Source organism: Oncorhynchus clarkii, chromosome 14, assembly GCF_045791955.1.
Source record: "Oncorhynchus clarkii lewisi isolate Uvic-CL-2024 chromosome 14, UVic_Ocla_1.0, whole genome shotgun sequence".
NCBI lineage: Eukaryota > Metazoa > Chordata > Actinopteri > Salmoniformes > Salmonidae > Oncorhynchus > Oncorhynchus clarkii.
This window is the reverse complement of record NC_092160.1, coordinates 21,821,480-21,873,341: the sequence shown is the minus strand read 5'-3', so window position 1 is coordinate 21,873,341 and position 51,862 is coordinate 21,821,480. Positions and strand designations below refer to the sequence as shown.

Sequence of the window (51,862 nt, the reverse complement as noted above, 5' to 3'; positions counted from 1 at the left end):
CTTTTTGCATTTATATTTTTGTTCAGTGTCGATGGGTTTTATAATTGTACCTTTTGTCTAGGTGAGAAAGGGCAGTGAGGAGTGCAATAGATATTATGTTGTCTGTGGATCTTTTTGGGGGTGGTATGCAAATTGGAGTGTGTCCATGGTGTCTGAGATGAAAATATGATGAGGCAGCTTCTGAACAAATTGTTATCTCCATAAGCTAGGCCAGGTGTTCTCAAACTTTTTGGGGCCAGGGACCCCTTTTGTTATAGCATCTTCATCAGGAACCCCCTCATAATCAGAACACAACTGAAGTGAGATAAACTCCTTGTATGCTATTTTTAACTGACATTGGGCCATGATGAGGAACATTTAAAAAGCCCTGCCTCTTGGCTTCAGAGAGGAAATTGAGCCATTTTCAATCTAATTTCCTGCAATTCTACACATTTTGTCACAGGCATATATATTTTTTGTTGTTGCCACTTTAAAGCTAATATCATACAATTATACACATTGTTTTAAATCTTACATTACAGTGCATTCATGATAAAAAATATATACATTTTGGGGAATAAAATAAGTATTGAGTTGAAAAATGTACAGTTGATGGAGTACTGTGGATATCAATATCCTTGTGAACCTCCCAAGCCCATGTTGCCCACGGTTAAAAACATAAATTGTAGATTAATTATATTACGTTGTATTGTATTACTCCCTCTAAATGTATTCCACGCATCCCTTGTCCAAAATTCGTTGAACCTGTTTTTGTTAGTATTAATAAATACCCCCTACAGTACCGCGGACCCCCACTTCGAGAACCCCTGGGCTAAGGCTACATAATATTCAACCAACTTTCTGTTCAGCAAATCCATTTATATCTTCAGCCAGACAGAGACAATTTGTACAATGAGAGAGACTGTTTAGCGGACAAACACTTTGTTGCAATATCAGACAGAGTAAATCCCACACTATGCATTAAACATACTGTTTCAGCCAATCAGCATCCAGCATCTAAACTAACCGGTTTATAAATAAACATATAGCATGAGTACAAATGGGGGAAAGTAATAGATAATTGTATTATTTTGTAGCTAGAATATGAAATGACATGCAGTGGGGTATTATGGGATATATTTGAGTTCTTGTCTGCATTGGTCTGCGTCGGCGTTCTTCCGGCTTCCAAGACTCGAACGGAAAGGGGAAAGCCTTGGCTGTGATGCCGCTGGATGATGGCTGCTTTCGGGATCTTAAGTTACGAACACCGGCCCCTGAAGCGGCCACGACTCGGACCTCCGGACGTTTATCCCCAAGACCCAAAGCAAAAAGAGGTCAGATAAACTTAAATCGTTTGTCAAACCAACGTTGCAAAGAGAAATGGGCACAAAGAGCCTATTTGGAAATGAGCCCTTAGCTACGCTATGGTTGCTAACGTTAGCTAACGTTAATCCCCCCAGACGGCTATCAGGCCCAAACCAGTCTCTCTAGTAATAACAATGAACAGCTACTTGGCTTGTCATTTTGCCTGCTCGCACTGAAAACACCAACTAGCTAGCTGGCTAGCTATCTTGATAGCTTTCTATGGGGCTAACGTTAAGTCGTAATTTAGTTAACGCTAGCTAGCTAAATGATACGACAAATATAATTTTGGTTAACTTTCAAATGAACAAATATTTCACGAACCGTTGTTTGCATTTCAAATAACGTTAACTAGCAACACAACTAGGATACATTTGGAGCAGCTTGGTAGATAGCTAGCTAACGTTAGCCTTATTAGCAACTAGCTAATGTAGGTTAGCTAGTTAAATGTCGTCATTGATGGTCATGATGTATTTAGCTTCTTTGACATGTCACTTAACGTTTCTGGCATATGTGGAATGGGATCCTAAGACTTAGTAAAACAAATAATAATAATTGCCCAACAACCTCAACTCAATTTGATCATGTAGCTAGCTAGTTACCTAGTTGGCAAAGCAGTCCCCCACTGAGATAATCATTTGTTTTGTAAACAAAGGTGGCGAATGTGGTATCCAGTGTCCAGTACATGTGCTCATTGGGTGACTTCATCAACTGCATGGTTTGAATTTCACAATAGAGAACTAATGTAAATCATTTGTGTTCCAGGATGAATTGACTGCGTTGAATGTGAAGCAAGGATTTAATAATCAACCGGCTGTGTCTGGGGATGAACATGGAAGTGCTAAAAATGTCAACTTCAATCCCTCAAAGGTGATCTTCTACTCGTCACTGTTTCTTTGTCATCTGTATCAGACACATGTAGTGAATAATGATGCATATGTTGTAGGATCTCTTGTTCATAGCATACTTTCCTATTACCCAAACAGATTAGTTCAAACTTCAGCAGCATCATTGCAGAGAAGTTGCGCTACAACACATTTCCAGACACAGGCAAACGGAAGCCTCAGGTCAACCAGAAGGACAATTTCTGGCTCGTTACTGCCAGGTCACAGAGCTCTATCAACAACTGGTTTACAGACTTGGCTGGGACTAAACCTCTCACCCAGCTGGCCAAGAAGGTAGGACTTTGTACCAAAACACCCTTGGGGGCACGTTCAGCAGAGCATCACATTGTGATAGAAATATGTTACTGTATGTAAAACGAACAAGACTCTGACATTTATATATATAGTTCCAAAATGTTTGCCTGCTGAACGTGGCCCTATTCTTCCTGTGACCAACTCAAATTTAACCGCAATATGTCTGCCTTGGGAGACTTATACACTATCTTTCTAATATTATTCAAAGTAACTACGTTGCGATTTATAAGACTGACTTGTAAATTATAAAAAATTTATGTTATTTTTCTGCTGCATCTTCCTTTACTGGGTTTGTTTGGATTTGTGTACCAGGTGCCAATCTTTAGTAAAAAGGAGGAGGTTTTTGGCTACTTGGCCAAGTACACAGTACCTGTGATGCGTTCGGCATGGATGATCAAGATGACCTGTGCGTATCACGCCGCCATCACAGAAACAAAAGTCAAGAAGCGGCACGTGATTGACCCCTGCATAGGTAATCAAGCACTCCTTAAAAAATATATAGCCTAACCATTCTCCCTTGAACAAAATCGTTTTTTTTATGATTGAGCATGTTCCAGCTAGCCCCCTGTGGCCAAAGCTCCTCAATAATGGAACATTCCAATATCCTGAGTGTGTTCACTGCCATTTAGAAAAGATAGGCTGCTACATCTCTAGAATTTTGCTCAGTCATGCTGCATTAACAGGAGCATATGCCACTGGGATGAATTGAACTCTAACTGTATGTTATTTCTGTCTGCACTGCAGAATGGACTCAGATCATCACTAAGTACCTGTGGGAGCAGTTGCAGAAGGTGGCCGAGTTTTACCGCCAGTCTCCCAGCCAGGGCTGTGGCTCCCCCCTCCCGGCCAATCCGGCCGAGGTGGACACGGCCATGAAGCAGTGGGAGTACAACGAGAAGCTGGCCATGTTCATGTTCCAGGTTGGTTGGTCCTTTGGTTTGTCTGTTGTTTTTTTTGTCTGTTTGCCTGCCTATCTCAGGTTCCACGTCTGTCTCCACCGGGGACCTATGTATCTGCCATAAAGTAAAATCTTATATCTTATATCTTATATCTTATATCTTTACTAAAGTAAAAAATAAAAAGTAACATAATAAAATTACATAACAATAACGAGACTATATACGGGGGTACCGGTACCGAGTCAATGTGCAGGTGTACAGGTTAGTCGAGGTAGTTTGTACATGTAGGTTGGGGTAAAGTGACTGCATAGATAATAAACAGCGAGTAGCAGCAGTGTAAAATCAAAAGAAGGTGTTGAAGTAAATAGTCCGGGTGGCCATCTGATTAATTGTTCGGCAGTCTTATAGCTTCGGGTTAGAAGCTGTTAAGGAGCCTTTTGGACCTAGACTTGGCGCTCCGGTACCGTTTGCCGTGCGGTAGCAGAAAGAACAGTCTATGACTTGGGTGCCTTTTCAGTTCTCTCCAGAGATGTTCGATCGGGTTCAAGTCCGGTCTCTGGCTGGGCCACTCAAGGACAGTCAGAGACGTGTCCTGAAGCCACTCCTGTGTTGTCTTGGCTGTGTGCTTAGTGTCATAGTCCTGTTGGAAGGTGAACCTTCGCCCCAGTCTGAGGTCCTGAGCACTCTGGAGCAGGTTTTTCTTGGTCACCTCCCTGACCAAGGCTCTTCTCCCCCGATTGCTCAGTTTGGCTGGGCGGCCAGCTCTAGAATGAGTCTTGGTGGTTCTAAACATCTTCCATTTAAGTATGATGGAGACCACTGTGTTCTTGGGGGACCTTCAATGCTGCAGACATTTTTAGTACTCTTCCCCAGATCTGTGCCTTGACACAATCCTGTCTCGGAGCTCTACGGACAATTCCTTCGACCTCATGGCTTGGTTTTTGCTCTGACATGCACTGTCAACTGTGGGACCTTATATAGACAGGTGTGTGCCTTTCCAAATCATGTCCAATCAATTGAATTTACCACAGGTGAACGAATCAGGTTTTAGAAACTTCTCAAGGATGATCAATGGAAACCGGATGCACCTGAGCTCAATTTCGAGTCTCATAGCAAAGGGTCTGAATATTTCTGTAATTTTTTTATACATTTGCAAAACTTTCTGAACCTGTTTTCACTTTGTCATTATGGGGTATTGTGTGAAAATTGCTGAGGATTTTTTATTTAATCCATTTTAGAACAAGGCTGTAAAGCAGGGGTGTCAAAGTCAAATGGACGGAGGGCCAAATAAAAAAATCAGCTACAAGACGAGGGCCGGACTGTTCGAATGTTCATTGAAAAATTTTTAAATGACGCATATAGTCTAGTGAACCTAATTGAACCTACTGAAAACCTAACAAATATATTACAATATGATCAGATAAATAAAGCAATATTTTCTTATGGCTCTGTCAGTAATCTTTAATTTTCAACAGACACAAAAGACAAATTTCCTTTATATAAATATCCCCATAACATGAACATTAAATGAAAGAAACCGGTATTCAAGGCACCATCAGTAGACTATATTTTCTATTTTAGCAAAAGTGGGCTAAATTTACTTCAAAGAAAAAACAATAATAGCAATTTTCTATCATCCACTCAACTGAAATATTTTTAAAATATAATTGGATTGAAATACAAAAAAATAAAGTGCAAAAATCTATTAATCAAAAACAACACTTTGTTTAAGGAGAAGTAACATGCAGTGAAAACAAATATTAAATTTTAACTTTTAAACTTGAACTGAGTAAAAACTCTAAATATGTGATTGCACAGTAATGTTCACTTGTTTGAGGTTGAGGGTGATACTTGGTGGTGTCCCATCTTTTCCACAAGTTCATCAATGTTCGGGGTAAGGCTCTGAGCTGAAGAAATCCTCAGAATTGAGTGGAGGTGTTCAGCAGTAAGTCGACTTCTGTGTGATGTTTTGTTCAGGTTCATCAAAGAAAACAGTTGTTCACACAGGTATGTGCTGCCAAACATAGACAACGTTTGAGCAGCCTGGATGCGCAGCTGGGGCATTGTGCCGGGGAGGAAACGGGCAAACTCCGCAGCACCCACTGCCGCATATTTTTCCCTCAGTGCATCATTGCATTGGAGGTCAATCAACTCCATTTGGAGGTTTGGTGGTGAGCTTTCCACGTCAACAGCAAATGGGTTACCGAGCAGTTCCAACCTGCTTTTTTGTGCTTCAAAGTCAGCAAATCGGCGTCGAAAGTCAGTGGTAAGCATACCTATTTTATCAGCCAACTGTGTGCTCGGGAACGCACTGGTAGAGAGCTTCTCTTTCATGGTCTGGCAGCTGGGAAAGTGGCTCAAATTTTCTTTCCGCATCTGCGTCTCCCACAGAGTCAGTTTGGTTTTAAATGCCTTCACTGTACTGTACATATCAGAGATGACACGATCCCGACCCTGCAGCTGCAAGTTTATTGCATTCAGATGACTCGTAATGTCACACAGAAAAGCCATTTCACACAGAAACATTTCGTCTCGGAGTTGTGTTGTGTCTTTCCCTTTGCTGTCCAAGAATAGACAAATCTCCTCACGAAGCTCGAAACATCTTTGAAGCACCTTTCCCTGGCTTAGCCATCGCACCTCTGTGTGATAAGGCAAATCACCATGCTCCGTTTCTAACTCCGTCAGAAATGCCTTGAACTGGCGGTGATTCAAACCTTTGGCTCTGATAAAGTTAACTGTGCGCGTGATGATGCTCATTACATGCTCCATTTTCAAGGCTTTACCGCACAACGCTTCCTGGTGTATGATACAATGATAAGCTGTCAGCTCACCTGTCGCGTTTTCCTCTTGCATCTTTTCCCGTATCTTCGCCACCAGTCCGCTCCTGTGTCCACACATCGCAGGTGCTCCGTCGGTTGTCAAACCCACGAGTTTTTCCCAAGGCAGCTCCATCTCATTTACACATCTTGACACCTCTTCATACAAATCATGCCCCGTAGTTGTGCCATGCATAGGACGTAAAGCCAAAAACTCCTCTGTCACGCTTAGGCTGGAGTCCACTCCGCGGATGAAAATTGACAACTGGGCAATGTCAGAAATGTCGGTGCTCTCATCCACAGCCAAGGAATATGCAATAAAATCTTTTCCCTTTTTCACAAGCTGCTCTTTTAGATTGATGGACAACTGGTCTACTCTCTCGGCAATGGTGTTTCTGCTCAGACTCACATTTAAAAAGAGTTGCCTTTTTTCTGGGCAAACTTCGTCACAAACTTTAATCATGCAGTTTTTGATGAAATCCCCCTCCGTAAATGGCCGGGCTGATTTAGCGATCTCTTCTGCCAAAATAAAACTGGCCTTGACAGCAGCCTGGCCTTGTGATTTGGCTTTTTTGAACAGAGCCTGTCGAGATTTGAGGCCTCGTTTTAATTCCTCTGCCTTTTGTAGCCTTTGTTCCATGTCCATATTCTTGTTTTTGTCCGCGTGTTTCGTTTCATAATGTCGTCTCAGATTATACTCTTTCAGTACCGCCACACTTTCTCCACACAGAAGACACACAGGTTTTCCAGCTACCTTCGTGAACATATACTCCGACTCCCACCTTGTTTGAAACCCCCGGTTCTCAGTATCCACCTTCCGTTTTGCCATTTTTGATGGGTATCTGAAAGTTAATTTTACTGTGATGCTGACGACTGCTGTGCCAATAAATATTGAAATGAAGCAGCCTACTGCTCGGTGCGTCACCTTTGCATTGTGGGAAATGTAGTATTGGTGCGTGTAAAAGATCTGCGGGCTGCCGGCTTGCTGCGGGCCGGTTCTAATAATAAATCAAGATCATCCCAGGGGCCGTAAAAAACCTTCTTGCGGGCCGGATGTGGCCCGCGGGCCTTGACTCTGACATATGTGCTGTAAAGGAACAAAATGAGGAAAAAGTCACATGGTCTGAATACTTTCTGAAGGCACTGAGAGGAAACGTCCTCTCACTGTCAACTGTGTTTATTTTCAGCAAACCCAACATGTGTAACATTTGTATGAACACAACAAGATTCAACAACTGAGGCATGTACTGAACAAGTTCCACAGACATGTGGATAACAAAGGGGGGGGTCAAAAGTAACAGTCAGAATCTGGTGTGACCACCAGCTGCATTAAGTACTGTAGTGCATCTCCTCACCAGATTTACCAGTTCTTGCTGTGAGATGTATTTTATATACTGCTCAAAAAAAATAAAGGGAACACTAAAATAACACATCCTAGATTTGAATGAATGAAATATTCTTATTAAATACTTTTTTCTTTACATAGTTGAATGTGCTGACAACAAAATCACACAAAAATTATCAATGGAAATCAAATTTATCAACCCATGGAGGTTTGGATTTGGAGTCACACTCAAAATTCAAGTGGAATACCACAATACAGGCTGATCAAACTTTGATGTAATGTCCTTAAAACAAGTCAAAATGAGGCTCAGTAGTGTGTGTGGCCCCCACGTGCCTGTATGACCTCCCTACAACGCCTGGGCATGCTCCTGATGAGGTGGCGGATGGTCTCCTGAGGGATCTCCTCCCAGACCTGAACTAAAGCATCCGCCAACTCCTGGACAGTCTGTGGTGCAACGTGGCGTTGGTGGATGGAGCGAGACATGATGTCCCAGATGTGCTCAATTGGATTCAGGTCTGGGGAACGGGCGAGCCAGTCCATAGCATAAATGCCTTCCTCTTGCAGGAACTACTGACACACTCCAGCCACATGAGGTCTAGCATTGTCTTGCTTTAGGAGGAACCCAGGGCCAACCGCACCAGCATATGGTCTCACAAGGGGTCTGAGGATCTCATCTCAGACCTAATGGCAGTCAGGCTACCTCTGGAAAACACATGGAGGGCTGTGCGGCCCCCCAAAGAAATGCCACCCCACACCATGACTGACCCACCGCCAAACCGGTCATGCTGGAGGATGTTGCAGGCAGCAGAACATTCTCCACGGCGTCTCCAGACTTTGTCACGTCTGTCACATGTGCTCAGTGTGAAGCTGCTTTCATCTGTGAAGAGCACAGGGCGCCAGTGGCGAATTTGCCAACCTTTGTGTTCTTTGGCAAATGCCAAATGTCCTGCACGGTGTTGGGCTGTAAGCACAACCCCCAACTGTGGACGTCGGGCCCTCATACCACCCTCATGGAGTCTGTTTCTGACCGTTTGAGCAGACACATGCACATTTGTGGCCTGCTGGAGGTCATTTTGCAGGGCTCTGGCAGTGCTCCTCCTGCTCCTCCTTGCACAAAGGCGGAGGTAGCGGTCCTGCTGCTGGGTTGTTGCCCTCCTACGGCCTCCTCCACGTCTCCTGATGTACTGGCCTGACTCCTGGTAGCGCCTCCATGCTCTGGACACTACGCTGACAGACACAGCAAACCTTCTTGCCACAGCTCGCATTGATGTGCCATCCTGGATGAGCTGCACTACCTGAGCCACTTGTGTGGGTTGTAGACTCCGTCTCATGCTACCACTAGAGTAGAAGCACCGCCAGCATTCAAAAGTGACCAAAACATCAGCCAGGAAGCACAGGAACTAAGAAGTGGTCTGTGGTCACCACCTGCAGAACCACTCCTTTATTGGGGGTGTCTTGCTAATTGCCTATAATTTCCACCTGTTGTCTATTCCATTTGCACAACAGCATGTGAAATGTATTGTCAATCAGTGTTGCTTCCTAAATGGACAGTTTGATTTGACAGAAGTGTGATTGACTTGGAGTTACATTGTGTTGTTTAAGTGTTCCCTTTATTTTTTTGAGCAGTGTGTGTGTGTGTGTATATACATACATACATACATACATACATACATACATACAGTGGTGCAAAAAAGTATTTAGTCAGCCACCAATTTTGCAAGTTCTCTCACTTAAAAAGATGAGGCCTGTAATTTTCATCAAAGGTACACTTCAACTATGACAGACAAAATGAGGGAAAAAAATCCAGAAAATCACAATGTAGGATTTTTAATGAATTTATTTGCAAAATATGGTGGAAATTACAGGCCTCATCTTTTTAAGTGGGAGAACTTGCACAATTGGTGGCTGACTAAATACTTTTTTGCCCCACTGTATATATAGCGCTGTGTAATGACAAAATGCAAACATTGAAGTCATATATATATATACATACATACAGTGGGGCAAAAAAGTATTTAGTCAGCCCCCAATTGTGCAAGTTCTCCCACTTAAAAAGATGAGAGAGGCCTGTAATTTTCATCATAGGTACACTTCAACTATGACAGACCTAATGAGGGGGAAAAAAATCCAAAATTGTAGACCTGCACCAGGCTGGGAAGACTGAATCTGCAATAGGTAAGCAGCTTGGTTTGAAGAAATCAACTGTGGGAGCAATTATTAGGAAATGGAAGACATACAAGACCACTGATAATCTCCCTCGATCTGGTGCTCCACGCAAGATCTCACCCCGTGGAGTCAAAATGATCACAAGAACAGTGAGCAAAAATCCCAGAACCATACGGGGGGACCTAGTGAATGACCTGCAGAGAGCTGGGACCAAAGTAACAAAGCCTACCATCAGTAACACACTACGAGGCCAGGGACTCAAATCCTGCAGTGCCAGATGTGTCCAGGCCCGTCTGAAGTTTGCTAGAGAGCATTTGGATGATCCAGAAGAAGATTGGGAGAATGTCATATGGTCAGATGAAACCAAAATATAACTTTTTGGTAAAAACCTACTGTGAAGCATGGGGGTGGAAACATGCTTTGGGGCTGTTTTTCTGCAAAGGGACAACTGATCCGTGTAAAGGAAAGAATGAATGGGGCCATGTATCGTGAGATTTTGATTGAAAACCTCCTTCCATCAGCAAGGGCATTGAAGATGAAACCTTGCTGGGTCTTTCAGCATGACAATGATCCCAAACACACTGCCCGGGCAACGAAGGAGTGGCTTCGTAAGAAGCATTTCAAAGTCCTGGAGTGGCCTAGCCAGTCTCCAGATCTCAACCCCATAGAAAATCTTTGGAGGGAGTTGAAAGTTTGTGTTGCCCAGCAACAGCCCCAAAGCATCACTGCTCTAGAGGAGATCTGCATGAAGGAATGGGCCAAAATACCAGCAACAGTGTGTGAAAACCTTGTGAAGACTTACAAAAAACGTTTGACCTCTGTCATTGCCAACAAAGGGTATATAACAAAGTATTGAGAGAAACTTTTGTTATTGACCAAATACTTATTTTCCACCATAATTTGCAAATAAATAAATTAAAAATCCTACAATGATTTTCTGGATTTTTTTCCCCTCATTTTGTCTGTCATAGTTGAAGTGTACCTATGATGAAAATTACGGGCCCCTCATCTTTTTAAGTTGGAGAACTTGCACAATTGGTGGCTGACTAAATACCTTTTTGCCCCACTATATATATATATATATTGGAGTTGTTACTTGGTTAGAATTTTGTGACTTCAATGTTTGCTTTTTGTCATTACACAGCTGTCTGTCATGGTAGTATAACCCTATTTCACTCTGTCACTGCATAAGAAAAATAGCAGTAAACAGCTAGCAAGTTAGCTTATATTTAGAGGGTGAGCCATTTCTGTTGTCAACTAAACTATGAGGTAACTGATAAGACAATGTATGCATTTTATGACTAAGGCCAGATAGAATCACAAGCACGACAAAACAGTTTAGGAATTTTTTTGGGTGATCGTCTCTTGCTCGTCCGCATCATTGTTTACACTGACTAATAGTGAAGTGGAGTAATTGCACAGCGTTAAAGATGCAGTCCGGAATCTTAAGCGCAACAAACTCATAACATAAATTGTACCAATTAGGTTTGTAACATATCATACGAATTGCAACAACAAAAATGCATGGTGTAACTTATCATAGGAAGTGGATCACGTAGTACACAAAAAACGGGGTCCTGCTTTTGCTCGTGATCACCACTTTCAAAACTAATGGCTGAAATTATACAAAGTTCTGGAGCGTCACTTTAACTTACCATAAATACTTCATGCAGTAGAAGAACAAGCAATTACAAACGGTTGTTTGCTTGTGTTCAGGATGGCATGCTAGATAGACACGAGTTCCTGACGTGGGTGTTGGAATGCTTCGAGAAAGTCCGACCTGGAGAGGATGAGCTTCTGAAGCTGCTGCTGCCCCTCCTGCTACAGGTAATGTCGATATACGATCCCTTTAGCTCCCATCTTAATAATAATTTGGTGGGTGCTTCTATTTGTCCTATTTCACACGTGTATTAATATGCATGTGTGAATTGGAAATGTGGTTTTTGCTTATCCCACTCTCCCCGAGACACCCTCGGAGCAATTAGGGTTAGGTTCCTTGTTCAAGGGCACATCGGCAGATTTTTCACCTTGTCAGCTTTGGGATGCGAACTAGCAACCGTTCAGTTACTGGCCCAATGCTCTAACCACTAGGCTATCTTTCTCCTAATGCAGTGATGAATTTCATTCTCCATCCAGTAGCAAACCATGTATTTCATGTGGAAGAAGTAACTTGAGACACTCAGAGATGTAGTTTATCTTCACTAATCAGGGAAAGTCCAGGTTCTTACATCCTCTAATTATACAATTGGGGACATTAAAAACATATTTTTCAAATTCCTTTTTGTGCAACAATGGTACATTGTTAATGCAACAAATTATCTTGCAGGGTGATGTCAAGCACCAAGTAAAGTAGCAATCGTCTAATGAAAATAAATTCTGACATATGCCCTTGGAAGTGCAGTTTAATCTACTTTAAAGAACATGTTTTTACCTGAGCTGCAGTAAATGTTAAGTTATGAATGCCCCCAACTGTACATCATTGAGGCTGACCTAGCTACCCTCCCCAGTTTTTCCCCTATATTCCATTGCTGTGATTACTTAACAGCTCTGAAGAGTTAGAACTGACATTGTGAGTCGTGTCCCCTCCCTCACTACTCAGGGGGGTTAGAACTGACATTGTGAGTCGTGTCCCCTCCCTCACTACTCAGGGGGGTTAGAACTGACATTGTGAGTCGTGTCCCCTCCCTCACTATTCAGGGGGGTTAGAACTGACATTGTGAGTCGTGTCCCCTCCCTCACTACTCAGGGGGGTTAGAACTGACATTGCGAGTCGTGTCCCCTCCCTCACTACTCAGGGGGGTTAGAACTGACATTGCGAGTCGTGTCCCCTCCCTCACTACTCAGGGGGGTTAGAACTGACATTGCGAGTCGTGTCCCCTCCCTCACTACTCAGGGGGGTTAGAACTGACATTGCGAGTCGTGTCCCCTCCCTCACTACTCAGGGGGGTTAGAACTGACATTGCGAGTCGTGTCCCCTCCCTCACTACTCAGGGGGGTTAGAACTGACATTGCGAGTCGTGTCCCCTCCCTCACTACTCAGGGGGGTTAGAACTGACATTGCGAGTCGTGTCCCCTCCCTCACTACTCAGGGGGGTTAGAACTGACATTGCGAGTCGTGTCCCCTCCCTCACTACTCAGGGGGGTTAGAACTGACATTGCGAGTCGTGTCCCCTCCCTCACTACTCAGGGGGGTTAGAACTGACATTGCGAGTCGTGTCCCCTCCCTCAGTACTCAGGGGGGTTAGAACTGACATTGTGAGTCGTGTCCCCTCCCTCAGTACTCAGGGGAGTTCGTGCTGTCGGCCTACCTGTCTCGGAGACTGGCCTACTTCTGCACGCGACGCCTCAACCTGCTGCTAAGCGATGGGAGCCTGGGACCCGGCTCCGGGGGGCACCCGGCACACAGCATCCTGGCACAGCCGGGGAACACCCTGCCCCCCACACCCACCTCCCAGCCCACGGGGGGCAACCAACCCCAGACCCCCTTCACAGACTTCTACATCTGCCCTCAACACAGGCCCTTGGTGTTTGGGCTCAGTTGCATGCTACAGGTACAAACACACGGAATAGCCTTTCCACTGAATTGAATGGATTGTCTGCTACTGCAGTACTATTACACTGCTATTAATATGACTGTTGAGTCATGAGGCTAGAATAGTAAGTACTATTCATATTACTGTTAAGTCATGAGGCTAGAATAGTAAATACTATTACACTACTATTAATGTTATTGTTAAGCCATGGGGCTAGTATAGTAAGTACATGGCTATGTTGGTAAACTAGCTCTGGTTACATTATCAAGTTTGGGATTGTTCCTGATGAAATTCTATTGTAGATTACATTTTTCCTGATTTCCCATAATGTCAATCACATCCCTGAATTCTTCTTTTGCTGGTCTTGGTTTCATCAGAGTATCGTGCTGTGCTGTCCCAGTGCCCTGGTGTGGCACTACTCTCTGACAGACAGCCGGAACAAGACTGGTTCCCCACTGGACCTACTCCCCATATCCCCGTCCAACCTGCCCATGCCAGGGGGCAACAGCACCTTTACACAGCAGGTAAGGCCCAGGGTCTGGTTCCTGTCAAGGTTTCTTCCCGCCTTGGAAGATATTCCATGCCACTGTACCTTTGGCATTGGCTTTATATTGCTTAGAGTTTGGGTTAAGACTAATATATTTGGGGGTTAGATTAGGACTAATGTATTTGGGTTTCGGATTATGACTAATGCATTTGGGTTTTGGATTATGGCTAATGCATTTGGGTTTTGGATTATGACTAATGCATTTGGGTTTTGGATTATGACTAATGCATTTGGGTTTTGGATTATGGCTAATGCATTTGGGTTTTTGGATTATGACTAATGTATTTGGGTTTTGGATTATGACTAATGCATTTGGGTTTTGGATTATGACTAATGCATTTGGGTTTTGGATTATGGCTAATGCATTTGGGTTTTTGGATTATGACTAATGTATTTGGGTTTTGGATTATGACTAATGCATTTGGGTTTTGGATTATGACTAATGCATTTGGGGGGTTGGATTATGGCTAATGCATTTGGGTTTTGGATTATGACTAATGCATTTGGGTTTTGGATTATGACTAATGCATTTGGGTTTTGGATTATGACTAATGCATTTGGGGGGTTGGATTATGGCTAATGCATTTGGGTTTTGGATTATGACTAATGCATTTGGGGGTTGGATTATGGCTAATGCATTTGGGTTTTGGATTATGAGTAATGCATTTGGGGGTTGGATTATGACTAATGCATTTGGGGGGTTGGATTATGGCTAATGCATTTGGGTTTTGGATTATGACTAATGCATTTGGGTTTTGGATTATGACTAATGCATTTGGGTTTCGGATTATGACTAATGCATTTGGGTTTTGGATTATGACTAATGCATTTGGGTTTTGGATTATGACTAATGCATTTGGGTTTTGGATTATGACTAATGCATTTGGGTTTCGGATTATGACTAATGCATTTGGGTTTTGGATTATGACTAATGCATTTGGGTTTTGGATTATGACTAATGCATTTGGGTTTTGGATTATGGCTAATGCATTTGGGTTTTGGATTATGGCTAATGCATTTGGGTTTTGGATTATGACTAATGCATTTGGGTTTTGGATTATGACTAATGCATTTGGGTTTTGGATTATGACTAATGCATTTGGGTTTTGGATTATGACTAATGCATTTGGGGGGTTGGATTATGGCTAATGCATTTGGGGGGTTGGATTATGGCTAATGCATTTGGGTGTTGGATTATGGCTAATGCATTTGGGTGTTGGATTATGACTAATGCATTTGGGTGTTGGATTATGACTAATGCATTTGGGTGTTGGATTATGACTAATGCATTTGGGTGTTGGATTATGACTAATGCATTTGGGTTTTGGATTATGGCTAATGCATTTGGGTTTTGGATTATGACTAATGCATTTGGGTTTTGAATTATGACTAATGCATTTGTCAGTTGATTGATTGAATGCCCTCCACGCGCTGACAGGTTGACATCATTGCATGCCTATTGACTTTGTCTTCTCAGTTGTCCCGTCTGCTTATCTCAGTCTTATCTGTGCTTTTACCTCAGGTCCGTGCAAAGGTCAGAGAAATAGAGGAGCAGGTCAAGGACAGAGGGCAGGCTGTGGAGTTCCGCTGGTCCTTTGATAAATGTCAGGAGACAACTGCTGGTAAGGAAACTGCTCCTTCATGATTAGATCAATAACACCTGTAAAATGACATTTCATCCAGATAATGACTATATGGGCTGGTTTCCCAGACGAAGGTTAAGACTAGTCCTGGACTAATAATCTAATTCAACAGATTCTCCACTGAGCATGCTTTATAGCCCAGCACTAGGCTTCATCTTTGTCTGGGAAACTGGCCCTGGATGTATAAGGAAAAAGGAAATTAGTAACATTTTGTGTTTTACTTGCTTTCGCCAGGCTTCACCATTGGAAGGGTCCTACACACCCTGGAGGTTCTAGACAACCACAGTTTTGAGAAGTCAGACTTCAGCAACTCCCTGGATTCCCTTTACAACCGCATCTTCGGCTCGGGCCAGAGCAAAGACGGCCACGAGGTAAAGATGTTTTCTCTTAGATGACCACTCTTGCATATGTCAAGTCTGAAGACTTCAAAGGCCCAGTGCAGTTAAAATGTGATTTTTCCTGTTTTTTATATATCACACACACTGCATTTGGAAAGTATTCAGACCCCTTGACTTTTTCCATATTTTCTTACGTTACAGCCTTGTTCTAAAATGTATTAAATAGTTTCTTTCCTCATCAATCTACACATAATACCCCATAATGACAAATCTAAAACAGGTTTTTAGAAATGTTTGCAAATGTATAATAAAAAAAAAATACTTCTCACATTTACATAAGTGTTCAGACCCTTTACTCAGTACTTTGTGGAAGCACCGTTGACAGTGATTACAAGCTCGAGTCTTCTTGGGTATGATGCTTTTAGCTTGGCACACTTGTTTGGGGAGTTTCTCCCATTCTTCTCTGCAGATTCTCTCAAGCTCTTGTCAAGTTGGATGGGGAGTGTAACTGCACAGCTACTTTCAGGTCTCCAGAGATGTTCGACTGGGTTCAAGTCTGGGCTCTGACTGGGCCACTCAAGAACATTCAGAGATTTGTCCCGAAGCCACTCTTGCATTGCCTTGGCTGTGTGCTTAGGGTCATTGTCCTGTTGGAATGTGAACCATCGCCCCAGTAAGGTCCTGAGCGCTCTGAAGCAGGTTTTCATCAAGGATCTCTCTGTACTTTGCTCCATTTCCTCCAGATGTGACGCTTGGCATTCAACCAAAGAGTTCAATCTTGGTTTCATCAGACCAAAAAATCTTGTTTCTCAGAGTCCTTTAGGTGCCTTTTGGCAAACTCCAAGCAGGCTGTCATGTGCCTTTTACTGAGGAGTGGCTTCCGTCTGGCCACTCTACCATAAAGGCCTGATTGGTAGAGCGCTGCAGAGATGGTTGTCCTTCTGGAATGTTCTCCCATCTCCATAGAGGAACTCTGGAGCTCTGTGAGAGTGACCATCGGGTTCTTGGTCACCTCCCTGACCAAGGCCCTTCTCCCCCGATTGCTCAGTTTGGCTGGGCGGCCAGTTCCAGGAAGATTCTTGGTGGTTACAAACATCCATTTAAAAATGGAGGCCACTGTGTTCTTGCGGACCCTCAATGTTGCAGAATTTTTTTGGTACCCTTCCCCAGATCTGTGCCTTGACACAATCCCCTTTCAGAGCTCTACGGACAAATCCTTCGACCTCATGGCTTGGTTTTTTCTCTGACGTGCTCCATTTCGAGATTCATAGCAAAATGGCTGAATACTTATGTAAATACTTGTACATTTTTTTATTATTGTTGTCAAAAATGTCTAGCACCATTTTCGCTTTGTCATTATGTGGTATTGTGTGTAGATTTGGGGTGGGGGGGGGTGGTATTTATTCAATTTTAGAATAGGGCTGTAACGTAACCAAATGTGTAAAAAGTAAATGTTTTTATGCTTTCCTGAAGGAAATTCATGTTTGATAAATGTCCCTTTGCTAAGAAGTTCTTTTTGTTTCTTTTTGACCATTTTAATTTGAAACAATCAGTTAGGTACTTAATTGTTGCCCAGAAATGATTTTGATATTGAGATAAAAATAGCTGCATTGGACCTTGAATGGTTTTCAATCACATATGAAAAGGCAAAATGTCAAGTGTGAGCAAGAGGCCAACTAACACCATCTGGCCCTAACCATTACTGTAGAACACATAGAATTTCTTCTTCTGGAGACAATGAACTGTATTCTTATAGAAACACTACTTAGATGGGCCCAGGCTTCCGTGCTGTATGGTCTTCTCCCTGACATGTTTCTCTCTATTTAGATGTCCCCTGATGACGATGCCGTGGTGACCCTGCTGTGTGAGTGGGCGGTGTGCTGCAAGAGGTCTGGCCGTCACAGGGCCATGGTGGTGGCCAAGCTGCTGGAGAAGAGACAGGCAGAGATCGAAGCCGAGGTGAGACATTGGCCCACGCACTCGTGCACATACACATTTCCGATTCATGACTACAGCACCGTGACTGCCCCACAGTGACGCCTTGTCACTCGGCCACAGCTTTTCCTGAGTATTCTCAAGGATACTTCTTGCCTTCTTTCTTGTCTCGTGAGAACAGGTCTCTCTTGCAAAAGAGATCTTAATCCCGAGATTTCACCTGTGTAAATAAAGGATGAAGATGGCCACAGCCTTTAATAACAAGATTCTGAATTGTTTTAGAAGATGTGAGGTGTAGGTTTTTGTATTTCCTCAAGGCTATTGTTGTGTGCAATGCTGTCTCAATCCATATAATTAAATTGTATTGCCTGCAAACATGTGTATACAAAACTGAAGAAACTATTGTTCAAATGTTATACCATGCTTATCACAGATGTAAGGGATATTTGCTCAATGGCAGTGGTTCTCAGGCTGTGTGTGTGCTTGTCTGTGTTCACAGAGGTGCGGCGAGTCGGAGGTGGTGGATGAGAAAGGCTCAGTTTCATCAGGATCTCTCTCGGCGGCCACCCTGCCTGTGTTTCAAGACGTGCTCCTACAGTTCCTGGACACCCAGGCCCCCATGCTCAGTGAGTCTGCCCTTCACTTCACTAGTAGTCAATTATATTCCCTTATTTGGGTTGTCTGCGGCTGCTTCCCAAATCACACCCTATTCCCTATACTGTAAGGTGTCTACCCACTCTGCCCAGATTTCCTAACTTAATACATCTGATAAGCACTGAACTCTCTTGACAGAGTGGTGCGCCTTCTCGCAGAGACTTTTGAGGATTCTACATGTTGTGGTGTTCGTCTGCAAAGTTGTTTCCGCTGGTCGCAAAAAGCCAAATTAACATGACACAAACTGAATTAAATGTAAAAGGCTTTGAAAATTTTAAAGCTAGCGGTACGCTCAGTGCTCCGTTGGTGTTTCACAAATGTTTTTCTGAGAAATCTTTGAATCATTCATATGAAAAGTGTATACTAGAATATGAAAATGTATATATTTCCTCTATACTGTTTTATGTCCTCTGGGTTTGGAAGTAAGAGGAGTTCCACTGTGAGCCTGTCCGTTAGCCTTAATTCCTCCACAGCATCCAGCCCAGCTGACGCAATGCTATTTTCCAGATTATTATTTTTTTTTGTACCTTTTTTTTTCTCTGACCTCAATTGATTTATTCACTCTAATTTTAGCCATCCTACAAGAGTAAAAATGTTACCCATTTTTGATTAAACACCATATATAATGCTCTACTTTTGATTAGGGCCCAAAAGGGCACTTGACCACAGCTCAATGGGTCCTGGACAAAAGTAGTGCACTATATAGGGAATATAGGGTCCCATTTATGAGCCCGCTAGGCTCTCTGCATCTCCTGATTCCAGCACTCTTTTGGATTTAGTCTGCCCAGCGGTTGAGTTGTTATGCACTACTATGGGTTTGGGACTTGAGCTGTACTGTACTGCGCTGGCCTGGTTACGCATCCACCATAGTGCTGAAAAGGACAATGGTGAAAATAAAAAAATCCACAACAGCACAGTATGGATCAGGTCAGCAACATAGTGGGAAAGGGGTATTGGTGTTGAGTAGGGTGAAAGAAATCCAGGTTAGAAGATTCCTGGACTCTGGATGGAATAAGCAGAAAATTATGGAATTCCCCACAGGTATTTCTGGAAAACCTGGGAGTTTTTGGAATGTTACCCAAATTTTGCAACCTTAGTGTTGGGTTAGCATGGCACATGGTCCTGTGTGGCTCAGTTATCAGAGTATGGCGCTTGCAACATCACGTTCAATTCCCGCTTTAGCCACCCAATATGAAAATGTATGTGTGCACTACTGTTAGTCGCTTTGGATCAAAGTGTCTGTTAAAGATGATATTATAAAGGTTATGACTGGTCTCTTACTGCTGCTAATGCTGGAGTGTATAGTGACAAACTATCCCCATATGTCCCTTCTCAGCGGAGGCAGGCAACGAGAGCGAGCGTGTGGAGTTCTCTAACCTGGTGCTGCTCTTCTGCGAGCTCATCCGCCACGACGTCTTCTCTCACAACATCTACATGTGCACGCTCATCTCCCGCGGTGACCTGGCCTCTGACTCTCACCTGCCCCGCCCCCGTTCCCCTAGTGATGAGCCTTCAGACGAATCAGAGCGCAAGGAGCAGGATGCAGGCAGCAGCGTCAAGAACGAGGCATGTTATGTGGTGGCAGCTGTGCTAGTGTCCACAATGTATCGTCGATAGTTACTCACTGCTTTTGAATTTATTTTGGAATGAAACGTGTATTTTCTTTTCTTTATACAGGACACTGGTCTTTCCGAGTTAATGGAGATCGATCACAACTCGAGCGCTAATTTCGATGAGGTAGGTGTATATGCATCATGCCAGTAGAAGTGGGCAGATAATGTGTACTAGTGAATATTGTCCCCGGCACAACTATATAGTATTCTTACCTGTGCTCCATCAAACTGTCCCATTGACCTCTGGATAACCTTTCCATGCTGTGTGCAGCCCTATTAACTTGAGTTATCTCTTTTTTTGTAGATGTTTTCTCCCCCCACTCACTGTGAGTCAAAGGGCAGCCCCTCTCCCGAGAAGCCTGCCCCGGAACAGGAAGGGAAGGGCGCCTGCAAAGACAAGGCCCTGGATCCTGCCTTCCCATTGGTGTACGAGCAACCCCGCCACATCCAATACGCTACCCACTTCCCCATCCCCCAGGTAAGCAGCCCTGAGAGAGGCTTTGGCTCAGCTCTAACACACAGATGGAATTCAATCTGGGTCATCAGTGCAACTGTAGACCATGATGGCCTTCTGAGCTAAAGCCCAGGCTCTGGGTGCTTTATAGCTTCAGACAAGTTTACTTATCACCACAGCAAAGCTTAGTGAACTACCGTAGCTACATTGGGACTGGTTGTTGATCTAACTCAAGGCAATTTTAGCCCTCAAAAGCTAAAACACACATTTTCAGCTTCCTGGCGTTGCTTTGCACCCAACCTCAACTACATAGCCTATGCACAAATTGACTCACTTGACACAGTTAGCCCTCTAAACAAAAGACAGACCTCAGGTGACTCATAACAACTGGGTGGCTCTATGAACTACCTCCACTATGCATGTATTGACTCACTCCTTGACAGTTAGCCTTCTGAGCTAAAGTCTAGGCATTAGCTATTAGTGCCGGCCTAAGTCCTCAGATCTCAGGCAATGTGAACTACCTCCACTACATAATGCACAGTGCACACATTGACTGACTTGTCATCATCCCTAGGAGGAGAGTGCCAGTCACGAGTGTAACCAGCGACTGGTGGTGCTCTACGGCGTGGGCAAGCAGCGAGACGAAGCGAGGCACGCCATCAAGAAAATCACCAAAGACATCTTGAAGGTGCTCAACCGCAAAAGCACAGCAGAGACCGGTAAGAACAGTACTAGTTCCAGTTCTTATTTGACTCTTGTTTTTAATGACCTCATCTATGGGCCTTCTGTTTTCCCCGGAGCAATATGGCCTGTCAGTTTCTTTCTGCCGTTGCTTTTAGAATTGTTCACGTAGAGAGAAAGACTATGCTCGTTCTGGAAACTCCAGGCTTTGACATGAATTTGAGCACCAGTCGTGATGCGCAACCATAGATTTATTGAGTGACGTTGTATATTCCCACAACTCTCAGCAGATGTGCCCCCTGTCTATCACATTACAGATACTGTTTGAGCAGATTGCAGTGAGACGTTATTTTGTTAACTTTGTTTTTGATGGACGCGGTGCCTGTTTTTGGTGCATCGCAAACGGCACCCTATTCCCACTACTTAAAGTAGTGCCCTATGTAGGGAATAGGGTACTATTTGAGAGAGTCTGCTGTTACATCTGCCTCCATCTGATCCCTTCAAAAACATTTCCCAAATTGAAAACTTTCCTCAGAAACCTTTATATCTCTTCTCCAACACTCTTTCCTCTCTGTTCTTCATTATTGAACACAGGATTTTTGACGATTGACTCCAGGGCTAGCATCCTATATTCAATATTCATTTCCACCCTGTCCAATTTCTATGCTAGTAGCTGTAATTTGCTGCCACTCATCTTATCTCTCTTAGCATGTGACATTAACAAGGGGGATTTGAGAAGTTATAATTATGCAGCCTAAAGGGCTTTTTTCTTATGTCATTCAAGTCATTTATGTTCAGCCATATTTCTGCTTAGGAGTTGAGCAGATGGCCTTCTGGTTACAAGCCCATTTCCCTTGTGCTTTGCATAACCTTCTCTGTTCCTTTTTAGATTTTAAGCCATTTGAACACTGTCATTATAATGTGAACTTCGAAAGTAAAGGGTCTTGAGAATGTGATTATAATGGGTGCAACCCAAATGCCAACCTAGTCCCTATATACAGGGCACTACTTTTGACCAGAGCCCTAGGGGCCCTGATCAAAAGTTGTGCACTATTTATAGGGACGCATTCGGAAAGTATTCAGACTCTTTCACTTTTTTTCACATTTTGATTCGTTACTGCCTTAAACATTTAATCCATTTGTAGAATATTTTCTCTCAATCTGCACACGATACCCCATGATGACAAAGCAAAAACAGGTATAGAAATGTATAAAAAATATAAAACGTAACACATTTGCACAAGTATTCAGACCCTCTTACTCAGTACTTTTTTGAAGCACCTTACAGCCTCTGGTCTTTTTGAAGCAATTACAGCCTTGGGTCTTCTTGGGTATGACGCTACAAGCTTGGCACACCTGTATTTGGGGAGTTTCTCCCTTCTCTGCAGATCCCCTCAAGCTCTGTCAGGTTGGATGGGGAGCGTCGCTGCACAGCTATTTTTAGGTCTCCAGAGACGTTTGATCGGGTTCAAGTCTGGGTTCTGGCTGGGCCACTCAAGGACATTGAAACTTGTTGCGAAGCAACTCCTGCATTGTCTTGGCTGTGTGCTTAGGGTCGTTGTCCTTTTTGAAGGTGAACCTTCGCCCCAGTCAGGTCCCGAGCGCTCTGGAGCAGGTTTTCATCAAGGATCTCTCTGTACTTTGCTCTGTTCATCTTTCCCTCAAGGCTGACTAGTCTCCCAGTCCCTGCCGCTGAAAAACATCCACACAGCATGATGCTGCCACCACCATGCTTCACCGTAGGGATGGTGCCGGTTTTCCTCTAGACGTGACGCTCGGCATTCAGACCAAAGAGTTCAATCTTGGTTTCATCCGACCAGATAATCTTGTTTCTCATGGTCTGAGAGTCCTTTAGGTGCCTTTTGGCTAACTCCAAGCAATCTACCATGTGCCTTTTACTGAGGAGTGGCTTCCGTCTGACCGCTCTACCGTAGGCTTGATTTGTGGAGTGCTGCAGAAAAAGTTGTCCTTCCATCTCCAGAGGAACTCTGGAGCTCTGTCAGAGTGACCATCAGGTTTTTGGTTACCTCCCTGACCAAGGCCCTTCTTCCCCGATTGCTCAGTTTGGCAGGTCGGCCAGCTCTAGGAAGATTCTTGGTGGTTCCAAACTTCTTCCAATTAAGAATGATGGAGGCCACTGTGTTCTTGGGGACCCTCAATCCCACATGTTTTTGTACCCTACCCCAGATCTGTGCCTCGACACAATCCTGTCTCTGCGCTCTACGGACAATTCCTTCAACCTCATGGTTTGGTTTTTGCTCTGACTTGGAATGTCAACTAGGGGACCTTTTACAAGTGTGTGCCTTTCCAAATCATGTCAAATCAATTGAATTTACCACAGGTGGACTCCAATCAAGGATGATCAATGGAAACAGGATTCACCTGAGCTACATTTCGAGTCTCATAGCAAAGTGTCTAAATACACTGCTCAAAAAAATAAAGGGAACACTAAAATCACACATCCTAGATCTGAATGAATGAAATATTCTTATTAAATACTTTTTTCTTTACATAGTTGAATGTGTTGACAACAAAATCACACACAAATTATCAATGGAAATCAAATTTATCAACCCATGGTCTGGATTTGGAGTCAAATTAAAGTGGAAAACCACAATACAGGCTGATCCAACTTTGATGTAATGTCTTTAAAACAAGTCAAAATGAGGCTCAGTAGTGTGTGGCCTCCACGTGCCTGTATGACCTCCCTACAACGCCTGGGTATGCTCCTGATGAGGTGGCGGATGGTCTCCTGAGGGATCTCCTCCCAGACCTGGACTAAAGCATCTGCCAACTCCTGGACAGTCTGTGGTGCAACGTGGTGTTGGTGGATGGAGCGAGACATGATGTCCCAGATGTGCTCAATTGGATTCAGGTCTGGGGAACGGGCGGGCCAGTCCATAGCATCAATGCCTTCCTCTTGCAGGAACTGCTGACACACTCCAGCCACATGAGGTCTAGCATTGTCTTGCATTAGGAGGAACCCAGGGCCAACCGCACCAGCATATGGTCTCACAAGGGGTCTGAGGTTCTCATCTCGGTACCTAATGGCAGTCAGGCTACCTCTGGCGAGCACATGGAGGGCTGTGCGGGCCCCCAAAGAAATGCCACCCCACACCATGACTGACCCACCGCCAAACCGGTCATGCTGGAGGATGTTGCAGGCAGCAGAACATTCTCCATGGCGTCTCCAGACTCCAGCAGATGAACCTGCTTTCATCTGTGAAGAGCACAGGGCGCCAGAGGCGAATTTGCCAATCTTGGTGTTCTCTGGCAAATGCCAAAAGTCCTGCACGGTGTTGGGCTGTAAGCTCAACCCCCACCTGTGGACGTCAGGCCCTCATACCACCCTCATGGAGTCTGTTTCTGACCATTTGAGCAGACACATGCACATTTGTGGCCTGCTGGAGGTCATTTTGCAGGGCTCTGGCAGTGCTCCTCCTGCTCCTCCTTGCACAAAGGCGGAGGTAGCGGTCCTGCTGCTGGGTTGTTGCCCTCCTACGGCCTCCTCCACGTCTCCTGATGTACTGGCCTGTCTCCTGGTAACGCCTCCATGCTCTGGGCACTACGCTGACAGACACAGCAAACGTTCTTGCCACAGCTCGCATTGATGTGCCATCCTGGATGAGCTGCACTACCTGAGCCACTTGTGTGGGTTGTAGACTTCTTCTCATGCTACCACTAGAGTGAACGCACCGCCAGCATTCAAAAGTGACCAAAACATCAGCCAGGAAGCATAGGAACTGAGAAGTGGTCTGTGGTCACCACCTGCAGAACCACTTCTTTATTGGGGGTGTCTTGCTAATTGCCTATAATTTCCACCTGTTGTCTATTCCATTTGCACAACAGCATGTGAAATTTATTGTCAATCAGTATTGCTCCCTAAGTGGACAGTTTGATTTCACAGAAGTGTGATTGACTTGGAGTTACATTGTGTTGTTTAAGTGTTCCCTTTATTTTTTTGAGCAGTGTATATAATGTATCTGTTTTTAATTTTTAATACATTTCTAAAAAACAGTTTTCTCATTGTCATTATGTGGTATTGTGTGTAGAATGATGAGGAAAACTATTTAATACATTTTATAATAAGGCTGTAACGTAACATTGTGAAAAAAGGGAGGGAATCTGAATATATTTGAGTGGCCTTTTATTGTCCCCAGCACGAAGGACAAATGCTCACCAACAGGAATGTAAACAAATTTGTGCACAAAATTCAGGAGCAATGAGCTTTCTGTGCATATGAAACAAGTTTTGAATCTATTTCAGCTCATGAAACATGGGACCAACCCTTTACATGATGTGTTGTATATATTTTTTAATAGGACTTTGATTTGTCTCTTCTCTGTCAGGAGGAGAGGAAGGACAGAAGAGGAAGAGGACTAAGCCTGAAGCCTTCCCCACAGCAGAGGACATCTTCTCCAAATTCCAGCACCTCTCCCATTTTGATCAGCACCAGGTCACCTCTCAGGTGAGACCCCCCCCCCCCCCCCAATAGCTGTCCAGTCTCATCGTTTTAAGTGTGCTCCAAAACCTGCTATTGGAATCTTCAAGTTATTCGGTATAAAATCGATACTTATGATATGTCTGCCATTCAATTCTTCTGGAGGTACAGTTAAATGATTCTCATAAAACAATGTCTTAAACGGCAAACTGATTTTTCAATTACTTTACTAGAGTATACAATGTTATGGATATTCCGTTATGTTTTTACTGTAGGCCTGTGTAGTAGTGATGAAGTTCGGCTCTTTACTGACAAGTCTTTTTGACTCGTTCAGTCAAAATAACCAATCTTTTGACTAATTTCATTCATTTGAGTCAGTAATGCGAAGCACACAGGACCCCCTACCGCGAACGATGGAGCTGAAAACTTGAAAGAGTTATGATCAGGGTTGGAAATTAACATTGCCAAATGCAGGTAGATTTTGTCATTGGTAGAATTTATATTTTACCAGCCAAGTTGGCGGGTGGTCACACAGAGCATTTGGAAACGGTTTTAAAAAATCCAAAGCCCACATGTAAATGTTGGTCCAATTGTCAAGAAAGGCTACTAAAGTGTGACTTTGTCCTTGTGTTTCTTGACTAGTTACATCGTTCTGTTCACACGCTAGGTTTTTCAATGTTAGTTTGAGTTTACTTTAACTGTCTGCTGCAGTCTGAGATTTTCTATTCTTTTTATCACCGACAAGCAAGTGCCCAAATTACTATGGTAATGGCCTGTCCCTTGTTAAAGGGCCATCTGACATAATTTTTTTTGTCTCACCTTATAATTGTGCTTGATTGAGCATGGATGACTCCCCCAAAAAATATCAGCGTAGATCCCCGAACTAATAATAATAAATAAGCTGCATCACTCAGTTTTTTTGTGGCAGGGTATGCACTTTGTTGATTCTTGATGTTCAGTTGTAAAACTGTTTATCTGTTTTAACATATTGGTTAAAAGATGCAGGTCACAAAAGTGAAATGAAGCTATATACCCCATTTACTTCTTATTAGAAAGCATGCTCATCTGTTGTTTTTGGTATAATTATGAAGGAAAAATATTTGGGCTGGTAAAAAAATCTGAGTGGCTGGTAGATTTTTTTAATCTACTTGCCCAAAAAGTACATTTCCAAGCCTAATCATGATTCTACGAGTATGGCGTTCACCATAGGGGGCTTATTGGAGCTGTCATTTGTGACAGACTTGTAAACGTGTGCTTTAAACTATGTATATTGGTTGATTGCCAGGCATACAAATACAATTATTTATTGATAGCTTTGAAACAAGGTCTAGTTGTGGCCGCAACCAGACTAGATTGTGAAATACTCTTGGCGGAATGCATTGACTATTGTCAGGGTAATAAGTATCCTGACAACTCACATTAAATTCTTCCGCTGCTCTGTTGTTCGCTCCATACGGTACATCACATTGCTGAGAAAAAACAAATATGCGTGGTGTAGCGTTTGGCCAGGGTAAGGTAATAAACACAGTCGTTCGCTAATTGAAGCCCCCCAAACAATTCGAGTTTGTTGAGCAGAGGCTGAGGCTTTTGGTTCTTCAAAGCTGTGTCCATCATAACGTTCAATAATCAATTAATTGTAGTCATTCTTGCGCCAATGCGATCAATTATCAGTTCTAAACACAGTGGTGTGTATTCATGTATGCGCAGGGAAGCCAGGCTTCCCACAAAAAATGTAACAATTTAAAAAAAATGTTTTATCTTTTGTCTATTTGTTTCATAATTTTCCTTCAATTCGCAAGAGGCTGAATGTATCTCACAGGAGGAAGCATCTGAGCGAGCGAAACAGCACCCCTCTGTCTCTCTACGTGTTGGCCATCTATCTGATGCTGTCTGGTCCAAATGAGTTGACATTGTTACCGCCCGTAGCATTGAAGACAGGGGATGCCTGCGATCATTTGGCCTTGTCCTTCCCAGTGATTTTTACCCAGCCACCGCTACTGTCTAAACATGTTTTTTTCTTCTCAATGCTCATGACCTATTGTCCTGCACGCATATGACCGACAATTGGTGGTCGGAGCACGTCTCTGGAGCCGCTGAGCCGGGGGAACATGTATTAATCCTGCTGTAGGACTCATTGCGACCAGCAGGTCAAACAAATTAGTTACTCAGGGGGAAGAAATGACTCAGTCAGTAAAAAGAGTTCCAAAATAACTCATTGTTAGCGAACTGCACATCACTACTGTATAGAGGTAATAATCCTTTTGGCCTTCTCTCTGACTAGGTGTCCAGGAATGTTCTGGAACAGATCACCAGCTTTGCCTTAGGGATGTCCTATCACCTGCCCCTGGTCCAGCACATCCAGTTCATCTTTGACCTCATGGAGTACTCCCTTAACATTAGTGGCCTCATCGACTTTGCCATTCAGGTATAGCTTTGTCTCTAATGTCAAGGCATATAATCACAGCATTTAATTCCACTTCTCATAGTTATACAGTAATATTTCCTTTAATGTCTACTCTTATGCCTTGAGTCTGCTTCTCTCTCACCGGTTTCTGTTAGTGGTTGTTTACTGCTGTTCTCCCCTTTATGCTTTAGTATCATTTGTATGAATCATCTTTCTATAACTAACCTTCTCTCTCTTCCCTGTGCATTTGTGTGTATCTAGCTGCTGAATGAGCTGAGCCTGGTGGAGGCAGAGCTGCTGCTCAAGTCATCCAGCCTGGTGGGTAGCTATACCACAGGTCTGTGTCTGTGCATCGTGGCCGTGCTGAGGAGGTACCACTCCTGCCTCATCCTCAACCCAGAGCAGACGGCACAGGTCTTTGACGGGTAAGTCTTACAGGCTTAACCATTAGGCTTTAGCCATGCTGCTCCGTGGAGAACGGACACCAAATTAGAAAGGGTGAATTTTGGTCTGTGTGCGTGCTCCTCTTTTCTAATTGGCTAATGTAACCGTCGGCCTGTCAAAAGTTCAACTTATCTGAACTTTTTGTTCGTTGACCGACAACGTGCGACTCTCATTGAGAAAGCATTGGAAATCACGGATATGGATAAAATCTACGGTCCAATTTGGCCGCGCCCTTAACCATTCACCTCTATAGCCTGGATGCTAATGTTATCCAAGCCTTAACCGTTCACCTCTATAGCCTGGGTGCTAATGTTATCCAAGTCTTAACCATTAATCTCTCTAGCCTGGGTGCTAATGTTATCCAAGTCTCAACCATTCACCTCTATAGCCTGGGTGCTAATGTTATCCAAGCCTTAACCATTCACCTCTCTAGCCTGGATGATAATGTTATCCAAGCCTTAACCGTTCACCTCTATAGCCTGGGTGCTAATGTTATCCAAGCCTTAACCGTTCACCTCTATAGCCTGGATGATAATGTTATCCAAGCCTTAACCGTTCACCTCTATAGCCTGGGTGCTAATGTTATCCAAGCCTTAACCGTTCACCTCTATAGCCTGGGTGCTAATGTTATCCAAGCCTTAACCGTTCACCTCTATAGCCTGGATGATAATGTTATCCAAGCCTTAACCATTCACCTCTATAGCCTGGATGATAATGTTATCCAAGCCTTAACCGTTCACCTCTCTAGCCTGGATGATAATGTTATCCAAGCCTTAACCATTCACCTCTATAGCCTGGGTGCTAATGTTATCCAAGCCTTAACCGTTCACCTCTATAGCCTGGGTGCTAATGTTATCCAAGCCTTAACCGTTCACCTCTATAGCCTGGGTGCTAATGTTATCCAAGCCTTAACCATTCACCTCTATAGTCTGGGTGCTAATGTTATCCAAGCCTTAACCATTCACCTCTCTAGCCTGGGTGCTAATGTTATCCAAGCCTTAACCGTTCACCTCTCTAGCCTGGGTGCTAATGTTATCCAAGCCTTAACCGTTCACCTCTATAGCCTGGGTGCTAATGTTATCCAAGCCTTAACCGTTCACCTCTATAGCCTGGATGCTAATGTTATCCAAGCCTTAACCGTTCACCTCTATAGCCTGGATGATAATGTTATCCAAGCCTTAACCGTTCACCTCTCTAGCCTGGATGATAATGTTATCCCAGCCTTAACCATTCACCTGTATAGCCTGGATGCTAATGTTATCCCAGCCTTAACCATTCACCTCTATAGCCTGGGGGTGCTATTCAATAACATTGCGTTATTGGATGCAGAAACAGTCGGGTACCTAATCTATTCACTGCCAATAAACCTGCCTCTGTTTTTTTTACAGACCTGGGTCATAAAAAATTGTAGCTAAATCAAATATGCCCCTCAAATACTTTGAAGTGTGCACTTTTGGGACTATTCCATTGGTGCCCTTGTATCCTGCACTCGATTCAACCTGTCTATAACTCATTTAGTACAGAAAGATTTCTTTCCTTTGTTGTTTTGCATTGTGTTTGAATACTATTCATTGACCAGGTTACGCATCGTGGTGAAGTCGGGGGTGAACCCAGCCGACTGCTCCTCAGCCGAGCGCTGCATCCTGGCCTACCTGTACGACCTCTATACCTCCTGCTGTCACCTAAAGAGCAAGTTTGGAGAGATCTTCAGGTAAAACATAAACATGGACTAGCAACTGTTTAATGCAGTTTTATTGTATACTGTAGTTTCCCTGTGATGTTTTAGGGGGCCAAGTCATGTTACATGCTAATATTGTTTTGAAACTAAAATATTTTTCCCCACATGGTAGCCATATAGGAGAACCAAACGGTGGCCTTTCTCTCCCTCTTTTGTCCAGTGAGTTCTGCTCCAAGGTGAAGAACTCCATATACTGTAACATTGATCCGTCTGACTCCAACATGCTGTGGGACCCTGTGTTCATGATGGAGGCCATCGCCAATCCGTCGGCCCACAATTTCAACCACAGCATGGTGGGTAAGATCCTCAATGACAGCCCCGCCAACCGCTACAGCTTCGTCTGCAACGTGCTCATGGACGTGTGCGTGGACCACAGGGACCCCGAGAGGCAAGCATTGTTTTTCTATAAAACCATTATCAACAATCAATTATTGAAACGTCCAGATGCATTGAAAACAATACAGGATTCTTGACTTGACTTGTCAACTCACCAGGTATCTTACCTGAATTCAATAGTAAGGTGTTACGAGTTTAATGTCTATCTCTGCAGGGTGAATGACATTGGGATCCTATGTGCGGAGCTGACTGCCTACTGTCGCTCTCTGAGTGCTGAGTGGCTGGGCGTCCTCAAAGCCCTCTGCTGCTCCTCCAACAACGGCAACTGTGGCTTCAACGACCTCCTGTGCAACGTGGACGTGAGTGTTCACACTCGCAGCATACACACACCTTGCACGCCTTGCGCCTCTCTCTCTGCACCAATTAATGTGCATTGCTCACTCAGGCTCTGAGAGGCACAGGTTAGAGGGGAACACTGACAGTTACATTCCAATAATTAGCAGTTCACATCAAAAACATTTCCTCTCTGTTTCCTTCTCTCTTCCGTCTCAGGTCAGTGATCTCTCCTTCCATGACTCTCTGGCCACCTTCGTAGCCATCCTCATTGCCCGCCAGTGTCTTCTTCTGGAGGACCTGGTCCGCTGCGTAGCCATCCCCTCCCTCCTCAACGCTGGTAAGAGCTCCTCTGTCAGCCCCAGACCCGTAGCCAGGGTCCTGTTCTTAGGCATCAAATGGAAGAAAACGAACTGAAACATTGAGGGACTACCTGGACTTGTCCAATAAGAAATGTACTAGGGCTGGGTGATATGGCCAAAATCTCATCCTGATAACGATACATATCACAATATAGCACATTTTCTGTAAATTAAATGAACGTTTATATGAAATGACCATGTAAAGGCCTATTTCTTATTACATTTTGAATTATACTCAAACAAATAGAGGTACTTACTCATATTAGATTTTTTTATTTATTTATAACCTGTGCAAATTTTAAATTAAGCATGTAAAAATATGAATGTATAAATAGAAAACACTTCAACTACAGTTGCAAATAAAATAAATGTAGGCCTAAAATATATATTTTTTGGGGGGGGCTTGCTTATTATGCATGTTTTGCATGTTATTTTGGCATTAATATGTGTCACATCAATTTGCATTTGGTACCTTGGGTCGAGTGTTGGCACCAACTCACGAAGCACCCATTTCTCGACCGTGTAAATTGGGACCATGTCTTTGCAGATGTAAGTTGTAACTGCAGCTGTTATCTCCTTCCATCTTTCGTGATTCTTTGCCATATGGTGTGCCACGGGCAAAAGGCTCTTGCAACGTCTGAGTCGAGGGTTTGTTTTGAGCACTCAACCGTACTTTTTGGGGTCTTATCCGTAGACTCTCTCCGTTCTGTTTTACATGATTCTTGTGTAGGTGGTAAAATAGGTTAGTGGTGTTTCAGCCTGCTTTTGGGACCGGCCTCCGGCATATTTTGCAGTGCACAGTTTTCTGGTCCGTGTCAGACTTCATACCCAAACCACGTCCATGCGACCGAAGTTGCCTCTCTTTTAGGTACGAGCTCTGTGTCACCGACTGTCTTTTCATATTTGTGTGGAAGAACGCAAAGCATCGTCCAATTGACGAAAAATGTTGCCGTAAAGAGTGTGATTTGCGACACAACGAAATAAACTATAGAGCACAATATGAAACGATAGAAAAAGGTCTATCGTCACACGATATATATTGTCATATCGCCCAGACCTAAAATGTACATTTTCACTTTTTGTTGGAAAACGTTTTCAAGCTCATGCCCCAATGAATACCACCCAGACTTTAACTAACAGATTCTCAAGTTTCTCTACAAGATCTATATTTAATGTAGCCTAGCTACCCAGCCAACAGGTCCTGTTAGAAATGATTGAATGGTACACCGAGGCCTGCCCTGCTTGAATGACTCCAGGTTCTGAAGGAACTCCCTGCCCATAATGCATTGCTTACTTCTGTCTGTCTGAGAGGGAGGTAAATGCCACAGTGTGTTTGAGCCCACTCTGCAGTTTGTGTGCACACGCACGCACATGCGCTGTGGCCAGTCAAGGCTGCCCCTTGCTCAGGGGACAAGGCCCCATTCAGCCTGTTTTCAAAGTCCCCTGTGGGCGTTAGTTACCACACGTACGGCCAGACAACCCCCTCCACCCTTCCCTTCTCCTCCTCAGCCAGCAGTTCGAATTCTTGTTTGGCGACACTCCTTCGCAGCCAGGCTCTGAAAATGGCACTTAGTATTTGGTACTCCTTGAAATATAGGACACCTTTCCAATTTCTTCAAGCGCTTCTGTTCTCTGTAGTTGGCTGTGTTATTCATTTGCCATGTCATCTTGACAACTTGAAGCTCAAGGCTGTTAGTGTAAAGTCTATATTTTTTTGGTCATACTGGCACATTCATTATGTATTAGAATTTTGTTTAAATTTGAAAAATGTGACTTTGCTAAAGCAGTTTTAATCCCCTTCAGATTCCTTGTTGAGGGTGTGTGTGTGCCCCTCTAATCTACCTTTCTACTGCTCTCTGTTTGTCTCTCCCCCCAGCCTGCAGTGAGCAGGACTCTGAGCCCGGAGCCCGTCTGACCTGCAGGATCCTGCTGCACCTCTTCAAGACCCCCCAGCGCAACCCCTGCCCCCAGGATGGAGCCAAGTCAGGTACACACACAGCAATCCCCGGCTCCCCACACCCATTTGAACCCACATCGGCGCAAATGTTAATTCATTAATAAATTATTTGATTTAATGATTGTTTTAAAGATACAATTTTATATTTTGCAGATAAATCTTCTGTTGGGATCCGGTCGTCGTGTGACCGTCACCTTCTGGCTGCCTCACAGAACAGCATAGTGGTTGGAGCTGTTTTTGCTGTCCTAAAGGCCGTCTTTATGCTGGGTACAACTCTCAGTATTATGCTATTATTTTGTCCTTAAAGTTGCATATAAGTCCACTTTGACAATTGAATGTGATTAGATTGATGTAAGTATAGTTATTAAATGTCTATCTATTACAACTGGTCACCAGTAAGACCACATAACCCTTAAAATGTTACAAAATATATAACTTATCTCCATCTCTCTCTAGGCGATGCAGAACTGAAGGGATCGGGATTCTCTCACCCCGCCGCCCTCGATGACATCGCCGACGACGACATGGGTTCCAAGAAGTCGGGCGGCCGCACCGTCTCCATAGAAACGGCCAGCCTGGACGTGTACGCCAAGTATGTGCTGAAGAGCATCTGCCAACAGGTGAGAACATGAGAAAGAAGGTTATCGTTCACACCAGGGTTACATTTTTCCCTCACACCAGAAGCTGCATATTTCCGAATGCTGTAAAGTCCATGTGTGGAGTCCATTTCATTACAGTTTCATTTCAGTCAACCCAGGAGTAAACTGAAATTCAAATGTTTCAAATTGAAAGCTCTGTTCACTTCCTGAATTAAAATGGAATTGACCCCTTATCTGGTAATGGCACTCTATTTCTATGCATTTAATCCTATCCGATAGATAACTTTTGAAAACGGGTCCCTTGTGCTCTCATGAGGCAAGGTTGACCCCCCCACCCGTTAGTCTGTTATTTTCCTCCACAACACCAACAATTACAAACTTGAGTCATGACCAGTACTTCTGTTTTCCACAGAGAAGCACATTGTCTAGTGGTAGTTGCTGAATGTCGACAGGTGCAGTCATTGTAAATCTCAATTTGCTCTTACCATAAATTAAAGGAGTGTGTGCCTAGCTGTTGTAGACAGATTGTGTACAGTGGAAAAACAAACTCAGAAAGTTTTTTAAAATTGATGTAGTGAATATATTTTTTTCTTCATATGATACAATAAGGAATTTTCTAATCATGATTTTAATTTAGATTCTCTTTCTGCATTGACTGAATTGAAAACTGAATTAACCCAAACCCTGTTCAGTATATACCCATTGGTGATCTCTCTCTCTTCACTCATCTCTCTTGCTATCCTCTGTCAGGAGTGGGTGGGCGAGCGCTGTCTCAGGTCCCTGTCGGAGGACAGCAGTGCCCTGCAGGACCCGGTGCTGGTTAACATCCAGGCCCAGCGGTTGCTGCAGCTCATCTGCTACCCCCACCGCCAGCTGGACAGTGAGGAGGGGGACAACCCCCAGAGGCAGCGCATCAAACACATCCTCCAGGTCAGCCCTCACAAGCCCTATGCACTGACCACAGGGCTGCGTTCAGCAGGTCACAATGTTGTGGAACGTTCAGATAAAAACTTTATGTGGAACAAACATGCCTTTCTGTAATGTAGAATAAGGAAACATTACATTTCTGTCTGCGCTGAATGTTGCCCTGGCAACAGACAGCACTTCTCATGGGCAGAGTAGACTTTTCACTTTTCCATCAAGGGCAGCAGATGTATGACCTAAAAGCTTTTTCCGGAAATTGCTTTGAAATGGTTTTTTGAAGCCATCAAGGCAAGTTGTAAGTGAATCAGTGTCAGCCCTAGATGATCCTTGGGGATGGCTGAGAGCACAGCAGAAAGACTCACACGGCACATTCATTAGAAATGGGGGGGTTGTGGGTGCTAGAATGAATCAGTGGGTGAACTGTCTCTGAACCCCTGCCTTAGCTCAGTAGACCACATTAGGGTACATGAGTGTTCTGAGTTTTGTGAATGGCATTACTGCCATCTGCTGACTAAAGCAGCAATACAGGGAGAGTGGAGCTAAAGGTCTCTGACTATTTAACTGCTTAGAGATGATTGTGTTATATACATGTCTAAAAGTGGTGTCCTATCCTCCTGCCTCTAGAACATGGACCAGTGGACCATGAGACAGTCATCCCTGGAGCTGCAGCTTATGATCAAGCAGAGTACTAACAACGTAAGTTACCAGACTCGTGTCCTGTAAGGCCCTGAAAACACTCACAACACTGCCATCTAGGCACAATTAAGCATTTTTGTTTTTTCTCTCAATAAAATATTGATTTAGAATACAATCCATCTGTAAAGTTCAAGTGTACCTTTGATTCAATGAAGTACATTGTTATAGTGGAGTATGTCATAACCCTTCATAACTGTAGAATGTGGTGATAATGGCAGCCATCTTGTTCAGGGATCAATTCCCTGTGATTGAGGTTAAGTGGACGAACTCGTCTTCCTCGTCTCCCTGCAGGAGCTGTACTCCTTATTGGAGAACATCGCCAAGGCCACTATCGAGGTGTTCCAGAAGTCAGCGGAGATGAACTCCACCAACCTCTCAGGGAACGGGTCAGCCGGCGCCGGAGGTTCTGCCTCCAACAGCAACAACCCAAGCAAGAAACCAGTGTTGAGGTGTGTATGTGTGACCTTTATAAATTCTCCCTCCCATTTAAAAAAAATAGGCAGAGACTGCGGAACTGTAGGTAACCTCCCCCTCCCGCCCCCATGAATCCCTTTTCACCAGAGCTGAAGATCTGAATCACGTTCTGCGCATGGATTTCTTTGCCTCTACTTTACACACAAAGTAGAGGCATCATTGTCATGCTGAAAGACCCAGCCACGTTTCATCTTCAATGCCCTTGCTGATGGAAGGAGGATTTCACTGAAAATTTCACGATACATGGCCCCATTCATTCTTTCCTTTACACGGATCAGTCGTCCTGGTCCCTTTGCAGAAAAACAGCCCCAATGCATGATGTTTCCACCCCCATGCTTCACAGTAGGAATGGTGTTCTTTGGATGCAATTTAGCATTCTTTGTCCTCCAAACACGACGAGTTGAGTTTTTACCAAAAAGTTATATTTTGGTTTCCTCTGACCATATGACATTCTCCCAATCTTCTTCTGGATCATCCAAATGCTCTCTAGCAAACTTCAGACGGGCCTGGACATGTACTGGCTTAAGCAGGGGGACACGTCTGGCACTGCTGGATTTGAGTCCCTGGCGGCGTAGTGTGTTACTGATGGTAGGCTTTGTTACTTTGGTCCCAGCTCTCTGCAGGTCATTCACTAGGTCCCCCCGTGTGGTTCTGGGATTTTTGCTCACCGTTCTTGTGATCATTTTGATTCCACGGGGTGAGATCTTGCGTGGAGCCCCAGATCGAGGGAGATTATCAGTGGTCTTGTATGTCTTCCATTTCCTAATAATTGCTCCCACAGTTGATTTCTTCAAACCAAGCTGCTTACCTATTGCAGATTCAGTCTTCCCAGCCTGGAGCAGGTCTACAATTTTGTTTCTGGTGTCCTTTGACAGCTCTTTGGTCTTGGCCATAGTGGAGTTTGTAGTGTGACTGTTTGAGGTTGTGGACAGGTGTCTTTTATACTGATAACAAGTTCAAACAGGTGCCATTAATACAGGTAATGAGTGGAGGACAGAGGAGCCTCTTAAAGAAGAAGTTACAGGTCTGTGAGAGCCAGAAATCTTGCTTGTTTGTAGGTGACCAAATACTTATTTTCCACCATAATTGGCAAATAAATTCATTAAAAATCCTACAATGTGATTTTCTGGATTTTTTTTCTCTCATTTTGTCTGTCATAGTTGAAGTGTACCTATGATGAAAATTACAGGCCTCTCATCTTTTTAAGTGGGAGAACTTGCACAATTGGTGGCTGACTTAATACTTTTTTGCCCCACTGTATGTTCTGTCCCACCGACCATCCGCTGTGACACAAATCATCCCGTGGCTGAATCTAGTTTCCTACCCCTAAGCTAAAGAATCATCAAACATGCTTTCTCATTGTTGGTGAAATCTAACCTCAGCGTAACGGCTTATTCTTTTTCTTTGTGTTCCCCCCAGTTCGTCTGAGCGGTCTGGTGTGTGGCTGGTGGCGCCACTGATCGCCAAGCTGCCCACCTCGGTCCAGGGCCACGTCCTGAAGGCGGCAGGGGAGGAGCTAGAGAAGGGCCAGCATCTGGGGTCCTCCTCACGCAAGGAGAGAGACCGGCAGAAACAGAAAAGGTCAGACGACTCACCCTGACTATTTTGGGTCATGTCGATAATGCTCATTTTGTCAACATGGTTGTACTTTCATCCAGAAAGCGTGGTAATCTGCGTTAGATACTAAAAACAAATTAGATGCAGGAGTTATGATGCAATTATGATAACATTTTTGCCCCAGCTTCAATATTCCCAAATTGATGGTGGATGTATTGCCCTTACACTTTTGTCTGTTTCCAGCATGTCTCTGCTGAGCCAGCAGCCCTTCCTGTCTCTGGTGCTGACCTGTCTAAAAGGCCAGGATGAGCAGAGGGAGGGCCTCCTCACTTCCCTATACAGCCAGGTGCAGCAGGTAACACTCAACACAGCCTCTCCTCCATTTTCCTGTCTACCCAAACTCCAAATCCTACGCCACACCCACAGAAGTTTGTTTCCTTTCCGCAATGAGTCTGGATCGGAGTTACCTCCCTGACGATTTCTAGAACGCAAACACATTCACATTTTTCCGATTGGTCCCAGAAATTGATGGGTTGGGCCAGACCCAGAACACATGTGAGTAAAGCAGCGGTTTGAAAATCTCATTGGTTTTAGTACTCTGATTACTTAGAGATAATCCAATCACTGATGACTTTGTTTTGTACAACAGTCAGACTGACATTGTTGAAGTGATGTCAAAATGACAGAAGTATGTAGCTAACATAGAGCAGCGGAAGAATTCAGCTGGAGTCGTCAGACAACTCCCCCCCGTCTTCTCCCACCTCACCTCTAGATCTGTGTGCATAACTGAAGATTCCGTTGACATCAATGAACACACTTTTGTGTAAAAATGTACATCTCATGCTGACTGCGGCTATTGGCTGCGTTTCCATCTTCCAGATTGTAACGAACTGGCGGGAGGACCAGTACCAGGACGACTGCAAGGCCAAGCAGATGATGCATGAGGCGCTGAAGCTGCGGCTTAATCTGGTGAGGGCTCTTCGTCACCATCGTCATCATAGTCATGTTATCCCTGTCATGCCTGGAAGTGGTCACTTGTATCAGTTTGGACCAGATGGTATCTAAGGGGACAGAAATTCCTCACTAGGAAGGATTGGAAAGTGTTAACTTAAACTGGAACCTAATCATCATGTCATTTTAACAATGTTTACTAAACCTTATTTCCACAGTACATGGTTGCCATTGCACTCAGGCCAGGTCCATCAACAGTGAGACTCCGGCGCAGGCTTACTAATAACAGAGTGATAGCATCGTAATAACAGAAATATAGGGATACTTAAAACATGAACTTAACAGAAAGTACGTCTGTAATCGGATGAAACCCATTTACTTACTGCTACAGAACACTATTGTTTTATCCATTTAAACTACATAGAGATCAAATTATTATAATGTTTTTTTAACTCTCGCCCTTTGAGTTTTCATGCATACTAAAAAGAAATTGGATGTGTTATCTTTGCTGTCCAGGTGGGTGGGATGTTTGACACGGTACAACGCAGTACACAGCAGACCACGGAGTGGGCCGTGCTACTCCTCGACATCATTAGCAGCGGTACAGTGGACATGCAGTCCAACAAGTAAGTCACAACACAACTGCTCACACATTTTAAACTTCATGTGTTCATTTGTTGTTATTGTAATGTCACCGTGTAATGCATCACTGTATAATTTCCCCCCTTCCCTCTCTCTCTTCCACCTCCCGCTTGCTCTCTCTCTCTCCCTACCTCCCTCCTGCTCGCTCGCTCCCCCCTGTTCTCTCTCTCTCTCACTTTCTCTCTATCTCTCTCGCTCAGTGAGCTCTTCACCACGGTACTGGACATGCTGAGTGTGCTAATTAATGGCACGCTGGCTGCTGACATGTCTAGCATCTCTCAGGGCAGCATGGAGGAGAACAAGAGGGCTTATATGAACCTGGTCAAGAAGCTCCGAGTAAGATCACACACATCACACTGGATGTACACTATATATACAAAAGTATGTGGACACCCCTTCAAATTAGTTGATTCGGCTATTTCAGCCACACCTTTGCTGTATAAAATCGAGCACACAGCCTTGAAATCTCCATAGATAAACATTGATGTAGAATGGCCTTACTGAAGTGCTCTGACTTTCAACGTGCCACCGTCAAAGGATGGCACCTTACCAACAAGTAAGTTGATAAAATTTCTGCTCTGCTAGAGCTGCCCTGGTCAACTGTAAGTGCTGTTATTGTGAAGTGGAAACATCTAGAAGCAACAACGGCTCAGCCGCAAAGTGGTAGGCCACACAAGCTCACAGAACTGGACTGCCCAGTGCTGAAATGCGTAAAAATGGTCTGTCCTCGGTTGCAACACTCACTATCGAGTTCCAAACTGCCTTGAAGCAACATCAACACAATAATTGTTAGTCGGGAGCTTCATGAAATGGGTTTTCATGGCCAAGCAGCCGCACACAAGCCTAAGATCACCATGAGCAATGCCATCTGGCAGTACGACGGACGAATCTGTGTGTGGCGGATGCCAGGAGAACACTACCTGCCCAATGCATAGTGCCAACTGTAAAGTTTGGTGGATGAGGATTAATGGTCTGGGGCTGCTTTTCATGGTTTGGGTTCGGCCCCTTAGTTGCAGTGAAGGGACATCTTATTGCTACAGCATACAATGACATTCTAGATGATTCTGTGCTTCCAACTTTTGAGGCAACAGTTTGGAGAAGGCCCTTTCCTGTTTCAGCATGACAATGCCCCCATGCACAAAGCGAGGTCCATACAGAAATGTTGTTGAGATCGGTGTGGAAGAACTTGACTGGCTTCCACAGAGCCCTGACCTCAACCCCATTGAACACCTTTGGGATGAATTGGTACACCGACTGCAAGCCAGGCCTAATCGCCCAACATCAGTGCCCAACCTCACTAATGCTCTTGTGGCTGAATGGAAGCAAGTCCCTGCAGCAATGTTCCAATATCTAGTGGACAGCCATCTCAGAAAAGTAGAGGCTGTTATAGCATCAAAGTAGAGACCAACTCCATATTAATGCCCATGATTTTGGAATGATATCCTTGACGAGCAGGTGTCCACATACTTGTGGTTATGTGGAATATATAATAATGTATGTCCTATGTAGCAGAGTATTCCACCATTTGTATTTTATGTATTGAAGTCAATAGAAGGGTGTTATGCTCTGTGCTCGCCACAAGAGGTCCCCACTCACCTAGAATTCAGTTGAATCAAACTACTTTCAAAAAAATGCTAGGAAACATTTCAATTAAATACTTTTTGTCTCATTCTCTGCTCAAAGGTATCAACAACTCAAATGTTGTGTATTTGCAGAAAGAGCTGGGTGACCGGCAGTCAGAGAGTCTGGAGAAGGTGCGGCAGCTGCTCCCTCTGCCCAAGCAGACCCGTGATGTCATCACGTGTGAACCACAGGGCTCGCTTATTGACACCAAGGGAAACAAGATCGCTGGCTTTGAGAAGGAGGTAGAGTACTATGAGCTCTGATCCTTTGAAGGCATTGTCAACTCAATTGTTGCCTATATTACTGTTTCTCTGTCACCAGTATTGAGATTGACTTTTGGCCCACACGGTTCTTCATAAAATCTTGTCTTTCAGCTGTTCACTAGGAATGTCTTCAGTAACTTCTCTAAATAGCAGACCTGGGTTTTAGTTAAAATACTTGATTGAGATTGCCTGGTGAAGTGGAACCAATGGAATACACCATACACTCTGTCTAGATGCAGTCCAGGCACCTTCAAATGCTCAACGTTTCTGAAAACATATAGTATTTTAACCCATGTCTTCTTAATTTTCCTGCATCTCAATATCGTAGTTGTCAGGAGATATTTGTGGCAACACCAATAATTGTAATTTTTATCGATGTAAAACCATCTTCCTCCTTTACCTTTAGGGTCTCCAAGTGTCGACCAAGCAGAAGATCTCTCCGTGGGATGTGTTCGAGGGCCTCAAGCACTCGGCCCCTCTCTCCTGGGGCTGGTTTGGTACGGTGCGCGTGGACCGTAAGGTGACCAAGTTCGAGGAACAGCAGCGCTTCCTCCTCTACCACACCCACCTGAAGCCCAAGCCGCGCAGTTACTATCTGGAGCCCCTCCCCCTGCCCCCTGAGGATGAGGAGCCGCCCACGCCCGCGCCCCAGGAACCCGAGAAGAAGATGGCGGAGCCAGTGAAGCCGGAGAAGAGCGTCCCTGCGGTGTCGTCCGATTCAACCAAGAAGAAGACCAAGAAGAAGAAGACACCGTCCACCAACAAGACTGAGGTTAGTGAGACATTGGGACAGGTCCTGTCCAACAAGACTGAGGTTAGTGAGACATTGGGACAGGTCCTGTCCAACAAGACTGAGGTTAGTGAGACACCGGGACAGGTCCTGTCCAACAATACTAAGGTTAGTGAGATACTGCGACAGGTCCTGTCCAACAAGACTGAGGTTAGTGAGACATTGGGACAGGTCCTGTCCAACAAGACTGGGGTTAGTGAGATACTGCGACAGGTCCTGTCCAACAAGACTGAGGTTAGTGAGACATTGGGACAGGCCCTGTCCAACAAGACTGGGGTTAGTGAGATACTGCGACAGGTCCTATCCAACAAGACGGAGGTTAGTGAGACATTGGGACAGGTCCTGTCCAACAAGACTGGGGTTAGTGAGATACTGCGACAGGTCCTGTCCAACAAGACTGAGGTTAGTGAGACATTGGGACAGGTCCTATCCAACAAGACTGAGGTTAGTGAGACACTGCGACAGGTCCTGTCCAACAAAACTGAGGTTGGTGAGACACTGGGACAGGTCCTGTCCAACAAGACTGAGGTTAGTGAGACACTGGGACAGGCCCTGTCCAACACTGGGACAGGTCATGTATTCTACCTAGCCTATCAGAAGGCAAGATCTAGAAATATAAAGTTACTCATAGCTTTAAGCACTCATGCGTGGCATCTTGACGAGGCCTTCAAATCCCTCGTCAAAAGGGTCCAAAAGATGGATGATGTTATTGCACATATGACCAGTCTTTTTTTTTTCCCCTTTTTTTTCTTTTTACTCCTCCTTCTCGCCAATTTCATGATATCTATTTGGTAGTTACAGTCTTATCCCATCGTTGCAACTCCCTTACGGACTCAGGAGAAGCGAAGGTCGAGACCCATGCGTCCTCCGAAACACGACCTGACAAGCTGCAATGCTTCTTGACACACTGCTCGCTTAACCCGGAAGCCAGCCGCACCAATGTGTCAGAGGACACACCGTACAACTGGTGACTGTGTCAGTGTGCATCTGCCCGGCCCGCCACAGGAGTCACTAGAGCATGATGGGACAAGGACATCCCGGCAGGCCAAACCCTCCCCTAACCCGGACGACACTGGGCCAATTGTGCGCCGCCTCATGAGTCTCCCGGTTCGTGGCTGGCAGCAACACAGCCCGGTATCAAACCCAGATCTGTAGTGATGCCTCTAGCACTGCGATGCTGTGCCTTAGACCGCTGCGCCACTCGCGAGGCCCACATATTACCGTTCTATACAAGTAGCGTGTCTCATAGAAGATGCATGTCTTCTCCTCTCTCCAGGACTATGTGACCCGTACCCAGGGTGGACTGCCGTATGGGACGTGTATACCCCCAGACCCCCTCATGGGCCAGCAGGCCCACCCCTACAGCAGGATAGGCTACAACCAGCAGCCCATGGGCATGTATGCCCAGAACCAGCCTCTGCCTCCAGGTCAGTGCCAACATTATCATTGTCTAAAATCAGGGTTCTGATCCACGATCAGGTTTGCCTTATAGATCATGACGAATAAGATGACAAGGACAGCGGGGGTGCGTACCTGATCTTTGGTCAGCACTCCTACTCTGATACTGATGAATACATGCCCTGTTGTATTTATTACTAGTGTGTTTTTACATTACTATCAAGAAACAAAACACTCTGGAAACCTGTATTCCTCTCATGACCTTTGAATGTGACATGTTTTGTTCCAGCCCAGGACTAGATTTTAATGCTGTGGTGGTGCAAAACCCTGCAACCTTGTAGTTCCCCCGGGACTGTGTTGAAGCTATTTGGAATTTTGACATTATAACGCTCATCTTTTTCCCCTTCAGGAGGCCCTGGTTTGGACACCCCGTACCGACCAGCCCGGAACCCTCAAATGGGCAAGATGATGCCCACGCGGCCCAGCTACCCAGGCATGATGCCCGGCATGCAAGGTGGCATGCCAGGCATGATGGGCATGGACAAGCAGTACCCGATGGGCTACAAGCCCCAACCCAACATTCCGCAGGGTCAGATTCTGCGCCAGCAGCTACAGGTCAGACTGGTGAGTGTGCAGTAACTAGACTCCACTGGAAGGGGACAGTAGTGAGTACAGAGGTTATTCTGGACTGGATCTACCACAGTGTGCCTGAGGGGTTTTCTAGAAGTGTTATTAACATGCTCACAGAATAGGACCTTGAACCTGGCTTTCGCTGTACGCAGGACATGTTGATAAGTTTGAGTTGGAATTCACAATTTTTGGCCTTCAGGTGTAAAAAGCAGCACATTGCTTTTAGAGAACGTCGGAGGATGACTGTTGTCTCTTGTAATTTTTAGAATCAGAGTATGATAGGACCACAGATGAGGCAGATGACGCCTAACCAACAATACAGCTCCATGCAGCCAAGCCAGGCAAGTCTTTCAGATGAGACACTCTCAGCAACATTTCATGTGATTTTCTTTCCCGATGAAGCCGTAGAACCTGTTTTCTTATTTCCGCCACCTCTGAAATTGACCGCATGTATAAACCAGTGTCCTCTATTCCTGATCATCAGTATTCTACCCATCTCCTCCCTGCATATTGGTCCTATTTTCATGAACATTCTGGTTTCCCTCTCTCCATGTGCAGAACATCTCCCAGGGATATACCACATACGGCTCCCACATTGGGATGCAGCCACACCCCTCTCAGGCGGGTGGTATAGTCCCTCCATCGTATGGGAACCAGGGCTTCCAGGGCAGCCACCCGGGGGCCAACCCGGCCGTGGTGGACTCTCTGAGGCAGAGGCCCAGCGGTTATGTTCACCAGCAGGCACCGGGCTACTCACACACCATGCAGAACACACCAAGGTGGGCAGGAGGGAGGAGTTGCAGAGGGGTGGGGGTGTGGACAATACTCTCCAATAGCACAGGGTTGTCTACTGTCCATTTAGTAAGGGTATTTAGGTTACTTTTAGCTCATATTGTGTTCATGGGGTTCCATTTTTCACTCATTTTTCTTGCACATATCAAGGCCTTAAATATGTCACATTTAGCATCACTGCCTAGTATCTGGATACAGCGTTATCAGTCAGTCCCACATTTAAACTGGACTCTTGATTTACTTTAATGAGGTAGGTGGGAACATTGGACAGTGCAGTCACAGAACACGTCTTTGTTCCATGCTGTAGCACTATTGGACAATAGTGACCTTATGGACTGGTGTATTTATGAAACATTGATGATGTACCGGTCCACTGAATCTGTCTCTCTTCCACCATCTCCAGGTTTCCCCACCAGTCCATCCAGCCAGCTCCCGTCATGCAGCCCTTGAGCCACATGGGGGTCCACCCGGGCATGAGACCAAACCAGATGCTGGCCGAGCAGCAGCAGCAACAGCAGGCCCAGCAGCAACAAGCCCAGCAGCAACAGCAGCAGTACCTCAGACAGCAGGCACTCAGAGTATGTCTAATTGTCTAAATACTACTAACAATCTCTAACACTACAGACCAACATGGAACAGTGGGTCAATACTATTGCAACAACACATGTACTGCTATTGCCACAACACATGTACTGCTATTGCCACTCAATGTGCTATATATCTACATAACCACTTGAACATTCATTCAATGTGCTATATATCTACATAACCACTTGAACATTCATTCAATGCTTTACCTGATGATCTAACACAGGTGTGGACAAATTTGTTTGGCTCTAGAGCCACATGGGATTTTGAAATTCAACTGAGGGCCACACAGATTTTTTGGGGGGGACCAATTTGTTCTTCAGTCTGTTTACAGGCCAGAAAATTAATAAATTGTTATTTGAAAGAATATAGGTCCCATTTATACATACTTTCTATCTAGTTTTAGATGTTCGAGAGGCCTGGAGTGTTTTTTTGCAACCCAAAATAATCAACCCTAATAACATCCCATGGGCCGTTATTAGCCCACGGCTGCTCTAGCATCATAGTCAGTGTTGGAATTCTTGTATAGTTGTACTATGGTCTAACCCTGCTCTTTTCCTGTGTTTGTCCCTGGCCCTATAGGCCCAGCAGCAGGCTCAGCAACAACAGCAGCAGCAGCAGGCTCAGCAACAACAACAACAGCAGCAGCAGGCTCAACAACAACAACAGCAGCAGCAGGCTCAGCAGCAGCAGCAGGCTCAGCAGCAGCAACAGGTTCAGCAGCAACAGCAACAGGTTCAGCAGCAACAGCAACAGGTTCAGCAACAGCAACAGCAACAGGTTCAGCAACAGCAACAGCAACAGGTTCAGCAACAGGTTCAGCAGCAGCAACAGGTTCAGCAACAGGTTCAACAGCAGCAACAGGTCCAGCCCCAACAAGTTCAACAACAACAGCAGCAGCAGCAACAACAACAACAGCAGGTAGCGTCGGCCCAGCCCCCCGGTACCCAGGCTCAGAACCAGGCCCTGGGCATGCAGCAACCCATGGTATGTTCCACTTAGAGGGTTACGCTGTCAAATTACCCGGGGGTGGTTCCAAAAAGACAGATCAACTTAGCCAACTAACTGTCCTAAATATTCACATTTAAATTAATCTTTTTGAGAAATATAGACTTGAAATTAGCATGGTATAATTGACTTGACAACCAACAACGTGTATTCAAGTTTATCTTTCAAAATGAACCAGAAAATGATATGTACAAATTTGTGTGTGTATACTATGTTTGTGCAGTACCAGTCAAAAGTTTGGACACACCTAATCATGAATTGTAGAATAATAGTGAAGACTTCAAAACTATGAAAGAACATATATGGAATCATGTAGTAACCACAAAAGTGTTAAACAAATCCAAACATATTTTATGTTTTAGGTTCTTCAAAGTAGCCCCTGTTTGCCTTGATGACAGCTGTGCACACTCTTGGCATTCTCTCAACCAGCTTCACCTGGAATGCTTTTCCAACAGTCTTGAAGGAGTTCCCACATAAGCTGAGCACTTGTTGGCTGTTTTTCCTTCGCTCTGTGGTCCAACTCATCACAAACCATCTCAATTGGGTTGAGGTCGGGTAATTGTAGAGGCCAGGTCATCTGATGCAACACTCATCACTCTCCTTGGTCAAATAGCCCTTACTCAGCCTGGAGGTGTGTTGGGTCATTGTCCTGTTGAAAAACAAATGATAGTACCACTAAGCGCAAACCAAATGGGTTGGTGTGTCACTGCAGAATGCTCTGGTAGCCATGCTGGTTAAGTGTGCCTTGAATTGTAAATAAATCACTGACAGTGTCACCAGCAAAGCACCATCACACCACCACCTCCATGCTTCACGGTGGGAACCACACATGTGGAGATCATCTGTTCACCTACTTTGCGTCTCACAAAGACACAGCGGTTGGAACCAAAAATCTCCAATTTGAGAGATTTTCACCGGTCTAAAGTCCATTGCTCGTGTTTCTCAGCCCACGCAAGTCTCTTCTTCATATTGGTGTTCTTTAGTAGTGGTTTCTTTGCAGCAATTTGAACATGAAGGCCTGATTCACACAATCTCCTCTGAACAGTTGCTGTTGAGATGTCTGTTACTTGAACTCTGTGAAGCATTTATTTGGGCTGCTATTTCTGATGCTTGTAACTCTAATGAACTTATCCTCTGCAGCAGAGGTAACTCTGGGTCTTCCTTTCCTGTGGCGGTCCTCATGAGAGCCAGTTTCATCATAGCGCTTGATGGTTTTTGCGACTTGAATGAACTTTAAAAGTTCTTGACTGACCTTCTTGTCTTAAAGTAATTATGAACTGTCATTTCTCTTTGCTTACTTTAGCTGTTCTTGCCATAATATGGACCTGGCCTTTTGACAAATAGGGCTGTCTTCTGTATACCCCCCCCCCCCCCTACCATGTCACAACACAACTGATTGGCTCAAACGGATTAAGAAGGAAAGAAATTCCACAAATGAACATTGAACAAGGCACACCTGTTAATTGAAATGCATTCCAGATGACTACCTCATGAAGCTGGTTGAGAGAATGCCAAGAGCGTGCAAAGCTGTCATTAAGGCGAAGGGTGGCTACTTTGAAGAATCTCAAATATAACATACATTTTGATTTAACACTTTTGCTTACTACATGATTCCATATGTGTTATTTCATAGTTTTTAATAGTTTTTCATAGCTATTAATAGTAAATTAAAGGAAAACCCTTGAATGAGTCGGTGTGTCCAAACTTTTGACTGGTACTGTGCATACATATATATATATATATACATATATATACATATATAGTACCAAGAAAAAGTATTTGCCCCCTTTCTGATTTTTACTATTTCTGCATATTTTTGATACTGAATGTTATCAGATCTTCAACCAAAACCTAATATTAGATAAAGGGAACCTGGATAAAAGGTGAGCCACTTTCATGGTACCGGTTATCCCTAACACAGAGTTGTCCGAAGTTATCTCTCTAACTCATTAAACCACGTATGTAGTATAGGGCTCTGCTTTCTGGAACACCCCACAAGTCCAAAATCAAACCCTACCTCGCCTTGATCTATTGCTAGTGAACTATGCCCCTCTAGGTTGGCACCAGCCACGTTATTGGATAGAGGTTTGGGTCAGCACGATATATCGAAAATAGATATTATCCTTATCGATATAGGAATAACATGGGTATAAGTAATTAGCAGGAAACTAACATATTAAAGCTGGCTAGAGGAAACTCCTGCCTTATCTGCCCTCTCGCAGAGTACTGATATGAGATTCACTAGTACAAGACTGACGTAGCCAGACAGAAATGCATTAATAGGAATTTGTATCTTATAAATTGTCTGTTTTTTCCATTAAAAGTTAAACTCGAGTCAATTATTTTTGGGACGAGTTGCACATGCGCAAAGGCCTAAATGTTGTGTTTTTGGACGGACAATCTTGTCAACGGTCTCAAACATTGGTTAAAATTTTCGGATTCTGAATCTCTGACCTCTCTTGCCTCATCTTTTTTTCTAAATGTGTGCTACTGGAAAGAGACAATGAGTCCCAAGTCATGGTCACAGTATTTTTTTTATTAGTTCATTCCTCTCAAATTAGGTATGATGTGAAGTTATAGTCTGTACGTTCAACCACCGAAATATGTTTGTGTGTCAGTTCCCACGACAGGGGATGCAGCAGACTCAGATGCAGCAGACTCAACAGCAGCAGCAGACCGCAGCACTGGTCAGGCAGCTCCAACAACAACTCTCAAGTAAGAAAGAGACTCATTGTGTCAGTGTACTTTAGTGAGATCTGCTATAGCCTTGTACTAACCCCAGGGTCACATTCATCAGGCACCAAACAAGAAAATAAATCACTAAATGTGACATTCTATTTTCACCATTTCCAGTCATTTTAGGTGTGTTGATAACAGGTGTGTTCTTTTCTTTTCCCCAGATACACAACCCGGACAGAACACCAACTCATATTACTGATAGTGCTTGTTGTATATTAGTGTGTGTGTGGAAGGATAGGGAGACCCTGTGTGTGGGCGTGTCCCCAGCCAGCCCGTAGATTGGCAGATAGATGTGTCCAATGCCCCGCAGACCCCATATTTAGAGGTGTAGGCTCTTAGGAGGGAAAGGCTGCTATTGGCCAAGGAAGACGACCAGGCGGAAGAACCCACAACTCAACCACAGAGGCCCAACATGCCATTCGAAAACCATCTCAACTTCAGTCATGTAATTTCTGAACATCCAAGGAGGGATTGTGCTGTGAAATATTATGATCATGGAGAATAATGGAATGGAAGAGTCTATGTAAAAAATAAGTACAAGAAATTATAAGAATAATGCAATTTTTTATTTTATTTCAATTTGTACAATTTTTCAGTTTAGTGTATTTCTCATTAAATATCATGTCAGTTTTTATGTCTTGTACTTGTGTTTGGTGCGTTCTTTTCATCCTGACACAGCATTTTACTAATCAGGTTGTGAATAATCAGGATATTATTAATGATATTGAAATACTATGAGTCATCATTATTATCCACTTATAGATTGTAGATAGTATTGTTTTCATTTTTTGTGTAGTCGGGGGTTCGCACAGGTCAGTGATTTGTTTTTGGAAAGTCATGGAATTTTCTGATGTGCATTCCAGAGGGATAGTCAGGGAATTTTGCATATTGATCACTCCTTGGAAATGAAATGATCAGAAAAATGTATTCTGTTCTTTTTCCACCTTGTATTGCCCAGTGAGCTTTTGTCCATTGTCATGTACATTCTGTAAGGTATATGGAAAGTCATGGAATATTTTAGAAATGGGAACCCTGTTAGATATGTCGCTAAAACCAGGCAGTCCACTAATAAAAAAATATGGAGGTTAGTCTTTTTTTCTTCATGCGAGCTTCTTAGAGGACTTTTGATCTAAAACCATGCCCCCGCTTCAACATCTTTATGACTTAACAGGGGCATGATGCTTTTATTGGACAGGGCAACAAAAAACTATGAGCAGCAGACTTGTCACAGGGTTACTTGCGCTAACCAAAAAGGTATGCTAATGACTATTACGGCGTCTTTTGAGACTCACCATGGAAATGGTCTCTGTTCAAATGCGCCATTTTGGACGAACCCTTTTTAAGAGCCTCAGGAGGCACGCAGAGGCCACATTTAGCTCTTTACTGCATCGCGGTGAGCTTCACATTTTGCAACAATGCGGAGGGCTCCGCATTTACATGATTATTTGCAGGTAGGTGAGGGCGGGAGGTCCTGTATAAACACTAACTTCACACCATCTCTGCACTGCTCCGCTAAGCACAAGAAGTATGAAGCCACATCACCATAAATGCTGCACGGCCAATACAGACAACAGATTGACCATGCGGCGCATTTCACTAATTACCAGAGACGATGGAAACTGAAATGTCATGACCATTGATGTACGCAGTGGAGGGGTAAACTCAGTTATGCACCTTTATTTTGTGAGTAAGATTTACATGGCCAAACACAGACACAGCTCCTGTTTAAAAATCCTTTATTTAGAAGAATTTAGATCATTGACGTTTCCATCTTGGCCATTGGAGAGTGTGCCCAGGGAAGCGTGGGGCCAAACTTTCCCGAAAAGAGGGGAAAGTGTAACAAACCATGCCCAAGAAGGCCTGTTTCAATCCCCCCCCCCCCCCCCCCCCCCCAAAAAAAGAGGGGAAAGTGTAACAAACCATGCCCAAGAAGGCCTGTTTCAAACCCCCCCCCCCCCCCCCCCCCCCAAAAAAAAGGGTTAACTGTTAGATGATAGTATACTGTAGTGTACAGTAATAAAAAAAAGTATTACTACTATTGGTTGTGGGTTTTTATTGTTGTTATTAATATAATTTTAATGTAAATCATTGTAAATCACTGATGCTAAGGCTCTCTTTGTTGCATTTTATTTAGGTAGCGGTTAGTTTGTTAGTATTACGAACAAACTACTTCCGAGAGCGACGGCCCAGGCTCAGCTTGCCCGGCTGTCAGTACCTGGTAATGCATCGAACACACCGACAGTGTTTTTGCGCAAAATAGTATGCAGCGTCATCTGGATAAGTATGAAACAAAAGTTCAACATTCACCTTCTGTTACCATTTCTGTCAAGCCGTCTTCGCATACAGTTTACGAGTTGTTTTGAGTGACACAAATCATGCTTAATCTGGTGGGACTTGCCAGTGTTGAATGTTTACAATTTTAAACTTGGAAAAGAGACCCTTATTCTTAGACTTGGGACCACACAGCAACTCCACTGAATAGCAGGCTAATGATTGCTTTGCGATGCTTGCTGTTAGCCGATATGTTTTATCTATAATTTCTCTTCATTATTTCTATTCATTTGACAAGGATTACAAATTATTTGCCAGATTGTCGACTTGATACATGACTGCCAGCTAAAATTTTGAAAGTATGATATTGACATGATCAGTCCAATCAAAGCTACTGTAGATATGTGATTTTAAGTAATTTTATCTGTGTCCAATGACCTTGAGCCTTCTTGGATGGGCACTTCTAATGTAACTATGGCAGCACCCAAGGGGCTAGAATTTTAGAGCTCTACCCTTAGACTTGGAGGTGGCGTAGTGTCCCCATGAGTGACAACACTGAGCCAATCACGGCGCAACGCTCCGTATTTTCTGTAGGCTTGCTCCACCACCACAGAAAGCACTGAGCTAGGCTGAAGCACCTGCATTTTGGAGCTGCCTTACTCAAGAAAACAAAAGCGACCATGTTTGTATGCGCCTTTATTAACTCAATGATATATATTTTTTTACATTGTTTGCAAA

The 51,862-nt window shown here is 44.1% G+C and overlaps 1 protein-coding gene across 1 annotated transcript; it reads left to right on the top strand.

The window, feature by feature from the left end:
• Nucleotides 1–1,166: 1,166 nt before the first annotated feature.
• On the top strand, nt 1,167–49,483 carry LOC139366412 (mediator of RNA polymerase II transcription subunit 12-like). The gene is made up of 44 exons (XM_071103867.1): nt 1,167–1,313; nt 2,107–2,211; nt 2,328–2,519; nt 2,853–3,012; nt 3,285–3,460; nt 11,483–11,593; nt 13,045–13,317; nt 13,677–13,823; nt 15,369–15,468; nt 15,724–15,860; nt 17,655–17,786; nt 18,262–18,388; nt 19,753–19,982; nt 20,094–20,153; nt 20,334–20,507; nt 21,058–21,202; nt 25,514–25,632; nt 27,887–28,030; nt 28,271–28,434; nt 30,033–30,164; nt 30,352–30,579; nt 30,742–30,886; nt 31,080–31,200; nt 33,099–33,209; nt 33,333–33,446; nt 33,636–33,799; nt 34,529–34,708; nt 35,327–35,398; nt 35,690–35,847; nt 37,292–37,453; nt 37,673–37,784; nt 38,309–38,398; nt 38,897–39,006; nt 39,223–39,358; nt 40,738–40,887; nt 41,315–41,680; nt 42,975–43,125; nt 43,506–43,720; nt 43,993–44,067; nt 44,285–44,505; nt 44,922–45,096; nt 45,689–46,093; nt 48,733–48,829; nt 49,015–49,483. Exons 1-44 carry the CDS (start codon nt 1,212–1,214, stop codon nt 49,050–49,052), a joined length of 6,726 nt encoding a protein of 2,241 aa, XP_070959968.1. The 5' UTR covers nt 1,167–1,211; the 3' UTR covers nt 49,053–49,483.
• The last annotated feature ends 2,379 nt before the right edge of the window (nt 49,484–51,862 follow it).

Bases quoted from the DNA above. Each gene is read 5' to 3' on its own strand.
- LOC139366412 (XM_071103867.1), top strand. From the start codon at position 1,212: ATGATGGCTGCTTTCGGGATCTTAAGTTACGAACACCGGCCCCTGAAG. The intron at 21,203-25,513 runs GTAAGAACAGTA...CTTCTCTGTCAG, and splicing joins CAAAAGCACAGCAGAGACCG to GAGGAGAGGAAGGACAGAAG. The intron at 33,210-33,332 runs GTACACACACAG...TATATTTTGCAG, and splicing joins CCAGGATGGAGCCAAGTCAG to ATAAATCTTCTGTTGGGATC.